This window comes from Miscanthus floridulus, chromosome 7 (genome assembly GCF_019320115.1).
Source record: "Miscanthus floridulus cultivar M001 chromosome 7, ASM1932011v1, whole genome shotgun sequence".
NCBI lineage: Eukaryota > Viridiplantae > Streptophyta > Magnoliopsida > Poales > Poaceae > Miscanthus > Miscanthus floridulus.
In genome coordinates, this window is record NC_089586.1 from 73,387,105 (window position 1) to 73,459,193 (window position 72,089).

At 45.2% G+C, this 72,089-nt stretch overlaps 1 protein-coding gene, 1 long non-coding RNA gene and 1 pseudogene across 2 annotated transcripts; all 3 read right to left on the reverse strand.

Moving 5' to 3' along the window:
* Positions 1–6,233: 6,233 nt before the first annotated feature.
* Positions 6,234–7,351, reverse strand: LOC136463438 (uncharacterized). Its single transcript, XR_010761018.1, has 3 exons — positions 7,299–7,351; positions 6,600–7,221; positions 6,234–6,503 (listed from the first exon to the last, which is right to left on the reverse strand). It is a non-coding gene; the product is annotated as an uncharacterized lncRNA (long non-coding RNA).
* Positions 7,352–26,582: 19,231 nt separating this feature from the next.
* Positions 26,583–33,605, reverse strand: LOC136463439 (probable sodium/metabolite cotransporter BASS4, chloroplastic). Its single transcript, XM_066462437.1, has 14 exons — positions 33,351–33,605; positions 33,150–33,240; positions 32,572–32,679; positions 32,423–32,490; positions 32,065–32,143; positions 31,876–31,934; positions 31,698–31,766; positions 30,826–30,939; positions 30,328–30,349; positions 30,176–30,243; positions 29,571–29,656; positions 28,657–28,786; positions 27,070–27,171; positions 26,583–26,992 (listed from the first exon to the last, which is right to left on the reverse strand). The coding sequence occupies exons 1-14, from the start codon at positions 33,516–33,518 to the stop codon at positions 26,924–26,926; spliced, it is 1,233 nt and encodes a 410-aa protein (XP_066318534.1). The 5' UTR covers positions 33,519–33,605; the 3' UTR covers positions 26,583–26,923.
* An 805-nt stretch (positions 33,606–34,410) lies between these two features.
* On the reverse strand, positions 34,411–40,413 carry LOC136465655 (uncharacterized; annotated as a pseudogene).
* Positions 40,414–72,089: the final 31,676 nt, after the last annotated feature.

Here is a 72,089-nt window from a genome sequence, read left to right on the forward strand (position 1 = left end):
ACACGCATTCAAGTGGTCCTTTGTCTGACAAAAAATGTGCATGCATGTGGATCCCATGTCAAAAAATAGCCAACCAGAGGCCTGCAATAGGCTCCACGGCCGCTGATACGCAAGGTATTGCATTTCAGGCATCAGATATGCTTGCTGCTCCAGATATGCTTGCTGCTCCAGTTAACACTTTTGTCTGTACAAAGGAAAGTGGGCAACAGCTGTCGGCACAGGACACAACAGTTAACCGTACAAGCTGGAGATGATCATATATGTGTGTACAAGCCCATGTGTCATTGTACCGAGTTGCCCTGCACCGCAAGTACCAGCACCGGAGCCTTTGTTCTCCTCCAACAGGACCTAGACACAGCAGCACATAGATGTCGGCTCCTGGAGCATGCCCCACGGATCCGTCCATATCCATTGCACCAGCACAACGCCATCTGTCCATCCACGACTCGTGTCCCCGGGTTCCGTACACCAGGTGAACAATCTGCAGTATGTATTCGGCTTATAAGCCTTGATTATCAGTCAATGAATAATTTTATTTTGGTTAGTCGCTGAATTCTTACTCTTGGTAGTTACAGAATTCTTACTCTCATCGAGAGAGGATGACACTAGGAGTTGAGGTAATTTTCTGGTTTATTTTTCACACAAATATCATGTCAACCTGAAGGGTTGGTGATACATATTTATAGGTTGCTAGCCAGCTAAGTATATGCTAAGATGCTAGTCCTAGGTGCTGTCCTAGATGCTAGTCCTAGATACTGTCCTAGATGTTAAGATGTTGTCCTAGCTAGTTAAGGATGTTGTCCTTGCTGCAGCCCCACAAAGACAAGCCAAAACTTATCAATCATTCTTCCTCTAAGTCTTGTGCGTCGTCTTATAGGAAAGTTGAACCATCCCGGTCTTGGAGCAGAGCTCAAAAAACTTGATCCTCCCAAGAGGCTTGGTAAGCAGGTCCGCAAGCTGGTCCTTGGTGTTGATGTAGCTCGCCTTGATGCTCCCTTTCTCCAAACAGCCTCAGATGAAGTGGTACCTCACCCGGATGTGCTTACTCCGTTCATGGAAAACGGAGTTCTTTGCCAGAGCCAGAGCGGACTTGCTGTTCATCCTGAGTTCCACTACTCTAGTGTCTCTGTCGAGGAGATCACCAAGCAGTCGAGCGAGCCAGAGCGGCTGAGTCGAAGCGGTGGAGGCCGCTATGTACTCGGCCTCACAACTGGACAGGGCCACCACCTGCTGCTTGACCGACTGCCAGCTAACGAGGCACTTGTCGAGGAGGAAGAGGATCCTGCTCGTGCTCTTGCTGGTATCGATGTCGCCGGCGTGGTCGCTGTCGTAGTACCCAACGAAGTGTTTTGCCCCAGGTCACCTAGGGTAGTAGAGGCCGTGATCGAGAGTCCCCACAACGTAGCGGATGATCCTCTTCATAGCCTGCTGGTGCTCCATCGTCGGTCGTTGCATGAACCGACTAATGTAGCCGATGAAGAATGCCAAGTCCGTCCGTGTATGGGCAAGGTAGCGAAGGCTCTCCACAAGACGTCGGTACTACGTAGTGTCCACCTCTTCCGTTGTGCTGTCGTGGCTCAGCTTCAGCCTCTTCTCCATCGGAGTGAGAGTTGGGTTGCAGTCGGTGAGCCCAGCTAGCTCAACGACGCGCTTGGTGTAAGCGGTCTGTCGAAGCGTGATCCTAGAGTTATCCTGGTGCACCTCGATTCCCAGATAGAAGGAGAGAGGCCCCAGGTCACTCATCTGGAAGGTAGCCTTTATCTCTTCCTTGAATGTCACCACCTCCGCATCCTCGGTGCCGGTGATCATCAAGTCGTTGACGTAGACATCCACTAGCAGACCATTCCCTCCACTGCCCCGTCGGTAGATGGCCGCCTCATGTGGGTTTTGCTCAAAGCCCATCCCCTTTAGCGTGGAATCTAACTTGGCATTTCACGTCCTCGGTGCCTGCCGCAAGCCATAGAGGGCCTTGCGCAGGCGGAGTACCTTGCCCTCCTTGCCGGGGATCGCAAATCCCAGTGGCTGGTGCACATAGACCTCTTCCTTCAAGTCGCTGTTAAGGAACGCCGACTTGACGTCCATGTGATGAACACGCCAGCCCTTTTGGGCAGCTAGCGCAAGAAGGAGTCACACGAACTCCATCCGTGCCACAGGAGCAAAGGCGGCGTCGAAGTCGACCCCCTCCTGCGGCATGAAACCTCATGCCACCAAGCAAGCCTTGTGCTTGACCATGGCGCCAGCTTTATCCCTCTTCAGCTTGTATACCCACTTAAGGGTGATCACGCGGTGGCCACGAGAAAGGTTAGCAAGCTCCTAGGTGTGGTTCTTCTCAATCGCATCCATCTCCAACTGCATCGCGGTGCGCCATGCCGCGTGTCTCTCGGCCTCAGTAAACGACCGAGGCTCGCCATCGTCACATGCAAGGTGCAACTGCGCCTCCAGGTCATGAGGCACCAGTCCCGGCATCGGCTGGTCATCGAGAAGGTTCTCCATCGTATGGTACTGCAACAGCTCGCCGTCGTGGTACGCGTCGATGCGCTCCTCGTCGTGAGAGAGCGGAGTAGCGAGCTCAACCAAGCTATGCTCGACACGAGCAGGTGTTGGAGTAGACGTGCCCGGAGAGGTGCCTGACGGTGCTGGAGTGCGTGGTGGTACCGGCTGTGGTGGAGTCGGTGAAGAACTCATCGCAACCGAGGTCCTGGCTAGAGAGCGTGGTGCTGTCAGAGTAGTAGGCGCTGGGGTCAGTGGAGGCTCGGGGACTGGGGTAGACGCGCTCGTCAAAGAAGAGCTGCTTACTCCCCTAGTTCCCTCAAAGTGAACATACTCGACAGTGAAGTCGTCGTACGTCGGAGCCGAGCCGTCGTCCATCGCCTTGTCCCACGCCCATCCTCGCCCTTCGTTGAACACAACGTCGCGCGCCATGTGCACACGCTGTGTCTTTGGGTCGAGGATGTGGTAGGCCTTCGAGCCCTCCGCGTAGCCAATGAACACTCTCAGAGTGCTCCTGTCATCAAGCTTGCTGATGTGGCCAAGCTCCTTGGCGAACGTGAGGCAGCCGAAGACCCATAAGTGGGAGACCACTGGCTTGCGTCCATGCCAAGCCTCGCCTTGGTAGGTGAGCGATTGAGGATGTAGACTGCTGACACCACCGCCTCTCCCCAGAACATAGTTGGCATCCCCCTCTGCTCGAGAAGGGCCCGAGCCATCCCCACAACTGTCTGGTTGCGTCGCTCGATGATGCCATTCTGCTATGGGCTGTATGGCACGGAGTAGTGGCGCTGAATGCCCTTATCAGCGCAGTACGACGTGAATTCAGCCGCCGTTGTTGGTGTGTAGCACGTGTAGCTTGTGACCGCACTCTGCCTCTGCAGCAGCTTGCATGTGCCTAATGGCGTCCATAGCCTCTCCCTTACTGCCGAGGACCATCACCCACATGTAGCGGGAGAAGTCGTCGATGAGCAGCAGGAAGTAGCGTCGTCCTCCCGGTGTGGCCAGTGTCACCGGGCCACACAAGTCCCCGTGCACAAGCTCGAGCCTCTCCTTGGCTCGAAAGCTCGCCCGCTGGGGAAAGGGGAGTCGCCTCTGCTTTGTCAACATGCAGACGTCGTAGAGCTGCTCCACATGGTTGAGGCATGGTAGGCCTTGCACCATCTCCATGGCACTGAGCCACTTCAGGGCCTCGAAGTGAAGATGCCCGAAGTGCTTGTGTCACTGCCACGCCTCGTCATCCCGACGAGCAGCGAGATAGAGGGGTTGTGCCACCTACACGTTAAGGACGTAGAGTCGATTTATGCTTTTGGTTACCTTGGCAAGAAGGCGACGATGGTGATCCCAAATCCTCATGACTCCATCATCAACCACCACGCGCGAACCGTTCTCATCCAGCTGTTCCAAGCTAATGATAGAGTTCCTCAACGTAGGGATATAGTGGACTTCGGTGAGCAGTCTGTGCTCACCAGACATGACGGTGAAGGTGACGAAGCCGATGCCCTTGATCTCCACGCCGGAGGCATCCTCAAACTTAATGGAGCATCGGACGCTAGAGTCAAGCTCAGTGAAGAAAATCCGTCGACCGATCATGTGATGGGTGGCGCCGGTGTTGAGGCACCACCCATCAGTCTTGTTGTTGCCGGAGCCATCACCGAGGAGGACGTGTACTTTTGGCTCGTCAAGGTGGAGGAGAGCCACTGTGGCTGGTGCCGCTGGAGGTAGCTCGATGCTTGCATGTGCCATAAACAGTGTCGGCTCCTCCTCCTCCGCCTGTGCGACATGGGCCTGGCCGCATCATGGCTGTCGATAGTCCTTGGCCCAATGGCCAAGCTGGCCACAGTTGCGGCAGGTGTCGTCTCGTGCCGGCTTGTGCTTGCCGGTGGCGCCGCCCTGGGCGCCTCCGTGGGTATCACCCTCCGCACGTCCTCGTGCCCCGGCCTAGGCGTCTCTGCATGGCTTGCCACGCTTATGGCCACCTATCGCGGAAGAAGGCTCCCCCTTCTTCCGGTTACAATGCCAGGCAACCCACTACTCCCGAGAGAGAAGGAGCTTCCCGCCAGTGGTGATGGGCCCCGAGAGAGACTGTGGCTCATCGTTGTCGATGACCTTGAGGTGACCTATCGCCTCCTCGATCAACATCGTGAAGAGATCTAGCAGAGACTCGATCGAGCGAGCCATCTGCTTGTACTTCTCGGGGACGCAGCGGAAGAGCTTTCTGACAGCTCTCTCCTCGTCATAGGTGTCATCGCCAAATTGCACCATCTTCTGCAACAGAGTGTTGATACAGAGAGCAAAGTCATCAATATCCTCACCTAGCCTGAAGGCTAGGTTCTCCCACTCCTTACGAAGTGCCTGCAGTGTGGATTTGCGGGCACGGTCGCTACCGATGCGTGCCGTAGCGATGGCATCCCAAGCCTCTTTGGCAGTCCGCTCGTTGGTAAGCGAGAACTGCATCTCGGATGGGACTGCAGTGATGAGGGCATCCAGCGCGCCATCGATCCTGGTCCTAGTCGACGTCGCCGTACCGGACTGCCTCCCACATGTGCCGTACCTGGAGCTTTACCCTCATCACCGTAGCCCACTCGACGTAGTTGGTCTTAGTGAGGGTAGGCCACCCACCGCCAGGGCCGACGTCCCTGACAACAGCCTGGAGCCCGTGGTAACCATGGTATCGATCCGGGGAGAGAGAGCCACGCTACCTGTGAAGGCCGCACTCTCCATCGATCCGTCTACCATCGTTGCCGTGCGCGCCTCCTCATGGAGCGCCACCGTCGTGCGTGCCTCCTCCAGGGGCGTCGCCGGCGCGTCCGCGCCTATCTAGGCTGCCGCCGCGCTCGTGGGCGTGTGCGGCTACCCACTGCGCCGCCCGCGCTCGCGCTGCCTCCCTCTCCAGCAGCTCGAGGTCCACGTCGGCGCTGTCGTCAGCATAAACGGAGTTGCTGATGCTGCCGTGCAGAGCCTCGACCTCTGCTGCCACCACCGCTGCTTTCGCCTCCGCTCTGGCTGCTGCCAGCTCCACTGCTGCCAGCCTAGACGCCCTTGTCGTCGCCGCAACGGTCTCTGCCGCCGCTCGCTCGTGTTCCTCTGTCGCGGCAAGTTCGGTCTCTTGCCGACGCCGTGTGCTCGAGGCGACCGAGCGCTGAGACTGCCCTGCGGACATGACGCGTTACCGGAGGGCTGCTACGTGGAGAGAGGGCTGCTTCAGACAAGTTGCTACTCGTCTACGCAGAGGGAGAGGAGTGAGCAGGAGCGGCCGGAGCTGCTGCTGCTCCCAGCTAGGGCTGTTGCACGGCTGGAAAAAGAGATGAGCAGGAGATGCTCATGCTACAGGATAGTACGGCTCCGATACCAGTTGTTAGTCGCTGAATTCTTACTCTTGGTAGTAGCAGAATTCTTACTCTCATCGAGAGAGGATGACACTAGGAGTTAGGACACTTTTCTGATTTATTTATCACACAAATGCCATGCCAACCTGAGGGGTTGAGGATACATATTTATAGGCTGCTAGCCAGTCAAGTATATGCCAAGATGCTAGTCCTAGGTGCTAGTCCTAGATGCTGTCCTAGATGCTAATCCTAGATATTAAGATGCTGTTGTCCTAGATGCTAAGATGCTGTTCTAGCCAGTCAAAGATGTTGTTCTTGCTACAGCCCCATAAAAACCAGCTAAGACTTATCCATTATTTTTTTCTTACATCAAATCAAATCAAATCAATTGAGCCCAAACAATCAGGCTGCAGGGCAGTCTGCATCTTGTCAAAAGCAACAGCAGGCTGATGAATCTCTCGTACATACCACATCCCAGCTTTTGCCCAAAGAATTGTCAAAAGGCGGCAACAGTTTGAATCTCTCATCCCACATCCCAGCTTTTGCCCAAAGAAAGATGCACCGTTGCCAATGTAACCTGATGTGATGTACTACTCAAAAATTGCCGGTCTCAATGGTCAAGAGCTTTGTACAGATTGAGTAGGATCAGCATTCTGCTATGATCACAACACCACAGAAGACTGCACTCTGAAATGAAATGGATATGTTGGGTGATCTGAACAAGAAAGTGACAGTTAATAGGAGGTTAGATTGCAACATAATTGTGGCTAGAAGAGGGAGTACCATCCCACAGTTATCTGCTCCAGTCACCTCCTAAACACAATAATAGTATTGCTGCTCTACAGGCCAGCTGTCGTTGCCATGGCTCCCAGAATCCATTATAGTTTGAAAGGTTTATTAGCATCCACATAAAGAAAAAGTTAGTACCATGGAGTGGGCCTCAATGGCCACCCAGAGGGTGATGAGAAAAACTGAAGTAAGATGACTCTGAAGGATACTATGAAATTAAAGCGTATAATGATCTTCACAAAATCAGCTTTGCAGTCAGCAATTCTTACTTTTACCCAACTTCCTGCATGACAAGTACAATTATATTTTTCATTTTTTTATTCAACTATCCAAAAACATTGAGAGGAAGAAATCTGAAGATGTGGAGGAAACACATGATATCGTTTCTTCAGGCACGAAAGCAATTCTGTGTAAAACAATCTCGATATGACTGCTTTCGTTCCAAACAACTGAACATGTAGATCTCATTTTGCTTTGGCATCACGAGATAAACATTAAGAGCTCCTGACTGATTCCCTGTGTTACACACCGAAATTGAATTCTGAAGTTACTTTGCAGAAGTAAATTCTTGATCCTTCTGGCGCCACCAATTTACTATGATAGAATCAATAATGATCTGCAGTGTTACAGACATTAGAAATGACCCCTAAGAGAATGCAAGTGACATATAAATAATGTCTTTGCAATGAGAACCTGGTTAATGTGTGCCACAACACAAGGGATGACCAGAAATCCAGACTCTCCGAACGCTCCTCCAAGCTGCTCAACCACAGCAACCAACACAGGCAACGTTTTCTACAGGAATAAGAAAGCCAGCTAAAATATTTTCATGCCATGAAAGCAGAATAACAACTTCATCTTTACCTACTAGTGTTTTGGAACAATTTCAATAACAAATTGGATTCAGACAGATATTTTTGGCCATCGAACTATTAAAAGTGGGACAACTTTGGCCCTCGACCACGTTTCAAGGTGGTTTTACCTATATATGTATTTTCCTAAAATGATAAAAATATGGTTCAATCTCTAAAAAGCCATAAATGATTCATTTTAAATTGAAAATTAACAAAACTGGTACCAATTTCTTTGTAGAAATACAATCTATCTATTGGTGCTCTATTCAGAGTTACTTGGATCTTGTACTTGTTCTTGTTGCTATTGTTTTATTGCTCGTAGTTACCACTGTTATTTATTTAAAATTATCATTTGCGGATTTACTTTATGTTGATTGCTTGATTAGCTGATTGCATGATGTTTGAGCCCCTGTCTTATTTGAAACCTATTACCTAGTCATGCAATCAAAATAAAGTAAAGTAGTAGCTCTGCAATGCCTAAATAGGATCTATATGTGGGGTAGCATGGCATCTGCGAGGTTGGCGTCACCTCTATGATCCATGTACTCAGAATCCATTAGATCCTTTTCGTTGATCTCTTGGTCTAATATAGCGCAAAACGATAATTTTAATAAATAATGGTCATGACTACGAGAAATAAAACATTAGAAATAGGAACAAGTAAGATCCAAATAACTCTAAGTAGAGCATCAATATATATATTACACTTTTAGAAAAAAAGTTTGGTACTGGTTACATATTTTTTTATTTAAAATGACTATGTTATGATTTTTTTAATATTTAACCATATTTTTATTATTTTTAAAAACATATATAGGAAAAAAAACACCTTTGAAACCACATTTATGGCAAAAGCTGTCTGGTTTTAATAGTTTGATGGTCATAGATATCTGATTTTGGAGTCGGAAGTGCTCGTGCCACTGCCACACCTCGTCATCCCAACGAGCAGCGAGACAGAGGGGTTGTGCCACCTACACGTTAAGGACGTAGAGTCGATTTGTGCTTTTGGTTACCTTGGCAAGAAGGCGACGACGGCGATCCCAAATCCTCATGACTCCATCCTCAACCACCACACGCGAACCATTCTCATCCAGCTGTTCCAAGCTAATGATAGAGTTCCTCAACGCAGGGATGTAGTAGACTCTGGTGAGCAGTCTGTGCTCACCAGACACGGCGGTGAAGGTGACGGAGCCGATGCCCTTGATCTCCACGCCGGAGGCATCTCCAAACTTGACGGAGCCTCGGACGCTAGAGTCAAGCTCGGTGAAGAAAATCCGTCGACCGGTCATGTGATGGGTGGCGCTGGTGTCGAGGCACCACCCGTCAGTCTTGTTGTTGCCGGAGCCATCGCCGAGGAGGGCGTGTGCTTTTGGCTCGTCAAGGTGGATGAGAGCCGCTGCGGCCGGTGCCGCTGGAGGTAGCTCGATGCTTGCATGTGCCATAAACAGTGTCGGCTCCTCCTCCTCTGCCTGTGCGACATGGGCCTGGCCGTGTCGTGGCTGTCGACAGTCCTTGGCCCAATGGCCAAGCTGGCCACAGTTGCGACAGGTGTCGTCTCGTGCCGGCTTGTGCTTGCCGGTGGCACCGCCCTGGGCGCCTCCGTGGGTATCACCCTCGGCACGTCCTCGCGCCCCGGCCTGGGCGTCTCTGCATGGCTTGCCACGCTTATGGGCGCCTATCGCGGAAGAAGGCTCCTCCTTCTTTCGGTTACCTTGCCTGGCAACCCACTGCTCCCGAGAGAGGAGCTTCCCGCCAGTGGTGATGGGCCCCGAGAGAGACTGTGGCTCATCGTTGTCGATGACCTTGAGGCGACCTATCGCCTCCTCAATCGACATCGTGGAGAGATCCAGCAGAGACTCGATCAAGTGAGCCATCTGCTTGTACTTCTCGAGGATGCAGCGGAAGAGCTTTCCGACAGCTCTCTCCTCGCCGTAGGTGTCATCGCCAAATTGCACCATCTTCTGCACCATAGTGTTGAGAAGGAGAGCAAAGTCATCAACATCCTCACCTGGCTTGAAGGCTAGGTTCTCCCACTCGTTGCGAAGTGCCTGCAGTGTGGACTTGCGGGTACGGTCGCTGCCGATGCGTGCCATAGCAATGACGTCCCAAGCCTCCTTGCAGTCCGCTCGTTGGTAAGCAAGAACTGCATCTCGGACGGGACTGCAGCGATGAGGGCATCCAGCGCCCGTCGATCCTGGTTGTAGTCGACGTCGCCATACCGGACTACCTCCCACATGTGCCGCACCTGGAGCTTTACCCTCATCACCGCAGCCCACTCGACGTATGAAACGACCTGATTTCCACAAAGGAAAATCCACAGAGTCGAAGTTTAATAAGACCGTTGTAGATTGTATTACCCAAATTTCCAGTCGAATACCACATCCATACAACGATAATATCAGAGTACAAATAGTGTGGAATTACATAATTTATTACATCGCCTCATTGGCGGAATCAAAAGTAGCATTCATTTAGAACAGCTTGAAGATAAGATCGCCAAACTCAAGCGTAGGCACGAACCCCTCAACCGTCAAACTCCTCGCTGCTATACTCCTGAGCAGAACCTGTGTGCCTAAATTTATCAGTACGATTTGTACTGGCCACTCCCACCCTATGAGCATTGCTTTGTGGAAATTGGATGCAAGTTGGATATAATCAAAAGGAACCTATAAGGCTGGGGTTTCCTATGTATTAGCATGTCAAGTATATAATAATAGTTGGTCGAGTTTTAACACCATTCCCACACACATTCCACCCCATTCTCTTTCCAGAGCTAGGTTTTGATCCTAGGATCATTATACCACCATCCACGCCATCACCATACCATCGCTCAGTTGACAGGCCAACTCCCTCTTGACACTGTCTCAAGGCCCGTAGCCCCTGGCTACGTCCGACACTCTCTCATGGGGGAAGAAGAGAAGGACTCATCTCACTATCTAGTTTTAGCGAAACCCAGGAAAGGTCCATAGCCGACAAGTCGGCATATGTATCGATCGATCAACCAAACACTTTGAAGAGGTTTTACATACCCACAAGATAGCCATCCTCGACGGTGCCCCATCTAGGCAGATTCCGGCCACTTGCTAGCCTAGAACGATGCCACCCTACCTCTTAGCCCTAGAACATCCCAAGTCTAGTCTGGGATGGCTGATACTATGAGTCATAGACAGAGCCAGGGCCCTCCAGATGTCAAGAGCCAGGTCCACAAGGCATCCTAAAGTCTCAGAAGGGTGTGGGGGAAACCGCGCGCCCCGTACCTCCTTGCACACGTTCGCCTAGCAGTAGTGGCATTGTTCTACCAAGTAGTCCCACCGTCCCGCACCATATAGGGCGAGTGGGATGTAAAGGATTCCTGGTGAGTCTGAGTACTAGTAAGTCCTTAGAGATTGACCAAGCCAGAATGTCTTCATCAGGGTTTCCATTTTACATGCCACCACAGCACCTCTACCCTGGGCTCCACCTATCCGAGGTTCACACCCAAGGACACCTCCAATTACCATTTACCCGCCATAGGTATTTCATATCCAAGTGCCTAGGTAGCACCACATGGCAAGACTCGCCCCAGGCTTGTCGTATACTCCAACTTGGTCGACACAACCCTCACCCTCCACACACCCAAGTCACACACGCAACACTCTCCCCATAATCTAGATAACGCTAGTTTCCACCATGCATTAATATAGTATAAGTGTAGTAGAAGTATAAGCAATGAAATATAGCAGTAAGCATGTGTCTATCCTAATAGCAGGGTATGCAGGGGTAAGGTTGCGTCAAGGTGAAGGCCATCAAGTAAGCATACTACCATGCAAGTCCTATCATAGTATGATTATAACAGTAAAGTGAAGCAATAGCAGTTCTACATTAGCCATGCGTAAATAGGTGCTATGAGATTGGGTGGGATGTGGCACCTTTAGTGTAGCCGTCTCTGTTCTCCTCACGGTACTCACTATCCTCGTCCATCTGGTTCTCCTCTAATTCTGCAACGATCGTATTGTAGTCGCGTTAGCGACGTCTATAGAATAGCATAGAGAAGCAATGAAAATTCAAAAGAGCCAAATGCACTCAAACATGGGTTCATTGCGTAAAGCTCGATTTTAGATGAATTTTGGTCCTAGTTTCGTATTTTTCTGAGGTCGTATGAATTAGTTATGGGTTTCCAAAGTTTAAATCGTTTCTGAAAATGGAAAAAGGCTGATCACTTCAGGGCTGACACGTGTCACACTATGACTGGTCCACGTGGCATGCTGACATTAGCATGACATCATCGTCTCGGTTTTGGTACTAACAGGTGGGGTCCCACATGATGTCATCATGACATCACTCAATGACAAGTGGGTCCAGCGGATTTGTGTCGCTGACTCGTGGGTCCGGTCTAGGTCATCGTCAAGCCAATCGGGCAAGTCAACGATCAACAGATCACAGTCACTAACAGGTGGCCCCGGTCAATGGTCAGTGTTGACCAGTCAATGGCCAATACAGGCCAGGCCTCGACTGGGCTGGTTGGGCCTAGATACGGGCTGGGCTTTGGCCTACCACATGGTGCATGCTGGTGCGGCCATGTCGTCCTACTGGGCCACTAACAGGCCATGATCCACGGGCGCAGGTGAGGCGTGGTTCATGGTGAACCCACCTATGTTGGTCCATAGACCATAGAGCCGGTCTATGAAAGACTTGGTCCACTTACTCCTTCCTGGGGTTTGGTTCACATGCACGACATGGTCGTGGTCTGAGCTCGGCAGAGCTGCTCGGGACGTGGTCGGCGTGGTCATGGTCGGTGAGGTCGTGGTCGGAGCTGCTCGGGACGTGGTCGGCGTGGTCATGGTCGGCGAGGTCATGGTCGGAGCTGCTCGGTGGAGCTGCTCGGGACATGGTCAGCGTGGTCGTGGTCGGCGAGGTCGTGGTCGAAGCTGCTCGGTGGAGCTGCTCAGGACGTGGTCGGTGTGGTCATGGTCGGTGAGGTCGTGGTCGAAGCTGCTCGGTGATGGGAAAATCCCCTTCTCTTCCCCGACGGGGCTCCCACCGGTGGTGAGGTCACCGATGAGCTCCCGCGGCGGCGCTAGCATCCGATTAGGGTAGGCAATAGTTTCCCCATGCCTCGGTGAGTGCAGCGGTGGGGTCAAGGTGGCGGTTGGGGCTTCATAGGGTCCCAGCCACGGTGAACGGCGGCGTGGGTTCATCGGTGTGCATGGATAGGGCTGTAGTGGTAGCGAGAGCCTAGTTGGAGGAGCATGTGAGCTCCCCGGTGCTTCTACGGCCATGGTGGGCGTGTTGACGGAGCTCCTGGTGCTCCCAGTGGCTTCGGTCATGGTGATGGGGGCAAAGCAGAGGCAGTGGCGCTCCGACAAGGTGCGGTGCGGCAACGCAGGGCTCCGGTGGGCTTCTTCCTCGGCTAAGATGGGCGCGGTGTGTCTCTCATCATGGCGGAGCCAGTCAGGGTGACAATGTTGCCTTTACCGCAACATAGAAGACGCAGTGGTCTTGCCATGGTTGTGCTCTCGGCCATGGTGAGCGTGCCCGTGCAGGTGCGCTCTTGTTCTGATGTACAACGTCATGGCTGGGGTCCTCCTTTTGGCTGATGGCAGCGCGCACGACGCATCCTAGGTCTTGGCAAGCGTGTCCATGGTGGTCTCCCTAGCTAACCAGTTGGGCTAGGCTGGAGCTCGAAGCTTCAGCAAGGTTCCGATCATGGCGGTGCACGTTCCATTTGGCTAGGGAGGTGGTCTCAGCAAGATGGCTTACCGCAGGGTATGTGGCGGTAGGATGGCAGTGCGATGGCGAGGCGAGGCCATGATGAGGCGATGCAGTGCTGTGCCGAGTAGCTACGTCGTTGTAGCTAATCGGGGCGGCGCTCCTGGCTCCAGCGAGGTCCTCCCCGCAGCGGCTTCCTTCTCCACCTTGCTTCTCCCTCCTCCCTCTCTCTTGGCTTGACGCTGTGTGGTGCTGTGCCACCAGCGGCGATGGCGAACGGGGTGAGGGTTAGGGCTCATGAACGTTGGCTTTTATAGTCGAGCTCCAAGGGCTCTAATGGTGGACGGCGATTAGGCGGTGGTGATACATGCGGCGCATCTGACGGCTTGCGTGCGGTAGCGTAGGCGCGGTGCAAGGGGGAACAAGGTCATGCGATTTGCGTGACCCTGGGCCCACGCCTGCCATGCTAGTCAGCTCTCGGTCATGTGGGAGAGGTTGGCGTGGGGAGGAAGAAGATGCTACTGTGCTGACAAGCGGGGTTGGGTCGTCAGGCACTTGGTGCGATGTGGTTGTGTGCTGCGCGTGATTACTGACGAGCGGGCTCGGCTTGTCAGTGGCTGTGCGCGTGCGGGCGGCGATGCTGGGCTAGCTCACAAGCCCGAGCAGGCCTGGGCTGCTGCTGCTCCCTCTTCTTTCCTTCCTCTTTTATTTGTTGCCAATTTGGTTAGGGTTTATCATAAATATTAAGTAAGTTAGTTAAACATCACATAAGGCAAAAGAATCCAAATCACAAGTGGGTCTAAGGATGCATGCATGATTTATTTATTTAGGAATTTAATTACACATGTGGCATAAAACCAAACTATGCTTATGATCTTAACCTAGTTGGGTTACATCCAATCCAAAACTAGGGTTGGGCTTCTACATGTGTCACTCAACATCACATAGGGTTAAACAAAAATTTTGTTGTTGTGATTTTTGGTGTGTGGATTTTTGGTTGTTACAGTCCTACCCCCTTAACAGAATCTTGTCCCCAAGATTAAAGCGGATCATACCCTCCAAAGAGATAAGGATATTGTAGCATGAGGTCAGGACTCTTTCTCCCATGTTGCTTCTCTCTCAGTGTGATTGCTCCATTAGATCTTGCATATAGGAATAGTTTTGCTTCGGGTCTCTTTGGTATCTCTTCCCAGAATTCTGATAGGATGTTCTTTATACTCAGAGGGTATCTTGAATGTCAAGTGTATCAATTGGAACCTACTTCATTGGGCGCTCTCAAACACTTGCGTAGCTGGGATATATGAAACTACGGGATGTACACCTGCCTATTCTTCAGGTAGCTCAAGTTTGTAAGCGAGTTTTCCAATCCTCTTGCAAATCTTGTATGGGCCAACAAATCTAGGGGCTAGCTTTCCCTTCACATGGAATCTGATAGTTCCACGTAGCGGGGATACCTTGAGATAGACGAAGTCTCCCACATCGAACTCAAGTTCTATTCTTCTTTTGTCAGCATAGCTCTTGTATCGACTTTGAGCAATCCTCAAATTCTCCTTCACTTGAGCAACTCCTTCTGCATCTTGGATCTTAGCAGAATCAAAGAATGATCTTTCTCCCGGTTGGGACCACATAAAAGGTGTCTTGCAAGGTCTGCCATACAGAGCTTCAAATGGCAAAATCTCGATACTGGCTTGGTAGTTGTTGTTGTAAGAGAACTCTACATAGGGTAAGCATTTCTCCCAATCAGAGCCATAATTCAGTACACTAGCGCGAAGCATGTCTTCTAAGATCTGATTTACTCGTTCAGTCTGTCCATCTGTCTGTGGGTGGTAAGCGGTACTAAAATCAAGTTTGGTTCCAATGGACTTGTGCAGGGCTTCCCAGAATCGGGACACAAACTGAGGACCATGATCAGATACAATACTAGAGGGAGCTCCATGTTGTCTGAGAATATGCTCAACATATAGATCTACAAAATTTTTGGCATCGGTCTTGGTCTTAACTGGTACAAAGTGAGCAATCTTGGTCAAACGATCAACAATCACCCAGATGGAATCATTGCCTTTCTGTGAACAGGGCAATCCAACTATGAAATCCATGGATATGCTCTCCCACTTCCACTCAGGAACGTCAAGGGGCTTTAGCAATCCTGCAGGCCTTTGATGTTCAGCCTTGACTCTATTACAGGTGTCACATTGTGCCACATGTCCTGCAATGTCTATCTTCATGCCTTTCCACCAAAAGTGTTTCTTCAAGTCTTGATACATCTTTGAACCTCTAGGGTGAATACAGTACTTGGAATTGTGAGCTTCTGACAGAATTTCCCCTCATAGCACTGGGTCAGATGGAACACAGATTCTGTTCTTGAACCAGATGGTTCCTTGTTCATCTTCCTGGTGGTTGGTCTTGTAGCCTAGTTTCATTAGACCACGGAGATATTTGATCTCTTCACAACTTTTCTGAGCTTGACGGATGCGATCTGTGAGATCATACTGTATGCGGAGCTCATTCAACAAGTCATGCGGTAGTATCTCAAGTCAGAAATCTTCAATTTCTTCCTTGAGCTCAGGTGGTACAGATTCAGTGATCAAAGTGTGATAGTAACTCTTGCGACTGAGAGCATCTGTAGCTACGTTAGCTTTTCCCGGATGATAGTGAATTTCTAGGTCATAGTCCTTGATCAACTCTAGCCATCGGCATTGCCTCATATTTAGATCTTCCTGAGTGAAAAAGTACTTCAAGCTCTTGTGATCTGTATAGATATCACACTTGTTGCCTATCAAGTAGTGTCTCCAGATCTTCAAGGCATGCACAACTGCTGCTAACTCAAGATCATGAGTAGGGTAATGGTTCTCGTGTTCTTTCAACTATCGAGACGCATATGCTATCACTCTTCTATCTTGCATCAGTACACAACCAAGTCCTTGATGGGATGCATCACAATAGACTATGAAATCTTTGCTGATATCAAGCAATGCTAGCACAGGAGTTGTGGTAAGCTTCAGTTTCAATTTCTGGAAGCTTTGCTCAGACTCGGGTGTCCATTCAAACTCTTTGGTCTTCTTCAAAAGGTTGGTCATCGGACGGGCTATCTTGGAGAAGTTTTCGATGAATCGGTGATAATATCTGGCCAATCCCAAGAAACTTCTGACTTCAGTCACATTACAAGGTTGATCCCATTCTTTCACAGCTTCAATCTTAGCTGGGTCAACTGCAACACCTTCAGCTAATAGTATATGGCCTAGGAAGGCAACTTTCTATAGCCAAAACTCGCACTTACTGAACTTTGCGTAGAGCTAATGTTGGGCTAGTTTCTCAAGCACAGTTCTCAGATGATGTTCGTGTTCTTCAGCGGTGGGTGAATAGACAAGGATGTCATCAATGAATACTACCATGAACTTATCCAGATCATCCATGAAAACCTTATTCATCATGTTCATGAAGTATGCAGGAGCATTCGTGAGTCCAAAGGACACCACGGTGAACTCAAACTGCCCATACCTAGTCACAAAAGCTGCCTTCGGGATGTCACTCTCTCGAATCTTCATTTGATGATAGCTAGATCTGAGATCAATCTTGGAGAAATACTTGGCACCTCAAAGCTGATCAAGTAGATCATCAATCCTTGGCAGGGGGTACTTATTCTTGATGGTGACTGCGTTCAAGTTCTGGTAATCAATGCACATTCTCATTGAGCCATCCTTCTTCTTAACAAATAGAATAGGGGATCCCCAGGGTGAAGCACTAGGTCTGATATATCCCTTTGAGATGAGCTCATCAAGCTGTTTCTTGAGCTTAGCCAGTTCTTCAACTGACATGCGATAGGGTCTCTTGGCAATGGGTCCTGTTCCCAGCAAGAGATCAATGATGAACTCCACATCATGGTCTGATGGCATACCTGGTAATTCTTCAGGGAATACATCGAGATAGTCTCTGACCACAGGCACATCATGAACTGTCTTCTCCTCTTTCTACGATTCTGAACTAGCCTTAAGGGCATATAGGATGGAAGTGGACTTTCTGGACTGGGGTTCACATCTAATAACTTGGCCTGATGGGTGGGTCACTTGGACGTATCTAGGTGAACATGATATAATACCTCGGTGAATGGTTAGCCAATCCATGCCTAAGATGACATCTAGGTTTGTGGAAGGTAACAGGGTTAGGTCGGCTTTAAAGGTAAGACCCTCAATGGCAAGACTCACTTCCTTACAGATGTGGGTGCACTTTAGGTCTCCTAAAGGTGAGCTGGTGATGATAGGCTTTCCACATGGGGTTACAGGTAGGTCATGCTCTCGTGCAAACTTGGATGATATGTGAGAACAAGTTTCTCCAGAGTCAAATAGAACCGATGCACTATTGCCATTAACTAAAAACATACCGTACACAACGTCAGGGGTAGCCTGTGCTTCCTCGGCATCTAGATGGTTGAGACATCCATGAGTAGCAAGTCCCTTGGACTAAGACTTCTGAGCAGCTGAGTTCTATGGGCACTCAGCGGCTTTGTGACCCGGTTGGCCACAAGTGAAGCAGGTGAAAGGCGCACTGCCTGTAGGGGTTGGCATGGGTGCCTTCTAGTTTCCAGTGCTTGGTGCGGAGCGGTTCTGTGCTGGGCGTTCATTCATAGAGTGGGAACGGTTGAAACGGTCCTGAGTGTTGCGGTCCTAAGCATAACGGTCCCAGGTGTAACGATCCTGAGCAGGGCGGGAGTATTTGGTGGTGTAGCCTCCACTACCCCTACTCGATCTAGGGTTGTCATCCCTGTTGTGGCGAGAGCGCTCCTTGGGTGGTGCATCTCTATGGAACCTCTTGTGATCACATCCACAGAACGACTCCTCAGGCTTACGCTTCCTCTCCCTGTACTCCTCTCTAGCTTCAGCATGGTCCTTCTCAATCTAGATGCAGCGATCCACCAGAGCACGCAGTGTGCTACTCTCAATACCACCAAACTTCAGCTTGATGTGCGGGTTAAGTCCCTTGCGGTAATAGTACAGCTTCTCCTTCTCAGAGTTCACAACATAGGAAGGTGCATAGCGAAGAAGATTGGTGAAACAAGTAGTGTACTCAGTCACCCTATCCTTTCCCATCTTGATGTTGCGGAACTCCTCAGCTTTGGCCTCCATGATACCTTTGGGAATGTGATACTCACTGAATGCTTTGACAAACTCATCCCACGAGATGTTGGTAGGGTCCTCATGGGAATCACTGAAACTGTCCCACCAGACGCGTGCTGCACCTGTGAGCTGGTGTGTGGCAGCTCCAACACACTCATCGTCGGTGAAAGTAGTGAGGTCAAGCTTCTTCTCCATCTCCTTGAGCTAGTCATCGGCTACAAGCGGGTTAGGGTCGGTGCCATCATAGGTAGGTGGCCTTAGCTTTAGAAATCCTTCCAGCTTCCTTTGGAAGTCATTCTGCTGACCTCCCTGGCGACGGTTTGCTCCGTTAACAAGAGCTACAAGAAGTTGGGTCTGTTGTGCCATCACCTCTACCAGGTTCGGTGGTGGTGGTGGTGGAATGTTCTCCTCAGGCAGTGGGGTATTCTCTAGGTTGAAGGGTATCCCTCCACGTCCACGGCCGTGGCCACGGCCACAGTTGTTGCCACCACACCCCCTATTTGGTTCGACTGGTTCGGGGGTGGGTGCACGTCCACAGTTCATTAGACGATTAGATCGGCGGTTCGGCATCTGCAACACGGATCATATAAATTTTAGTGTTTGTGCCATAAGTGCTTATGATTTAGTATGATTACATGATTTTGATGATTTAAAGAAAAACATTTATTCTGTCCAACACTCAATACAAAGAAGCAATAAGGTCCATAAAATGCAATAAGATCCAAAACATTCATTACATGGGTTTTATTACATAGCATCATCTCCAGTAGCTACACTTGAAGACTTGCGAGAATCGTACTACGCATAGTGTCTCATATTACATCTCATAAGGGGTACATCATGGGGTACAACTTATGGAAGCCACTGACATGACTCATGACCACGCAGGGTCATCTACTCTAACTCGTACACCGCAGCTGGGATACGACTGTTCTCGATCTCAATCTCCTTGTCAGACTTATGAAGTCGGGACACGTACTTCAAGGCCTCGGCGAGCTCCTCAGTAGGCTTGGCTGTAGGTAGGGTAGGGCAGGCGTCTAGGTTGAGGCGAGTCGGGGCTAATTCAAACTCCTCTATCCTAGGCTTCGTCTTGCTATGAATCTCCTTGGGTAGCCGATCCCACATACCCTTCATCTCCCTGAGGCGCTTCTTGTCAGACTTCTGCCAAGCCTACCATGTCCTCTCACACTTGTCCTATAGGTACTCGTTCTGCCTAAGTGCCTCGATCAGGTGACCCTGATTATGAACGGCCTTCTTCCTGAACTCCTCTAGATCTTGAGTCATGGTCTTGTTCCAAGATTGGATTTTCAGCATATCAATCCCCTTGGACCTCTCTCTGTCTCCTTTACGGTTGAACTCGGCCTTCTTGTCGTCCAACTCTCTCTGCAACTCCAAGACCTTGCTGTCGAGGTAGCAGTTCCTATTGCCTAGGTCAACGGCTTTGTCCTGTAAGTCTGCGACCTCGGTTCTATGGACTTCTTCATGATGGTTGAGCTCGTCCTGTAGCTTGGCAACTGTCTCAAGTAGACTAGCTCGCTCTTGTGCTCCCTACGAGTCTCGCTCCTGGTACTCCCACAGAAGGGCCTGGTCCTGACGTCTCCTCTGCTTCAGCTGGGCCAAGTACCTATCTTGCTCTAGTAGGTGGATAGCCGAGACGCGAAGGCATCTATCCTCCTCGGCAAGGATAACTCTACCAGCTGTGAAACTCTACTCACTAGGGGTAAGGCTGAGGTCAAGGGCCTGGGGAAGTAGATGGAACTCTGTCGTCTTTAGGTGCTCATAGTGGTCCCTCATCACTCTATGAAGTGTCTTATGTGAGATAGCTTGCAGTCCCTCCTCGACTGTGTCCTCTATAGTCAACTCGGTGAAAGCTAGGACAGAAGGTAAGGTAGTGCTAGCTGGGAACTTGACTGAGGTGACGATCAGTCCTTCGATTCCTCCTTCCTGAGCTGGCTTCCTAGTGCAGGTGACCTTGACAAGCTCATCAGGGACTCCTAACGTGATGAGAACTTAGCAGAGGGTTTGTGCAAAACCCCCGAGCTCATGTAGGTCGAAGGTAAGCTTGGCGTGGTCCAGAGGCAGCGATCCTAGAGGCGGCCAGTCGACGTTCATTGCCATCTGCATGTTTTAGGGAACAGGTGTTAGCAGGTCAATAATAGATAAGCCTTGCATAAAGTAAATGCATGGTCGGTATATAACCGAAAGAAGGGCTGTTCACGTCCTATTCTATCGTCCATTTCTGAGAGTTTCGTCCTATGGTCAAGTATGGCTCTGATACCAACTGAAACGACCTGATTTCTACGAAGGAAAATCCACAGAGTCGAAGTGTAATAAGACCGTTGTAGATCGTATTACCCAAATTTCTAGTCGAATACCACATCCATACAACGATAATATCATAGTACAAATAGTGTGCAATTACATAATTTATTACATCGCCGCATTGGTAGAATCAAAAGTAGCATTCATTTAGAACAGCTTGAAGATAAGATCGCCAAACTCGAGCGTAGGCACGAACCCCTCAACCGTCAAACTCCTCGGTGCTATACTCCTTAGCAGAACCTATGTGCCTAAATTTATCAGTACGATTTGTACTGGCCACTCCCACCCTATGAGCATTGCTTTGTGGAAATTGGATGCAAGTTGGATATAATCAAAAGGAACCTATAAGGCTAGGGTTTCCTATGTATTAGCATGTCAAGTATATAATAATAGTTGGTCGAGTTTTAACACCATTCCCACACACATTCCACCCCATTCCCTTTCTAGAGCCAGGTTTCGATCTTGGGATCGTTATACCACCATCCACACCATCACCATACCATCGCTCAGTCGACAGGCCAACTCCCTCTTGGCACTGTCTCAAGGCCCGTAGCCCCTGGCTATGTCTGACACTCTCTCACGGGGGAAGAAGAGAAGGACTCATCTCACTATCTAGTTTAAACGAAACCCAGGAAAGGTCCATAGCCGACAAGTCGGCATATGTATCGATCGATCAACCAAACATTATGTAGAGGTTTTACATACCCAAAAGATAGCCATCCTCGATGGTGCCCCGTCTAGGCAGATTCTGGCCGCTTGCTAGCCTAGAACGATGCCACCCTACCTCTCAGCCTTGGAACATCCCAAGTCTAGTCCGGGATGGCTGATACTGTGAGTCGTAGACATAGCCAGGGCCCTCCGGATGTCAAGAGCCAGGTCCACAAGGCCTCCTAAAGTCTCAGAAGGGTGTGGGGGAAACCACGCGCCCCGTACCTCCTTGCACATGTTCACCTAGCAGTAGTGGCATTGTTCTACCAAGTAGTCCGACTGTCCCGCACCATATAGGGCGAGTGGGATGTAAAGGATTCCCGATGAGTCTGAGTACTAGTAAGTCCTTAGGGATTGACCAAGCCAGAATGTTTTCATCAGGGTTTCCATTTTACGTGCCACCACAACACCTCTACCCTGGGCTCCACCTCTCCGAGGTTCACACCCAAGGATACCTCCAATTACCATTTACCTACCACAGGTATTCCATATCCAAGTGCCTAGGTAGCACCACATGGCAAGACTCACCCTAGGCTTGTCGTATATTCCAACTTGGTCGACACAACCCTCACCCTCCATACACCCAAGTCACACACGCAGCACTCTCCCCATAGTCCAGATAACACCAGTTTCCACCACGCATTAATGTAGTATAAGCGTAGTAAAAGTATAAGCAATGAAATATAACAGTAAGCACGTGTCTAGCCTAATAGCAGGGTATGCAGGGGTAAGGTTGCGTCAAGGTAAAGGCCATCAAGTAAGCATACTACCATGCAAGTCCTATCATAGTATGATTATAACAGTAAAGTAAAGCAATAGCAGTTCTACATTAGCCATGCGTAAATAGGTGCTACGAGATTGGGTGGGATGTGGCACCTTTAGTGTAGTCGTCTCCGTACTCCTCACGGTACTCTCGGTCCTTGTCCATCTGGTTCCCCTCTGAGTCTGCAAACGATCGTATTATAGTCGCGTTAGCGACGTCTATAGAATAGCACAAAGAAGCAATGAAAATTCAAAAGAGTCAAATGCACTCAAACACAGGTTCATTGCGTAAGGCTCGATTTTTGATGAATTTTGGTCCTAGTTTCGTATTTTTCTGAGGTCGTATGAATTAGTTATGAATTTCCGAAGTTTTAATCATTTCTGAAATTGGGGAAAAGACTGATTAATTCAGGGCTGACACGTGTCACACTGTGACTGGTCCACGTGGCATGCTGACGTCAACATGACATCATCGTCTCAGTTCTGGTACTGACAGGTGGGGTCCCGCATGACGTCATCATGACATCAGCATGACGTCACTCAATGACAAGTGGGTCCAGCGGCTTTGTGTCACTGACTTGTGGGTCCGATCTAAGTCATCGTCAAGCCAATCGGGCGAGTCAATGATCAACGAATCACAGTCACTGATAGGTGGCCCCGGTCAATGGTCAGTGTTGACCAGTCAATGGCCAATACAGGCCGGGCCTCGACTGGGCTAGTTGGGCCTGGATACGGGCTGGGCTTTGGCCTGCCACGTGGCACGCGCTGGTGCGGCCATGTCGTCTTACTGGGCCACTAATGGGCCATGATCCACGGGCGCAGGTGAGGCGTGGTTCATGGTGAACCTGCCTATGTTGGTCCATAGACCGCAGAGCAGGTCTATGAAAGATTTGGTCCACTTACTCCTTCCCAGGGTTTGGTTCACATGCATGACGTGGTCATGGTTGGAGCTCGGCGGAGCTGCTCGGGACGTGGTCGGCGTGGTCGTGGTCGGCGAGGTCGTGGTCGGAGCTGCTCGTTAGAGCTGCTCGGGACGTGGTCGGAGTGGTTGTGGTCGGAGTTGCTCGGGACGTGGTTGGCATGGTCGTGGTCGGCGAGGTCGTGGTCAGAGCTCGGTGATGGGAAAATCCCCTTCTCTTCCCCGACGGGGCTCCCGCCGGCGGTGAGGTCACCGACGAGCTTCTGCGGCGGCACTAGCGTCCGATTAGGGTAGGCAATAGTTTCCCCATGCCTCGGTGAGTGCAGCGGTGGGGTCAAGGTGGCGGCTGGGGCTTCATAGGGTCCCGGCCACGGTGAACGGTGGCGTGGGTTCGTCGGTGTGCATGGATAGGCTGCAGTGGTAGCGAGAGCCTAGTTGGAGGAGCGTGTGAGCTCTATGGTGCTTCTACGGCCATGGTGGGCGTGTTGAAGGAGCTCCTGGTGCTCCCAGTGGCTTCGGCCACGGTGGTGGGGGCAAAACAGAGGCGCCGGCGCTCCGACGAGGTGCGGTGCGGCAACGCAGGGCTTCGGTGGGCTTCTTCCTCAGCTAAGGTGAGCGCAGTGTGTCTCTCGACATGGCGGAGCCAGTCGGGTGTCAATGTTGCCTTTACCGCAACGTAGAAGACGCGGTGGTCTCGCCATGGTTGTGCTCTCGGCCATGGTGAGCATGTCCGTGCATGTGCGCTCCTGCTCCGATGTACAACGTCATGGCTGGGGTCCTCCTTTTGGCTGATGGCAGCACACACGACGCGTCCTGGGTCTCGGCAAGCGTGGCCATGGCGGTCTCCCTAGCTAACTAGTTGGGCTAGGCTGGAGCTCGAAGCTTCAGCAAGGTTTCGATCATGGCGGTGCACGTTCCATTTGGCTAAGGAGGTGGTCTCAGCAAGATGGCTCACCGCAGGGTTCGTGGCGGTAGGATGGCGGTGCGGTGGCGAGGTGAAGCCGTGACGAGGTGATGCAGTGATGTGCCGAGCAGCTACGTTGCTGCAGCTGATCGGGGCGGTGCTCTGGCTCCGGCGAGGTCCTCCCCGCAGCGGCTTCCTTCTCCTCCTTGCTTCTCCCTCGTCCCTCTCTCGGCTTGACACGGTGGGGTGCTGTGCCACCAGCAGCGGCGGCGAATGGCTGAGGGTTAGGGCTCACGGACGTTGGCTTTTATAGCCGAGCTCCAAGGGCTCCAATGGCGGACGGCGATCGGGCGGTGGTGATACGTGCGGCGCATCCGATGGCTCTCGTGCGGTTGCGTAGGCGCGGCGCAAGGGGTAACAAGGTCATGCGATTTACGTGACCCTAGGCCCGCGTCTGCCACGTTGGTCGGCTCCCGGTCGCGTGGGAGAGGTTGGCGTGGGGAGGAAGAAGATGCTACTGTGCTGACAAGCAGGGTCGGGTCGTCAGGCGCTTGGCGCGATGTGGTTGCGTGCTGCGCGTGATGGCTGACGAGCGGGCTCGGCTTGTCAGCGGCTGTGCGCGTGCGGGCGGCGATGCTCGGCCGGCTTCATGGGCTACGCACGTGGAAGGGCAGGCGAGGCTCGGTCGAGCTAGCTGGGCTGGTTCGCAAGCCCGAGCAGGCCTGGGCTGCTGCTGTTCCCTCTTCTTTCCTTCCTCTTTTATTTGTTACCAATTTGGTTAGGGTTTATCATAAATATTAAGTAAGTTAGTTAAACATCACATAAGGCAAAAGAATCCAAATCACAAGTGGGTCTAAGGATGCATGCATGATTTATTTATTTAGGAATTTAATTACACATGTGGCATAAAACCAAACTATACTTATGATCTTAACCTAGTTGGGTCACATCCAATCCAAAACTAGGGTTGGGCTTCTACATGTGTCACTCAACATCACATAGGGTTAAACAAAAATTTTGTTGTTGTGATTTTTGGTGTGTAGATTTTTGGGTTGTTACAACGTAGTTGGTCTTAGTGAGGGTAGGCCACCCACCGCTGGGGCCAACGTCCCTGACAACAGCCTGGAGCCCGTGGTAACCATGGTATCGATCCGAGGAGAGAGAGCCACGCTGCCTGTGAAGGCCGCGCTCTCCGCCGATCCGTCTGCCACCGTTGCCGTGCGCGCCTCCTCATGGAGCGCCACCGCCGTGCGCGCCTCCTCCAGAGGTGCCGCCGACACGTCCGCGCCTGTCTAGGCTGTCGCCACGCTCGTGGGCGTACGCGGCTGCCCACTGCGCCCCCGCACTCGCGCTGCCTCCCTCCCTAGCAGCTCGAGGTCCGCGTCGGCGCTGTCGTCAGCAGAAACGGAGCTGCTGATGCTGCCGCGCAGAGCCTCAACCTCTGCTGCCGCCGCCACTGCTTCCGCCTACGCTCTGGCTGCTGCCAGCTCCACCGCTGCCAGCCTAGACGCCCTTGTCGCCGCCGCAACGGTCTCTGCCGCCACTCGCTCGCAAGACTGCCCTGCAGACATGACGCGCTACTGGGGGGCTGCTGCGTGGAGAGAGGGCTGCTTCAGACAAGCTGCTGCTCATCTGCACAGAGGGAGAGGAGTGAGCAGGAGCGCCCAGAGCTACTGTTGCTCCCAGCTGGGGCTGTTGCGCGGCTAGGAAAGGAGATGAGCAGGAGATGCTCATGCTACAGGATAGTACGGCTCCGATACCAGTTGTTAGTCGTTGAATTCTTACTCTTAGTAGTAGCAGAATTCTTACTCTCATCGAGAGAAGATGACACTAGGAGTTAGGGCACTTTTCTAGTTTATTTCTCACACAAATGCCATGCCAATCTGAGGGGTTGAGGATACATATTTATAGGCTGCTAGCTAACCAAGTATATGCCAAGATGCTAGTCCTAGGTGCTGTCCTAGATGCTAGTCCTAGATGCTAAGATGTTGTTGTCCTAGATGCTAAGATGTTATTCTAGCCAGTCAAAGATGTTGCTCTTGCTGCAACCCCACAAAGATCAGCCAAGACTTATCCATCATTTTTCTCTCGCATCAAACCAACTAGCAATACTTTCAGCCATGGCTTATAAGTCTGCATCTTGTCAAAAGCAACAGTAGGCTGATGAATCTCTCATACATACCACATCCCAGCTTTTGCCCAAAGAATTGTCAAAAGGCGGCAACAGTTTGAATCTCTCATCCCACATCCCAGCTTTTGCCCAGAGAAAGATGCACCGTTGCCAATGTAACCTGATGTGATGTACTACCCAAAAATTGCCGGTCTCAATGGTCAAGAGCTTTGTACAGATTGAGTAGGATCAGCATTCTGCTATGATCACAACACCACAGAAGACTGCACTCTGAAATGAAATGGATATGTTGGGTGATCTGAACAAGAAAGTGACAATTAATAGGAGGTTAGATTGCAACATAATTGTGGCTAGAAGAGGGAGTACCATCCCACAGTTATCTGCTCCAGTCACCTCCTAAACACAATAATAGTATTGCTGCTCTACAGGCCAGCTGTCGTTGCCATGGCTCCCAGAATCCATTATAGTTTGAAAGGTTTATTAGCATCCACATAAAGAAAAAGTTAGTACCATGGAGTGGGCCTCAATGGCCACCCAGAGGGTGATGAGAAAAACTGAAGTAAGATGACTCTGAAGGATACTATGAAATTAAAGCGTATAATGATCTTCACAAAATCAGCTTTGCAGTCAGCAATTCTTACTTTTACCCAACTTCCTGCATGACAAGTACAATTATATTTTTCATTTTTTTATTCAACTATCCAAAAACATTGAGAGGAAGAAATCTGAAGATGTGGAGGAAACACATGATATCGTTTCTTCAGGCACGAAAGCAATTCTGTGTAAAACAATCTCGATATGACTGCTTTCGTTCCAAACAACTGAACATGTAGATCTCATTTTGCTTTGGCATCACGAGATAAACATTAAGAGCTCCTGACTGATTCCCTGTGTTACACACCGAAATTGAATTCTGAAGTTACTTTGCAGAAGTAAATTCTTGATCCTTCTGGCGCCACCAATTTACTATGATAGAATCAATAATGATCTGCAGTGTTACAGACATTAGAAATGACCCCTAAGAGAATGCAAGTGACATATAAATAATGTCTTTGCAATGAGAACCTGGTTAATGTGTGCCACAACACAAGGGATGACCAGAAATCCAGACTCCCCGAACGCTCCTCCAAGCTGCTCAACCACAGCAACCAACACAGGCAACGTTTTCTACAGGAATAAGAAAGCCAGCTAAAATATTTTCATGCCATGAAAGCAGAATAACAACTTCATCTTTACCTACTAGTGTTTTGGAACAATTTCAATAACAAATTGGATTCAAACAGATATTTTTGGCCAACGAACTATTAAAAGTGGGACAACTTTGGCCCTCGACCACATTTCAAGGTGGTTTTACCTATATATGTATTTTCCTAAAATGATAAAAATATGGTTCAATCTCTAAAAAACCATAAATGATTCATTTTAAATTGAAAATTAACAAAACTGGTACCAATTTCTTTGTAGAAATACAATCTATCTATTGGTGCTCTATTCAGAGTTACTTGGATCTTGTACTTGTTCTTGTTGCTATTGTTTTATTGCTCGTAGTTACCACTGTTATTTATTTAAAATTATCATTTGCGGATTTACTTTATGTTGATTGCTTGATTAGCTGATTGCATGATGTTTGAGCCCCTGTCTTATTTGAAACCTATTACCTAGTCATGCAATCAAAATAAAGTAAAGCAGTAGCTCTGCAATGCCTAAATAGGATCTATATGTGGGGTAGCATGGCATCTGCGAGGTTGGCGTCACCTCTATGATCCATGTACTCGGAATCCATTAGATCCTTTTCGTTGATCTCTTGGTCTAATATAGCGCAAAACGATAATTTTAATAAATAATGGTCATGACTATGAGAAATAAAACATTAGAAACAGGAACAAGTAAGATCCAAATAACTCTAAGTAGAGCATCAATATATATATTACACTTTTAGAAAAAAAAAGTTTGGTACTGGTTACATATTTTTTTATTTAAAATGACTATGTTATGATTTTTTTAATATTTAATCACATTTTTATTATTTTTAAAAACATATATAGGAAAAAAACACCTTTGAAACCAGATTTATGGCAAAAGTTGTCTGGTTTTAATAGTTTGATGGTCATAGATATCTGATTTTGGAGTCGGATGGTCAAAATCAGACTCAGGCGATAGTCCGATGGCCAAAAATAGACTTCTTCCTTCCAAGAAGGTTTCCCAAGCTGATTCTAATCCAGTAACAGATGGGTAGCCATTCTTGCGGTAACTAGGCCAGCAATGGACAGAAGCACAGTAAAATATTCATTGCAAACCCCCTATTCGGTGGAAATGTGAAAACCCCGTAGAAAAGCATCCTAAGTAGTCATCACCGTTTTGAAAACATGTGTGGTAACGGTTAGCTAGCAAAAAATTCACTTGTCTTTGACTTGCTGGTTGACTAAGCTCTGCCTTGCACATTAAGCTTGGATCATGTTAGAAGACCCCTCTAGACCACCCACCTCACACTACACACTACACTGCAATCCAAAGCATGACAGTAACAGTTGCCAACACCTTGGTCCTCGGCTAGATGCAATATCAGACAGGCCCACCATATGGTCAACAGCAGGAATTTGATTTGTATCATTTACAGGCTTTCTATTTCTTTTAGTGATGATAAAGACTAACCTGACTAGCCACCAAAATGACAGCTCGTGCATACTCTTTCTTTGCAAAGACTGACTCCCCTTTCTGTTCAAGATGTGACAAGATCTCCAACATTGCAGCATTGAAAGCCAGCAGAGCAAGATGAAGAAGCCTGTGAAAAGAAATGTGCTCATGTTAGATATTAAGGTGTAGCTGAAGACACAACAAGGCCGCAGTTTATATTGGAGGCAAAGAAAAGAATAGACTAAGCAACACCATTGACAAGCGAGGAATCAGTTAAGAACTATTGAAGAAGGGTAGTCCCAATTAGTTCTTTTCTGTTTTATTGAGACAGGGAGTATTGACTCAATCCTGACTGATGGTTATTTAGTAAGGCTGTGGAATTGCTGTAGCAAGTGTTACAATCTAGTGTGAAACCCAGAACGTGATTGGAGTAGCAAGTGTTACAATTTAGTAAGACAGCAACAACAGAATAAGTATACAGTTAACACTACTTTAACATGACAGATGACACTGAATAACAGTAGGTCACCTGATATATCAAACTGCCATCCGGATCAGCATCTTAGCAAGCGTGCCTATCAGTAAAGTCGAATGTTTTGAAAAAAAAAAAAAATAGTTGTGTACTCATGCATCACACTGAATGATAGGTGGAAGTTGATTCCTTAGACAAATTTAGAACATAAAGATTCTCATTAAGTTGAAATAGCAATAATAGTTTGATAGGTAACTGAGAAGAATAGCAATTCAAGGCTTCAAGCATAATACTTGCGCAGTAATCAAGGCAAATCATAACAAAAACATGAGCTTTTTCATAGATAGAGAACAAGAAAAAATTGGATTAATCTTCATCCACCCTTAAGCATTTGATTCCACATCCACATAACAAGATTTACAAACATTCTCACTGTGATAAGCTTAGGTGGTAAACGTACACTCCAATAGTAATGGCAACAGCAAAGGATTTTACTTGAACAGATAAGATCAGTGATCTTGATCTACTAACTTGAATCCATGGGACCTGTCAAATGAAATGTTTCAGAACTGAAGTCCATATAGATCACAAGGCATGCAGACTGCAATATATTGATGCAAACTACAAAAGCAACATAAACTAAAGCGCAACTCCAAAAATCTCTCCCACACCAAAACGCTCTCAGTTATGCTCTATTTGAACTTGAAAGTTGATTTCTGAAGTGCTCTTGTTATATGATTGGATCATTGGATCAACAAAGAGCCCAAATACTCACTAATGATAAACTTCATGCAGGATAGGTTTATGCATGCATCAGTTGCCCTCTTGTACTCGCTTCGCCAGAAGGGCTGGCTAATTGGGCTGGAAACACTACATATATGAACCCAAAAGCATGACATGCTGAAGACAAATCAAGGGCGCCAGATGTTACTGATTAAGTGATTATATCAAAAATAAATAAAACAGTTTTCTTCACTTATTGAATTATAGTGACTACAAGCAACATTTTCTAAAGAGCAAGTAAAGAACATGTCAACTGGCATATGTTTCGAATTAGAGACATACTAGGCTGAGGAGAACAGCACTTGCAACTGAAAAGCCTTGTCGATTTTCATCAACAAAATCAGCAATACCTAAACAAGAGATGCATGAATGATAATTAACATTAATAACCTGGAGTGACTGTCAAAAACTGGAACATATTAAAGTTTGCACACCTTTTGAGGTTTCTCGAGCAACCTGACAAAGAACAAACCATCATAAGTGTCTCCAGGAAGCTTCAGATATTTCAAGATGGCACTATAGTCTTTAAGGAAAACATGGGGATAGATGGTGAATTCAATTATTTCTTGTTTAAGAAACAGAGAGAGTAAGTTCAAAAATAAACAGAAAAACATTATAAACACTTAAGTTAGAGGATTTCAAATTATCCTTTGCATATTGTAGTCAGGTGATTCATGACTGATAACACATTCTACTAAAATACATGAAGACCTCGCCTAAATTGTGCTCCTAAACATCCGACAAACAAATCATGCTTACCACATTATATTGATCATGAAAGGTAGTTACATGAGACTCAGAATAAGCCCTGTTGTTTTTACATCCAAAGATTAAACTGAAAGGAGATATGGACATAATGGGTGCAGTACTATTGTATTGAGATGAAATAGTAAGGTATGACGTGGAGTGCAAAGATATGAATAACCACATACCTTCCCTATAATAAGAGGGATTAGAAGACTGGTGACCAGACTTTTGAATAATTGCTCAGTAGGCAAGGAAACCCCAACACCAGCGCCAATGTATTTTGCAAGAGAAAGAGGTACCTGATTCCATGATCACAAAGAAGAATGACCAGATTGCTCAGCATATAATGTTTTTTCACCTTTCAATAAATTATTGTACATAGAAAAAAAAGGCTCGTTCATAATCTAGACATCCACCGTTCGAAACTAAAGGTGTAATTCATTTCATTAGAGCAAGCCTTTGACTAGCAATTACTTTATTAAAAATTACTAGTAAAAAGATACGCAGCCGGTTTCAAATTTTAAGTCGATTTAGCTTTGTCCTGAGTCAAACTTATCTAACTATTTCATTAGAACAAGCCTTTGACCAGCAATTACTTTATTAAAAATTACTAGTAAAAAAACTCACCCAGTTTCAAAATTGAAGTCATTTTGGCTTTGTCCTGAGTCAAACTTATCTAACTATGACCAAGTTTATAGAAAATATATTTAACATTTACAATATTTTAGTCTATAATCCAGTTTTTTTGCATGTTTGAGGACTGGTGGGTCATACTCAAATTTCATAAACTATCATATCAGATTATCAGTGGATAACTGGATATTCATTTTACATGTAAAACAAAAAAAGAACCACATGATTGCAATCACACTCAGCTTGAAACACAAGAAAAGTAACATCTTGGTACCATCAGCTGATCAGCATTTTATATCCAAGAACTTTGGCATAAAGCTTCATAACTATAAACAACAAAGTTAAACCTGTAATACTGTATTGGGTTAGTTAATTACTTATGCAGTTGTCCATAAACAAAAAATTACAGTAAAATTTTGCTTACAATGATAATGCCAAGTAAATTGGATGCAACTGTCATTGCAAGAGCAAGTGCAGAGTTACCGCCAACAAGCTGCATGGTGGTAAAAATATTTTATTAGATTGTAATGCTAATATAGCTATATGAGAAAATATGTGATATTACATGTTGGTAGATAATAGGGATAAGTATTAAGTAGTACCTGTGTTAGTGTGACTCCACTTGATAGTGTTGTTGGCATGCAGCAAAATATAGCTAACCCTATAAGATGCCAAAAGAAAACAAGCTATAAGGAGCACAAAAGTATGAGTTAATCACATGGCAACAAAAAATGGTGGGATGAAAACAGAAAATCCATCATGAAAAGCAGGCATGTGCTTGAACCATTTACCAGTGATAAATTCACGAGGGAAGAACTGAACTTGCATAATAAACTGAGCAAGAAAGGGTGTAAACAGCAAAATAGATCCCTGCAATTATATACAATAATATAAGACATTAGCAAACTTATTGAGGGTGCTCCATTGATGACCAATAGAAGTATGGGAACTGGTATCCCAAAAACAACCAGAAAGGCAATACTTGTGGTAAGAAATAAATGCCAGAAAATCAATGGCATGGAATTTCCTTGAATTGTTCCTTGGATCAAATGGGAGTGAGAACTTTATTCCAACATACTTATAGCTGTGCCACAGAATGATACTAGAACATGCAAGTCTGACAGCCACAGAATAAACATAAGATCATACTAGTCCATATAGTCCAGCAGGCCAAGCTTCTAACGCTGCACCAAGCTCCCTAGTGCGCAGGGTCAGTCCTATGCAGCCAAGAGGAAGCTATCAGCAGCACACAGAAGTAATAGAACAGGGATTCACATGAATAGGTTAAGCAACCGAACCTGAGATAACGAATATCCCAAAAGTGCTGTACTTTGACAGGGAGTATTTGTGAGCAAGGCATCCAAGAGTAGGATCTAGGAGACCCAATATGATCCCACCGATGAGAGCTTATCAATGGGAAAGACACAAATCAGTCCATAAAAGTTCAAAACCAGAGACATTTGCATGCTCTTGTCAAATACATAGCGACAATGTGAAAGCAAATATAGGCATAGGAGTATTCTCTAACAGCACCTTCAACTTTTTAAAAGCAGATCATACTTGATTTACACTCAAATTTTCTGCAGTCGAGAAACAAACCCATCTCTGGCTAGTCCACTATGTTTCTGCTTTGTATAGTAGAATTTCAGGATGACACAGATGCAAAGGCTATATTGGATTTGGAGCTAATAATGCACTGAAGCATTGTCAAATGTGCCTAGTTTGGGTCGTGGAGTACATAAGTCCAACGACACAATTAAGACAAGCATTGCATAATTGGCATTACATACAGAAACAGCAGTACAAAATCGCCCATAGGCCATAGATACGAAGATGATTAAGCACCAGCTGGGATCGCATACAAGCAGGAGCTCACCAAGCGGGAGGAAGTTGCTACGCACGAAGCCGAGCAGGGCGGCCCCAAGCGTGGGAGACGGCACCGCGCGTTTGCCTCCATCGCCACTGACCTGCGGAGCATTTACAACTTTTTTTCAGGCAACTAGGCATTTACAACTAAATCGAAGCATGGCCCAAGGAGTAGCAGAGAACACGAGGGGGGTTTCGATTTGGTTGTTACCGGCGAAGTTCCGCCGGCGGTGGCGCGCAGAGACCGCAAGCGGAGAGGCGGCGTAGCGGAGGAGACGGTTGTGGACAGGAAGGAGTTCAGTGTTGGGCGCCGAACGAGGACACCGGCCCGGAGGGTGAGGATAGATGGGCGGAGCAGAGAGGGATGGTGGGTTATCATCGCAGAATCGGAGGCGGAGACGAAAGCAAACTAGCAAAGGGAGAACCCCGTGCGCGTGGCCACCGACTGGAGACCGGTCTGGGAGGGGCTCCGGCCAACGTTAGGAGAATGAAAAAAAAAAAGGTCCAAATAACCCTCAGCCGCTCTACTATCGTGTGTGTGTGGGCGTGGTGTGGCTTACTTAGACTCCCATACTACGAAATCGAATTCAGGACATTAAACTTTCTTAAACCAGTCATTTTACCACCTCGGATTCTGCCGCGCACTTTAACAATATTATTAGAACACATGATAAGAGGCGGAGCCACCACTAGGACGAGCTAGGGCAGCCGTCCTAGGTCCCTGTGGCCGAGCACCCCTTCCCCACCCCCGGAGCAGGCATCTGGTGAGGGCGCGAGGTTGAGGAGCCGACGTTGAAGACGGCGGCGACGCTACTTGTTCAAGACGAGGCGAAGATGGCGATGGGGAGTGTCATGGGCCTAGCGCCTGATACTGGGCCGCGGCCGTTAGCAACAGCTTATAGCCCAACAGACACCCAGCATGGCAGTGTCCTAATCCAGCGGCCTTAGGCACCGGCGCGCCGCTTGCCCGTACCACCTCCACGGTTCCATCTCCTGTCGCCGCATCTTTCACGCTCGCCGCTCGCGCTCGCCCTTGCGGTCTCGCCATCCCGGATCCCGCCGGTGGCCACGCCCACCTCCCCGCCTCCCCCAAGCGCCGGCGGACCGGCCCCGCAGCCCCGTAGCCCTGACCGCTCGGAGCTCCCGTCGTACGCCCGCGTGCCCCACGCCCGACTGCGGGCCGCCACGCCCCGCGGCCCTCGGCCAGGCGGCTAGCCCCTGGCCTAGCTACACTACTCCAGCTCCTGCCCTGTGTTCAGAGTGCCCACTGCTCAGCTCTGCAGGATGAAGGAGCAGATGAAGCCGCTGTGGGTGGGGAGTAGATGAAGCTGGAAATGTGTGGTTGATTATTTGATTTGATTAGTCATAGGGTTTGATCGCTGATTGTCAGATTTAATTTATGAATTATGCAGATTTGAAAAACTTCTTTGGTAGTAGTAGTAGAAACTCAGCAAGTAGTAGTACCTTGATTCAAAATCATCTAATTGACTTGTCTTCAAAATTGACCAATGTTTTTAGATCTTATTATCGAGGCTAGTCGTATGACCACCGATCAGACGACTAATCGCGATTAGTCGTCGATAAGGGTCGATTAGTCAGTCCTAATTGGTCTAATCAGCTAGTCGAACATTTAGTCGTTCTTGTGCCTAGATGGCCTGATCGACCATGTATATACTATATATATGATGTAAATCTATGTAAACATGGCCATAATAAATAGGTAAATGTTAGAGGCAGGCAACCAAGCACAGTTTGGCATGTAATCATGTTTGCAATGAATCATTATCATGGTAATTTGGCCACTTACCTGTAACTGCTGCTTGTTGATGCCTGATAGTGAGTGCTGACTGCTGACTTGTGGCTGAATCTGAAATTACAAAGAAAGAAGATAATAAGTTAAATAGGCAAAATAGCAGAAAAACAAAACTATAAAGACTAAAGAAAATATAAAGAGTAGTAGACAGTAGAGCATGGCAAAACAACTTAACCAAGTATACAAATTTAACAAATAAGAACTAACAGCAGTTTAGCACAGTGCATATTGTGCACAGCAGTACACAACATAAGTAAACTAATAAACTTAAACAAGTTCTTAAGTCTGAAATGGAAATAGTTCTAAACATCCAGTCCACTGATCCATAGAACCAGCAATTCAGCCATCTAGAGAAGTAAATCTGCGTCCACATGGAAGCCTTTGTTTCCATCATTTGTTGCAGGTCCTCCTGAGTCTTCCTCCCCTCCCTAGTCCTCCATTTCTTCATCTGTTGCACTTGCACCTTGTGGTTGATCTGGTGCAACTCTGTTTTCCTCTTCTTCATGATCACTGCTTTCAGTTGCTGGTGCATTTGACCTTGGACTTGGACACTTCCTTTTGTTATTCCTCCCATATGTGCGGGTGACAGTATTCCTCGCATGAGCAGCAGTAGCAGCCCTAGGCATATTGCGGCCTCTAAGTTGGTCAGTTGCACCAATAGCTTCATCAACATGTGTGAACTGGGTCACAGTTGATGTCTACCCACTCATTTTTCCATTGAAACTCTTCTAGCAGCAATGGGTTGGATTTCTTGCCTTTAGAACGGTTGTAGCTAACAAATACCAACTTATTCAACCTAATGTGCTCCAAATGGTTCTTCTTTTTAGTATGCACCTGCAGCCATAGAAAATAGGAGCAAATTAATTAGATGGCTGTAGCATATAAGAATGCATTAGTATGCACCTGCAGCCATAGAAATTGCACTTACATGAGCAAAAGCGCTCTAGTTGCGCTCACAACCAGACGCCGAACAACAGAGGCTTACAATTCATTTTGCTAAACTCTATAACTCGAATGCAAGGCCACCAAAAGCATCCCACCATAGAACTGTAGTTGTAGATTACAAGCAAAACAATAATATAATCAGTAGCTCATCACATAGAGAATTATAACTTAATTAAAAGAAAGTGCTGACTGTTGAACTGTCCATTACTTACTAGGATTTTTGCTATTTCTCTCTACTATTGCTAATCTCTTTGAGAAACATTCATCCTCAGTCCTGTCATAATCATCAGCTTGCTTGCTTATTTTCCTCGCTTCACTCTCATTAGGCACCATCTTTCATATAATGTCATTAAACGTGCACCTTAGCTTTGTAGCTTGTCTCATATCCTTTTCCTTTATGGCAAAGTACTTTCCCGGATTCAAGAAGAGGGCTGCTCCATATAGTTTTTGCTCCATCTGGTTCTCCCATCTCTTGTCATAGCATTCCATTACATCATTCAGTAATGATGATTTGTCTTGCAAAGTTTCCTTGATGTTCTTCTTTGCAACATCCATTGCTGCCATTATCTCAGGAGCTACTGGTGTTTCATCACCATCTGCTATCCTCATAGCAATGAGAAAGGGTTGTGTTGCTTTTATACAGTACTCCACTTTTGTCCAAAATGGTATGGAAAGGATTGTGCTCTCAGCCTGCCGCCCTTCAGCACTTTTTGACAAGCTATTGGAATGCCATTCCTCACTCACAAACAAACTCCTTAGCCCATGTTTGTGTCTTATGCATGCTTGCTAATGTCAGATAGGAAGTAGCAAAGCGAGTAACAATAGGCCTCACAAGATCACCACTAATCTTCTCTTGCATAAGATCCAGAATCCTCCCATGCTTGTAGAGAAACTTACACACCTTCTTAGCCGAATTAATGCAAGAGCTAAACTCAGGTATCTTCCCAATGTCCTCCATCATCAAATCCAAACAGTGGATGGCACATGGTGTCCAAAACAAAGTTGGGATCCTCTCCATAAGAATTCTTCCAGCAGCCTTGTAGTTTGATCCATTATCTGTGACATTTTGCACCACATACTCCTTCCCAACCTTGTCAATTTGTTTCTCTAACAAGTCTGCTAACATAGAAGCATTGGCTATCTCACTTGAAGCATCAACTGAACCTAAGAAGAATGCTCCAGCTGGGCTATTCATAAGAAAGTTGATGAGATGATGGTGGCTAGTGTCAGTCCATCCATCTGACATGATTGTGCAGCCATATTCCTTCCAAGCGTCCTCATGCTTCTTTCTCAGCTCCTTTGTCTTGTTCACTGCCATATCAAGTAGTTGATTCCTAATCTCATGGTATGAAGGTGAGCGATACCCAAGACCATATTGCCAGCTTCTTGAGTTAATAGCATTTAATGGTATTCTAGTCTCATAAAAAAAATCAGCCACATGGTCATCTACAATTTGCTTTGCTTCCTTGCTCTTTGTGGAGTACTCAAGAGTGGGCTATGACATCTTGGACTTATGCCTTTCTGCAACCACTTCTTCTGAACTCTTGCAAAACAAAGAACTCACTCACTTGGAATGCTTCTATGTTTGAGGTTTTGGTGGAGCAGAAACCACAAAGTTCATGATTGATGCTTGAGCTATCTTTTTTGCTTGCTTTGATTTTGTCCCATAACTTGGAACTTTCTTTGACTTTGTCCTAGCATTTGGTTCATTTTCAACAGCAGCAGAAGCACCACCTCCGCGTTGATCTATTTCTTCTTCTATGTCTGTCTCCACCCCAGTGTCTGCAGGTACCTGAACCTAAGTCCTTGACCTTGTGACCAAGTAACCATTCATCTCATGCCTAACTACTTCAGGTGCTTCACCACATTTCACTGCATCAGAATAGCCCCCAGCAAGGTGTTGCTTGAACCTTTTAATGCCTGTAGGGAAAACCTTTTTGCATAAAATACATTGGATGAACTCTTTCTTCCCTATGTCTAGCCAAAATCCATATTTCCATCTAGGATCTGATGATTTTGCCTTCCTCTTCTTCTCTTCAGCCATGGTAGCAAGATTTGGCAGCAATTTAGCTATCGCTTGAGCTATCAGAGATGCTTCAGTTGGAGCGGCTGACGACGCTAAGGCAGCCCCTCCTGAGACAACTTCATTCTCAGGTTGAATTACCTCAACAACTACACGCCATCGAGCATCCTCTACAGAGCGGCACAGCCACACAAATGTGTCATGAATTGGTGGCAACAGGCAATACACAGCAGCAGAGTAGCAGACATAGACAATAACCTTCAGAGGAGGTAGAGTGGTGGCTCATCTTGATGCTTGAGGCCTCTCGCATCCATCCTCTAGGCATTGTAGAAGGAGCTCAGAGCGATAGAGCCTTAGAGGTAGGTGGAGCTACTAGGTCCCGGCAGGGGAGGAGACAGGAACGGGTGGAGGTGGAGGCGCAGATGAAGCTGTGGACATCGGCGAGAGGTGTAGATAGAGCTATGGACACCGACAAGGGCGCGAATGGAGTTGCGGACGTCGGTGAGGGAGATCTTGAGAGGTAGGCCACATGCAGATGAGACGTGGGCGGAGGTGCTGGCGGTTGCGAGAGAGAGCAGAGCCAGAGCGGGAGCTGGAAATGTGTCGAGCAGGAGCTAGAAATGTGCGGCGGCTGTAGCTCCTTCACTAGGTCACTCACTCCTCTTCTGTTTACCCTAATGGGCCAGCTAAAGGTGGGCCGAATTCTTTAGCTAGGCTGAATTCTCCCTACCCAACTAGTCGTCCAGCTAGTCTGATCAGATGACTAATCGTGATTAGTCGCAACTTATCAGATGATAAGATTTCTAATCGGTCTAAACTAATCGAGGGCCCTTATCGAGTACCTTATTACGATAAGGATGACTAATCATGATTAGTCGTCCGATCTGAAAACACTAAAATTGGTAGGTTCTCCATTAAAACATGTATTATTGATAATTCCCCAATTAATAGGTAACATCTTGATTCTTATAGTATAAGTCCACCCTAGGTCATTTCTTAGGCAGGATTCGCCATTGCCCTTGGTAAAAAAACCTAGAAAATTTCAAGGACCACATAGTGATAGGGGAGCCCGTTAATATCTCAAAAGTCACACAGGTTGTATGTGATATTGAGCGTCGGACTTGGGGCCTGGATAACATCTTCCGGAGATCACACCGCGTTGTGTGATGCGAAGAATTGGGTCTGATGTGTGACAGGAAAGATTGTTAGGTTTAGTCCCACATTAAAAATTGGTCAACATATAAGCCAAGGGTAACCCTCACCTATCAGGCTAGTCTTTTGCATTGAGTTAGGCCCAATGCATTATATGGTGTGGGCTTTAGTGGACCTAGGCCCGAGGTGTGCTAGCTTGTGGGTATAGCCGGTACCCATTGTGTAGTCTAACAATTATTTCTAAAATTTATACTGAAATATATAGTGCATTCTACATGTGTCAATGCCAAGATTTGGCAAAGTTTATTAAAAACCATAATTTTCCATTTTGATTTCCATGGCGACGGATGGCATTACATTTAGGGGGGGATTGGGGTTTTCCTACTGCTGTTGATTAGGGCTAGGAGTCACCATAGAGGTGATCTTAACGGTTTGGTTGAGCATGAAGGATGAACCTATGTTATGGTTTAAGGAGGTATTACTAGCGTGCATTTTTAAGAATTAGGAACAAGTTTTGCGTCTAGATCTATTCATTTAGAACTTGTATTTCTTTGGCCAGATGGATAATCTGGATAAAATTGCAATTAGATTTCACTTTGGTGAGGCTTTTGACAACGTCGATTGGTCGTTGTTATATGTGGGTGGAGATATTGCTAAATCTTGGATTGATGAGGACAAGCTTTCATTTTTTGAGTTGGGGCTCCTAGCTAATCAGTTTAATTCCGCAAGTATCTTGAGGATGTATTGGTTGAAGACTGGGATAAATCTGAGTAGTGGGCTCATGTTGTTGGTAGATGATGCTTCCTACCAAGTCATGGTTTCTTAGCACACGAGTGTTGTTGGTCCAAGCTTTGTGTGTAGGCATGGCGGTAGCGGGCATGGGTGGTGTGGGAAACAGCGGCACCAGAATTGAGGGCATAGGCGGTGGAGGAAGAGGGTACGTAGCCGATTGTGGTGGTGAGCACATAGGTGGTGGTGGCGGCGGTGTGCGTGGTGGCCGACATGGCTATGGTGTTGGGTACGGCTACGACGATGGTGCAAACTACAACGGCCCTCGCTTCAACCCTAACCTCAGGACTCATCCACCGCACTATGGCCCTAGATGGGAGTACGATCGGGCACGAAGAGGACGGTATGACAGCGGCAATAGTGCTCGTGGATGGAAGAGAGGGTTTCGATAGGGTCACAATTTTCAATGGTACAATCCACAATGGGAGCAGTGGCTGCCGCCACAAGGGCCACCACAGCAGCATCTGCAGACCTCTCAGGTACCAAATCAACAACTGACATAGCATGTTCCTCAAATCCATCTGGTCTCGTCAGGTACGGTGGCTCAGTCATCAACGCCACACCTGGGCTAGGTCTAGAGAAGTTGCAAGCAGTCAATGTTTAGTAGCAGGTGTCAAGGAAAGGCGCAATAGGGTCTGAGCTTGGCATGGCCAAGGTAGACAAGCAACCAAGTCAAATTTTGTAGGGTTCTTCGGCTGCCAAGTTCAGTGAGTTTTGGCTAAAGAAAATACCTTTCTTGGGTCATGTGTTGTCTGATGAAGGGATTTCAGTGGATCCAACTAAGGTGCAAGAAGTCTTGGATTGGAAAGCACCAACTTCAGTGCATGAGGTTAGGAGTTTCCTTGGTTTGGCTGGCTATTATCGTCGCTTCATCTCGGATTTCTATAAAATAGCCAAGCCCATGACCAGGTTGCTTCAAAAAGATGTGAAGTTTGTTTGGACTCCATAGTGTGAAACTGCTTTTCACACTTTGTGAACTTTATTGACTTCAGCTCCTGTCTTGGCACAACCTGATATCGAGAAACCTTTTGATGTGTTTTGTGATGCATTAGGTACAGGTTTAGGATGTGTTCTTATGTAGGAAGGTCAGGTTATTGCTTATGCCTCGTGTCAGTTGAGGAAACATGAAGTCAATTATCCAACTCATGATCTAGAGTTAGCTACTATTGTCCATGCTCTGAAGATTTGGAGGCATTACCTACTCGATAACGTGTGTCATATCTATACCGATCATAAAAGTCTCAAATATATCTTCACTCAACCGGAATTAAACATGAGGCAGAGAAGGTGGCTAGAGTTGATCAAAGATTATAACTTAGAAGTACATTATCATTCTAGCAAAACAAATATGGTTGTTGAGGCTTTGAGTAGAAAGTCTCATTGTAATTCTCTCTTGGAAGGACATTTTCATCTGGCATATCTGTTACATCCTGCTATGTTGTACAATATTACTCTCAGTTGCTCTCTTGAAAGTAAAATCATCAAACTCCAGAAATCCAATGTGGGTGTGTTCCACATAAAAAGGAAGATGAAGGAACAAGAAACAAAACACTTCCGAGTAGATTAAAAAGGTGTCCTATGGTTTAAGGATAGACTTGTAGTGTCGAAGGATAAAGAGCTTAGAAACCAAATCTTAGATGATGCTCACTCCTCCAAGTTATCTATTCACTCGGGGAGTAGTAAAACTTATCAAGACTTGAAACCTCGCTTTTGGTGGACCAAGATGAAGAAAGAAATCGTAGCTTATGTTGCAAGGTGTGATAATTATTGTAGGGTCAAGGCAATTCACTTGAAGCCTGCTGGACTTCTTCAACCATTGTCTGTTCTAGGATGGAAATGGGACGAAATTTGTATGGATTTCATTGTTGGACTTCCCCCTACCCAAAAGAATTTTAATTCTATATGGGTAATAGTGGATCTTTTAACCAAGTCTGCCCATTTCATACCAGTTAGAACTGACTATCGACCAAGTGACTATGCTGAGTTATATTTTAATTAGGTAGTATGCCACCATGGTGTTCCTAGAACCATTGTATTTGATAGAGGACCTCAGTTCACTGCTCATTTTTGGGAACATTTGCACAAGATGTTAGGCACCAACTTAGTCAGAATTTCTGCTTATCATCCGTAGACCTTCGGATAGATGGAGCGGGTGAATCAAATATTGGAAGACATGTTGAGAGCTTGTGTCATATCTTCCAAGGGTTCATTGGAGGAGTGGTTACCTTTGGCTCAATTTTCCTATAATAATAGCTATCAAGAAAGTATCAAGATGGCTCCGTTCGAAGCGTTGTCTGGCTGCAAATGTAGAACTCCTTTGAACTGGGTTGAATCTAGAGAAAGGAGATACTATGGCATTGCTTTCATCGAGGAGGCTGAACAACAAGTCCATACTATCCAGAAACATATGGAAGCTACTCAAGCTAGGCAGAAAAGCAATGCAGATAAAAGAAGGAAGCCCATTGAGTTTGATGTTGGTGATTACGTTTACCTAAAAGTATCACCGATGAAAGGCGTGCAACGGTTCGAAGTAAAGAGGAAGCTTGCACCTAGATATGTAGGTCCATATCTGATCATAGAGAAGAGTGGGAGAGTAGCCTACAAGATAGAGTTACCTTATGAGATGAGAGCTATCTTCAATGTTTTTCATGTATCGCAATTAAAGAAATGTCTCTGCGTTCTGGAAGAAAGAGTTTCACTTAGAAATATCAAGTTGAAATCAGATCTAACCTATGAAGAAAGGCCGGTGCGGGTTATTGATACTAAAGAGAGAGTAACCTGGAGTCGGGTGGTCAAGTTTTACAAGGTCATGTGGAGTAATCAGGGTAGTGAGAGCGATGCAACATAGGAACGGGAAGATTATTTGAAGGATGTCTACCCTAACTTCTATTCAAAATGGTACGCTTTTCAAATCTCGGGATGAGATTTTTATAAGGGGGGAGGGCTGTAACACCCTAGGTGTTAGGATTGCATAATTGCACTTGCATTTGCATGAGCATAAGCATCATGCATTCATATATGAGCATTTACATGTGAAACATACAATTGAAACATGTGAAACATGCCTTGTTAATCTATGTTTCCCATATGTGTATGCTTATGATCATGTGTGATTAAGTGCAAGTGGTTGATTTTGATCACTAAGACACCTTAAACATGCTTAGAATATCACATGGAACAACTTTGGTATTCATGACTAAGGCTAGTTTGGTCTCTAAGTCATATCTATGGTGTAAATCATCAATTTCAAGTTGCATGCTTGACTGGAGTTGAATGTCACTTTAGAAACTTTGCATGGATGTGCACCCTAAAACAAAGTTGTAGAACTCAAGTAGTGTAACAACTTTTATTTTTGGGTCATAGGCTAATTCAGCTCCTAACATGCTTGAAATTAGCTCACAATAATCAATGTAGTGCTGTTTGAAAACTTGGAAAATATTTCTAAGTCTTGCAATGCTTTTCAGATTTCGTGAAGGGTACTTTGGTGACTTATAGTTTGAAAACTGTGGTGATCTAGACTAAGTTGGTATTGGCAATGGTGGAGTACTCACTTAGCTCTATCATGTAGTGCAATTGGTTGATCATTATGTCTCACGATTTAGGAATTAGGAGGGGTAAAAACGCGCTGTTAGACAACTAATGATGGGCCTGATGGCCATCTCTGCCTAGCCATAATGGCCGACCACCATCAGGCTGCTAGCGCCATGTGGCGTCTGTACGCCAGCACCAGGCCCACCGATCAAGCTAGAGGAGCCACAAAGCCACCACAACGCGCTACTGCCTTCGTTTGCTTCATCCACCTCATATCGCTGCCGCACGTGAGCCACAACAGCGTCACCACTGTTGCCTTAAGCCCCACCACCACCGAGCTCCCTTGCCACCTCACCATTGCTGCCTCTAGCTAGCCAACAACTTTGTCATCTTCCTTTTTACCTCCTCGATATAGTTGCTAGACCAGGCAAGCCATGGTGACGACGAATTCACCGTTCTTGTCCTCGTTGGAGTTGCTATATCCATGGTCGCCTTCATGGTGAGCTCACCGCTGCTCTGCTCCCTTGCTCATTCTCCTTGGTTCTTCACGTTAGCACTAGCTACGGGTGTAACCTAGCCTTAGGGGTGACCTTACGGTGAACTATAGTCTCACCAAAGTTGAAAACGATGGCTAGCATCGCCGCACTCTCGCCACTACACCGCCGCGCACATAGACAAACCTCGTTGGCACTCCCACCCTAACCCTAGGTAGTCTCGGTAGGTCCACGTGGTCACCATGGAACTCTTGCACCCCTCGCAGGGCCTTGCCGTGGCCAGAGACAGTCGGCGCACCTCCATGCCCCATCGCCTGTCTCTGTTCGACTAACGAGTGGGTCCATTGACCTGTGGGTCCCACGCGTCAGCGAATGTAGCTTTAGGTTTTGTTTTATTCTTTTCTAGAATTGTGTGCTAACTTTGGAAAATCATATCTAGAGTTAGCAGTGTCCAAATTGAGTGAACCAAATTTTATTGCATTCCTCATGAAGTGTAGTATTTGATAAAAATATGAAATGCACTATTTCTTGTATTTTTCTTGGAGAATAAAATAGATCTAGATAAATGTTTTTTTGAATATTTTCAATCCTGTAAAATGTATAACTTGAGCTAGGAAAGTGCTAAAAATGTGATTCCAATTTTGTTGGTCTTATCCTGTCATGTACAACCTGGAAAAATATTGGTTGCACAGTGATCTTGCTGGAAATAGGAGTTTGCTATTTATCTTAAATAAATGCTAGATTCTTGTGCTATTTTTCATGGTAAAAACATGTGTCCAATGAGCATGAAATTTATTGCACAATGTTCTTGTGCTATGATGAAGCTAAGAAAAATATGAATTCTGTTGTTTGACACTTTTCAATAGGATTTTCTATTTATGCTACTTTAAGCCCTAGTAGTTTGTTATTTTTGTGTAGGATGTTGTACATGTTCAAATGCCATGAAATTTATACAGTAGACTATTGGGGACATGTATAAGCTACTGTATTTTTGTAGAATTTACTGTACACTCTTGCTATATGTTTATTATTTCACCTAATTATCTAAATAAATTAATAAAGGCATGAAAAGAATTTATTTAGGAATAGCCACTATATTTTCTAGTACTAATTTGATGTATATTAACTGTTGGTAATATTGGTAGTGCTCAAAGTATCATTCTTGTATGTAGTGAAATATTATTTTCTCTAAAATTCACTTATAGTGACTTTTCTAGATAGATTTTAGAGTTAAGCAAATTACATAGTGAAGATGATGTTTGCTATGAATCTTGCCTATAATAAAGTTGTAGATAACTCACTTATTTAGCTCGTGTTAAATTTTTATGGTATTTGGCCAAATAGTTTGTGAGTTATGACTGTTCAAAGTTGGTCTTCAGAACTAGTTGTTCTCTAGAATTTCTGGACCACATTTGAGAAATGTGACTGTTTGACCCTATTAACTTGGGAATCATGCAGAGATAATTAAAGATGAATTGTATATAACTTCATAATCATTCCATATTGTCTTGTTGCATGTATTTTGGGTTAGTACAACTTGAGTTATGAATTAAACTAGAAGCTGCTGTCTACAACCCTCAATCTGTGAATGCAGTGAATGACTTGATTGCTTTATATGAGTTGATGTGATGATTTAGATGCTTAGGCTGATTAAGATAAATTGTTAGTTGCAGGTGCTAGACCTCTTACTGAAGATGAACAACTTTACCTTAGGTTGTTAGAGCTTGGTGAGTGTGTAGTTCTTGTTTTCAAGAAGAGATATGCACCTACTTAGTAAAGTAAATATTAATCTTGTATCATCATGTCATTCATGTGTCCACCTATACATGGCTGTACATTTTATCATCACCTTTCATCTTTTTTGCATGCCTGACTCTTATGCTATGCATATGTATGCAATAGGTGTTCTGGAGGGAGTCACTCTTCTAGAATTTGAACAAGGACTTCTAGAGGAGCAGCAGCAAGTTTAGGAGCAGGAGGTGTAGCCCCCAGAAGGTGGAGGCAACGAAGAAGAACTACTTGAGTGCCCGGATTTCCAACCTTCCTATTTTCTAAAAGGCAAGCCCCGGAGTATTCTAAGTCTCCTATATTTTAAAAATGTCACTTTGAGTATCTTTATATGTTTGATGCATTAAGTTATAGGAGTTGGATGCAAACACTTGTTGCATACCTATCTCTTCCTTGTCTAGTAAATGTACCTTGAATCCTATTTAGGTCCAGGAGTGAATCAATGCTTAGACTGGTAAAGTCAGGTGATTTCTTGTCACCTACAAGATAGGATGATATCTGGTCACGGTTGGCTATATTTGCTATCGTGGAAATAACCATGTGTTAATAATGAATGGAGACCGGGCGGGATGTCGATAGAGAAGCAACAAGGCATGGAAGTCTTGGGTGTGGATCTATCCCCGTCTATGTCGGTTAAGGACCGATTCATTGTATGTCCTTATGTCATGTTGAACGCATGCCTATCACTTAGTTGGCCGGATAACTTGTTCCGACCACGAAGCCGTGTAGCTCAACTCAGGCCAAAAGCCAGGAAGTGAAAGTGCGCACTCTGGTGGAAGTAAGGATGTGCGGGGAGCCATTGGCATAAGTTCGAGGGTATATTGAAGTCCTGGCAGAGTGGATTCCTTGAGAATGCAGCGCTGCTCGGGCCCACGAATTTAGTTCCTGAGTTGTACCAAAGGTGACCCGAGACAACAACGTAGAAACACCTAATTGAACTTGATGGTTATAATGATGATGATGATGTTACAATGTTACACCTGATATGGTTACTAATGTTTGTATTCTAATCAAGTGCTTGCTTTAGTACAAGTGCTAATCTAGATGACAGGTTTAATATTGGTAACTTGCTGCTTAACTCAAAATTTAAATTATGCCCTTGTATCATTAAAGCTTTTATGCAAAATGGTTGTCAAGCGAGATCCACCGATAAAGCCTTGCATACTCCTTGGTGTCATTTATTTTTGGTTTACGATGGGTAAGTCTAGCTGAGTACATTGTCGTACTTAGGGTTTATTCCCTCTTATTACAGATGACATGCTTTATAATGGGTACTACAACTATTGTCTCCACCTTGCTGGTGATGAAGACTAGATCATGGGTATGATCTCCTATGTTATCTTATCATGATGCTTTTGATGGATATGACTATGGAACTGGCTTGTATTTGAACTATGTGTGTGTGATGGTTTCAAACAACTTTGCTTCCACTAATTGTGAACTTGTGTTGTAATAACTATGTGAACTCTGATGTATGCGAGATACTTGTGAACTACTTGTGAAATGGATGTAACATATGGCTTGTTATGTTGAATCATGTACGATCTTGGTTGTATGCGAGTTGGTTTGAAATCCTTCATGGTTTCAGCGGACTATCGGGTTTATATGGTCTCAAGTATGATGGTTTGATCACTCCGGTGATTGCTTTTGTACTTGTGCTCTTATAAATTGGTCGGTTCTATTACAGCTGGCATCGAAGCAAGGTTCAACATTAAACATGTCATATGTGTATTTAAAACAAAGGTTTTGTCTACAAAAATCGATTTTTTACAACTTATAGCCACTTATATATAGGTGTGTTCAAATCTAAACCATCCGCTTGGGTGGTAATGTATGGATCAATTGCCTCTATGCCCAGGTAAGTGTGAGTTGTGAGAGCATGATCGTCCAACTGTCGGTCTAGGGGAGAGTTAGCTATGGTTACTTGAATATTTACATGTTACACACATGTATATATGAAGGTACTTAATTGTGGGTATATCTATCGGGTAGCTATGGATACCGAAGTATATATATCTGGGGATGTATATATGGAAAGTATCTTAGTTTACTACTTTCATTGTGTGCTTATTTATCTCTTATGGGGATGGGCTACAATGAACTTGCCTTTAGGGACACTAACAATGCAACGTGTAGCCGATTAGATATGTATATGGAGAGAACGTGTGTATGCCACCGCCTATGTCGCTAGAATTATAAATTTTCCTAAGCTTTGTGAGGACGCACGGAACGTGCATGCATCATGTTCACTCATGTCATTATATTTTTGCATCACTCCCTCCCTTATCATTAATTATCCCATTATATATTTCTTATCATGTAAGATAATCCTCTCACGCCCAAATTGCAATGTTACTATAGATGGCCGCACCAGCACTCCCGCCTAGGAGCAACACATTCCTGCATGTGTTTGCCACTCCAACCCTGTTGTGGAGGGTGCTATATTCAGTGGGATACGCTGAGCCACCTCGTTATACTTGGAAGCAAGTAGAGGCTGAAGGATAGTCGCTGTGGTATGACGTTGAGGTGGTTGTGCCACCTCACGAAAACAGACCACAGTGGCTTGGTTGGAGCGTCGAAGCTGATGGACAAACCCCTTAGGAAGGTGCCCAAGTGGCAGCCTTGGAAGTGCTAGTTGATATTTGCCAAGAGTTTGGTGATGAGTTGGTCAATGGACTAGCCGAGTCCATTCCTTGAGTAGCCCCGTCAGAGGCAGTTTGGCTAGATTTTGGGGGATGATCCCTTGGTAATGACTGAGACAGAGTGGGCATAGAGCTCTAGACCAGCCATGAGTGCTATGATGGCTGTTCTAAAGATGTTCCATGATCATCAAAGCACTTATGTTAGTGTTTTGATAGCTCTTCCGCAGGCACATAATAAGCGGCGCAAGTGGTAGAAACATGCGCGCAAGTATGGTAAAGAGCTTAGAGCAGCGCAAAATGAGATATGTGGTTTTATGGATGCTTTAGAAACTCACAAGCAGCAGTTTGTGAGCGCTATCAGGGAAAGAGATGCTAACCATGATAAGATCATGCAGTTGACTTGTGAGCAAGATGACGCAATCCATCTAGCACAAACTAGGAGCCATGCTTGGGTCATGGTAGAAATTTAGGTTGAAATCAGAGAGAATGAACTCCTCCGCCAGATTGAGGAACTATAGATTGACGTTCACCATCTCAATAATCAGATCAATCTAATTCCTCACCCTATTCTAGAGTACCCCATGGTGGGAGGACCACAAGTGATCTTTGCTGATGATGATGGCATGGAAATAGATGCCAATGTTGTCATAGTGCCTGAGGCTGCAGAAGAAGAAGAGGAGGAACTTGAGCCTATCGAGGATGAAGTTGGTGAAGGAGTGGTTGATGAGGATGCGTAGTTTAGCTGTAGCACTAAGCTAGATGCACTAGTCCATTATCTTTTGCTTTCTTCTAGAAGGACATGTAAGTTAAATTTAGTTAGTGACTTTGATGTAATCTCTAAGACTTGCATGTTTGCTCTATGTGAATGTGAGCATTAATAAAAGTCTAGCTTTGATGTTAGCAAAAATTTGGCATGTATGTGTATGCATCATGAGAATGTGTGAAGTAAAGTATTGGTGATGTTGTGAGGATGAATTATTGTGCCTCTGTTTATTGTATGAAATTATTCTCTCCAATAAGTTTAGTTTGGCATAATTCTACAATTCATCTGTAATGTTCCTGACATTGTCCATCATTACTCACTGTTGCACTTCTGCAAATGTCACGCAATCTGCGCTCGGGCAGAGGTAGGGGTAGTGGTGAGGAGGATCTTCCACCGCCACCACCGCCCACGCTAACAATCTGTTGGTCATGCTTGTTGAAGGTCAGCGTGCTTTGGGGGATGCCATGCGTACCCTAGCGCAACATCAAGCACATGGTCACAATCAATGTCAGGGGCTAGAGCCAAATCAATATAGTGATTTTAAAGAGTTCCAAGACACCAAGCCACCAATTTTCAAAGAAGCTGAAGAGCCGCTCTAGACAGAAGAGTGGCTGAACACGCTTGAATACAAGTTTCATTTGCTAAGGCTGATGGAATAGATGAAGGTGGAGTATGCTTCACATCAGTTGCAAGGACTTGCAGGTATATGCTAGCGTCATTATAGGTCTACCTTACTTGAGAATGCTCATATCACTTGGAACCAGTTCTAGGATGCTTTCAAGGGGCATTATATTCCTCCCGGCTTGATGGCCATGAAGCACACTAAGTTCATGAAGCTGGTACAAGGCACCAAGAATCTTACTGAATATCTTCATTCATTCAATCATTTGGCAAGGTATGCCTTAGAATTTGTTTATATAGAGGCGAAGAAAATCGCTAGCTTCAAGAGAGGGCTTAGTCCCAAGCTGATGAAGACCCTAGGGAACAACAAGAGTGTTACTTTTAATGAGTTCACGAGTGATACTCTCACTCAAGAGAACAACAATACTATCTGTGCAGCTTCCAAGAATCGCAAGAGGGCCTATGAGGCAAGTGCATCTCAGGCTAAAGCTCCTGTAGCGGTAAGAAATCAGTTTCGCCCACCTATTGCAGCCATAAGGTATCATCCGCCTCAAAGGAAGAATTAGACCAAGACTTGGTTCCATAAGGCCTTTACTGTTGAGACTTTTCCCTGTGTGCCCTTATAAAAGATCGTAATCCCCTGTGTGCCCCTGAAAAAATTCAGCGGTCTTCAGCGCCACTACTCCAACTTTTTCGTGTCATCCATGCCACTTCCGTCAGTTTGGGCTCTAACGCCGTTAACCTGCAGGTGTGAAAAGACGAAAATGCCCTTAAGTTCAAATATGTTATTAATTTTTTTTGAGCATCTTAACGACTTCAAATGAAAAAACTCAAAACTAGAAAGTTGTAGATCTCGTCGAGATCTATAATTTTCATATAAATTTTTTTTTCATTTAATTTCGCAAAAAAAATAATATGATTTTTCTAAGATATATTAATCATATCAAATCATATTTTTTTTGCGAAATTAAATGAAAAAAAAATTTATATAAAAATTATAGATCTCGACGAGATCTACAACTTTCTAGTTTTGAGTTTTTTCATTTGAAGTCGTTAAGATGCTCAAAAAAAATTAATAACATATTTGAACTTAAGGGCATTTTCGTCTTTTCACACCTGCAGTTTAACGGCGTTAGAGCCCAAACTGACGGAAGTGGCATGGATGACACGAAAAAGTTAGAGTAGTGGCGCTGAAGACCGCTGAATTTTTTCAGGGGCACACAGAGGATTACGATCTTTTATAAGGGCACACAGGGAAAAGTCTCTTTACTGTTCCTCTTCCAAAAGGCACCATAGGACTAGGGAATTCTTTTATTCCACCAAGTAACATGCCCTACTGGAATTGTGGCAAGTCAGGTCATTGGTCCAAGAGTTGTCCTTATCCTCAGAAGAATAATCAGAAGCAGGGGAATTCTGGTATTCATCAAGGTCATGTTAACTACACCAACATGACAAAGATACCCTCAGGTGAGGTGGTCACTACTAGTAAGTTTCTTGTGAATCAACATCCTGTAGTTGTACTATTTGATTATTGTGCTTCGCATTCATTCATGAGTCCAGTATTTGCATCAAAGTACAATCAGAAGGTAATTACACTATCCATGGGTAGTTATTGCATTAGTGCAACTAGAAGTAATATTTCTACAAATCAGGTAGTGTAGGATGTGAGTATCGAAATAGAGGGATGAGTGTATACGTCCGATCTAGTAGTTTTGCTAGTATTAGGTATAGATGTAATCTTGGGGGTGAAGTGGATGAGCGGTCATGGAGTGTTCATCGATACTTCCACTAGGGTCATGATGTTGAGGGATCCTATCAGTAATGAGGCTTTCCTGGTGCCACTTCCCAGAGATCTCGACCTCCACCACACCACCAATGCTATCTAGACCCCAAGAATTGAGGACATTCTGATAGTTTGTGAATTTCCAGATGTATTTCCTGATGACCTACCTAGTTTACTGCTGGATCGAGATATCAAATTCAAGATCGAGTTAGTGTTGGGTACTACACCTATTTCTAGAAGGCCTTATAGGATGCCACCCAATGAGTTAGCAGAGCTGAAAGTTTAGTTACAAGATCTATTAGAAAAGGGTCTTATCTGACCTAGTGCATCTCCCTAGAGTTGTCCCGCTATATTTGTGAAGAAGAAGGATAAGTCATTGCGCATGTGTGTGGATTATCGTCCACTCAATGTCGTGACAATCAAGAACAAGTACACATTGCCTCGCATTGATATTTTATTTGATCAGTTATCTAAGGCAAAGGTATTCTCCAAAATTGATTTGAAATCTGGCTATCATCAGATAAAAATTAGACCGAAGGATGTACCTAAGACCGCTTTCTCCACCAAATATGGGGTGTATGAGTATCTTGTTATGTCTTTTGGTTTGACCAATGCTCCTTCACACTTCGTATATATGATGAATTCGGTATTCATGATGGAACTAGACAAATATTTGGTTGTCTTCATTGATGACATTTTGATCTTTTCCACAAATGCTGAAGAGCATGCCGAGCATCTGAGAATTGTTTTATCCAGACTGCGAGAACATAAGCTTTATGCCAAGTTCAGCAAATATGAGTTTTGGCAAAAGAAAATACCTTTCTTGGGTCATGTGTTGTCTGATGAAGGGATTTTAGTGGATCCAACTAAGGTGCAAGAAGTCTTGGATTGGAAAGCACCAACTTCAGTGCATGAGGTTAGGAGTTTTCTTGGTTTGGCTGGCTATTATCGTCACTTCATCTCAGATTTCTATAAAATAGCCAAGCCCATGACCAGGTTGCTTCAGAAAGATGTGAAGTTTGTTTGAACTCCAGAGTGTGAAACTGCTTTTCACACTTTGCGAACTTTATTGACTTCAGCTCCTATCTTGGCACAACCTGATATCGAGAAACCTTTTGATGTGTTTTGTGATGCATCAGGTACCAGTTTAGGATGTGTTCTTATGTAGGAAGGTCAAGTTATTGCTTATGCCTCGCGTCAGCTAAGTAAGCACGAAGTCAATTATCCAACTCATGATCTAGAGTTAGCTGTTATTGTCCATGCTCTGAAGATTTGGAGGCATTACCTACTCGGCAACGTGTGTCATATCTATACCGATCATAAAAGTCTCAAATATATCTTCACTCAACTAGAATTAAACATGAGGCAGAGAAGGTGGCTAGAGTTGATCAAAGATTATAACTTAGAAGTACATTATCATCCTGGCAAAGCAAATGTGGTTGCCAAGGATTTGAGTAGAAAGTCTCATTGTAATTCTCTCTTGGAAGGAGATTTTCATCTGGCATATCTGTTACATCCTACTATGTTGTACAATATTACTCTCAGTTGCTCTCTTGAAAGTAAAATCATCGAACTTCAGAAATCCAATGTGGGTGTGTTCCACATAAAATGGAAGATGAAGGAGCAAGAAACAAAACACTTCCAAGTAGATGAAAAAGGTGTCCTATGGTTTAAGGATAGACTAGTAGTGTCAAAGGATAAAGAGCATAGAAACCAAATCTTAGATGAAGCTCACTCCTCCAAGTTATCTATTCAATCGGGGAGTAGTAAAATGTATCAAGACTTGAAACCTCGCTTTTGGTGGACCAAGATGAAGAAAGAAATCGTAGCTTATGTTGCAAGGTGTGACAATTGTTGTAGGGTCAAGGTAATTCACTTGAAGCCTGCTAGACTTCTTCAACCATTGTCTGTTCTAGGATGGAAATGGGAAGAAATTTGTATGGATTTCATTGTTGGACTTCCCCCTACCCAAAAGAATTTTAATTCTATATGGGTAATAGTGGATCTTTTAACCAAGTCTACCCATTTCATACCAGTTAGAACTGATTATCGACCAAGTGACTGTGCTGAGTTATATTTTAATTAGGTAGTACGTCTCCATGGTGTTCCTAGAACCATTGTATTTGATAGAGGACCTCAGTTCACTCCTCATTTTTTGGAACATTTGCACAAGATGTTAGGCACCAACTTAGTCAGAAGTTCTGCTTATCATCCGTAGACCTCCGGATAGACAGAGCGGGTGAATCAAATATTGGAAGACATGTTGAGAGCTTGTGTCATATCTTCCAAGGGTTCATGAGAGAAGTGGTTACCTTTGGCTGAATTTTCCTATAATAATAGCTATCAAGAAAGTATCAAGATGGCTCCGTTCGAAGCGTTGCATGGCCGCAAATGTAGAACTCCTTTGAACTGGGTTGAATCTAGAGAAAGGAGATACTACGACATTGATTTCATTGAGGAGGCTAAACAACAAGTCCATACTATCCAGAAACATATGGAAGCTGCTCAAGCTAGGCAGAAAAGCTATGTGGATAAAAGAAGGAAGCCCATTGAGTTTGATGTTGGTGATTACGTTTATCTAAAAGTATCACCGATGAAAGACGTGCAACGGTTCAGAGTAAAGAGGAAGCTTGCACCTAGATATGTAGGTCCATATCTAATCATAGAGAAGAGTGGGAGAGCAGCCTACAAGATAGAGTTACCTTATGAGATGAGAGCTATCTTCAATGTTTTTCATGTATCTCAATTAAAGAAATGTCTCTGCGTTCCGGAAGAAAGAGTTTCACTTAGAAATATCAAGTTGAAATTAGATCTAACCTATGAAGAAAGGCCGGTGCGGGTTATTGATACTAAAGAGAGAGTAACCCAGAGTCAGGTGGTCAAGTTTTACAAGGTCATGTGGAGTAGGTAGTGAGAGCGATGCAATGTGGGAACGGGAAGATTATTTGAAGGATGTCTACCCTACCTTCTATTCAAAATGGTACGCTTTTCAAATCTCGGGATGAGATTTTTATAAGGGGAGGGTTGTAACACCCTAGGTGTTAGGATTGCATAATTGCACTTGCATTTGCATGAGCATAAGCATCATGCATTCATATATGAGCATTTACATGTGAAACATACAATTAAAACATGTGAAACTTGCCTTGTTAATCTATATTTGCCATATGTGTATGCTTATGATCATGTGTGATTAAGTGCAAGTGGTTGATTTTGATCACCATGACACCTTAAACATGCTTAGATTATCACATGGAACAACTTTGGTATTCATGACTAAGGCTAGTTTGGTCTCTAAGTCATATCTAGTGTAAATCATCAATTTCAAGTTGCATGTTTGACTGGAGTTGAACGTCACTTTAGAAACTTTGCATGGATGTGCACCCTAAAACAAAGTTGTAGAACTCAAGTAGTGTAACAACTTTTATTTTTGGGTCATAGGCTAATTCAGCTCCTAACATGCTTAAAATTGGCTCACAAAAATCAATACAGTGCTGTTTGAAAACTTGGAAAATATTTCTAAGTCTTGCAATGCTTTTCAGATTTCGTGAAGGGTACTTTGGTGACATATAGTTTGAAAACCATGGCAATCTAGACTAAGTTGGTATTGGCAATGTTGATGTACTCACTTAGCTCTATCACGTAGTGTAATTGGTTGATCATTATGTGTCACGGTTTAGGAATTAGGACTGGGTAAAAACGCACTGTCAAACAATTGATGATGGGCCTGGTGGCCATCTCGGCCTGGCCATCATGGCCGACCACCGTCAGGCCGCTAGCAGCATGTGACATTCGTACGGCAGCATCGGGCCCACCGATCAGGCCAGAGGAGCCACAAACCCACCACGACGCGCTGTTGTCTTCGTTTGCTTCATCCACCTTGTTTCGCTACTACGCACGAGCCGCAACAGAGTCACCACCATTGGCTTAAGCCCCGCCACCGCTGAGCTCCCTCATCATCGCACCATTGCCACCTCCAACTAGCCAATAGCTTTGCCGTCTTCCTCTTTACCTCCTCGATATAGTTGTTGGACCAGGCAAGCCACGGTGAGGGCGAATTTGTCATTCTTATCCTCGCTGGAGTCGCTGTATCCATGGTCGCCTTCATGGCGAGCTCGCCGCTGCTCTGCTCCCTTGCTCATTCTCCTTGCTTCTTCACATTAGCACTAGCTATGGGTGTAACCAAGCCTCGGGGGACCTTACGGTGAACCATAGTCTCACCAGAGTTGAAAATGATGGCTAGCATCGCCGCGCTCTCGCTGCTGCTCCACCGCGCACGTGGACAAACCTCGTCGGTGCTCCCACCCTAACCCTAGGTAGTCTCGGTAGGTCCGCGTGGTTACCACAAAACTCTTGCGCCCCTCATAGGGCCTTGCCATGGCTGGAGATGGCCAGCGCACCTCCGTGCACCATCGCCATGCCGCCATGGCTGGCGATGAGCCTTCTCTGGTGTGCCCGTGCTTCAACCTCCTATACCTATAGACACGAGAGGATGTGAGGATCATGATGGTGGGGTCGGTTTCACCAAAAAGCTCGCTGTCGGTGAGCTAGCGCTAGTCAAATCTCCTCCCCTATCTTTGTTCGACTAACAGGTGGGTCCGTTGACCTGTGGGTCCCATGCGTCAGCGACTGTAGCTTTAGGTTTTGTTTTATTCTTATCCAGAATTTTGTGCTAAATTTGGAAAATCATATCTAGAGCTAGGAGTGTCCAAATTGAGTGAACCAAATTTTGTTGGATTCCTCATGAAGTGTAGTATTTGATAAAAATATGAAATGCACTATTTCTTGTATTTTTCTTAGAGAATAAAATAGATCTAGATAAATGTTTTTTGAATGTTTTCAATCTTGTAAAATGTATAACCTAAGCTAGGAAAGTGCTAAAAAATTTATTCCAATTTTGTTTGTCTTGTCCTGTCATGTACTACCTAGGAAAAATATTGGTTGCACAGTGATCTTGCTGGAAATAGGAGTTTGCTATTTATCTTAAATAAATGTGAGATTCTTGTGCTATTTTTCATGGTAAAAACATGTGTCCAATGAGCATGAAATTTATTGCACAGTGTTCTTATGCTATGATGAAGCTAAGAAAAATATGAATTATGTTGTTTGATACTTTTCAGTAGGATTTCCTATTTATGCTATTTTAAGCCCTGCTGGTTTGTCATTTTTGTGTAGGATGTTGTACATGTTCAAATGCTATGAAATTTATACAATAGACTATTGGGGACATGTATAAGCTACTGTATTTTTGTGGAATTTATTGTACACTTTTGCTATATGTTTATTATTTCACCTAATTATCTAAATAAATTAATAAATGCATGAAAAGAATTTATTTAGGAATAGCCACTATATTTTCTAGTACTCATTTGATGTATGTCAACTATTGGTAACATTGGTTGTGCTCAAAGTACCATTCTTGTATGTAGTGAAATATTAGTTTCCCTAAAATTCACTTATAATGACTTTTTTGGATAGATTTTAGAGTTAGCAAATTACTTGGTGAAGATGATGTTTGCTATGAATCTTGCCTGTAACAAAGTTGTAGATAACTCACTTATTTAGCTCGTGTTAAATTTTCTTGGTATTTGGCCAAATAGTTTGAGTTATGACTGTTCAAAGTTGGTCTTTAGAACTAGTTGTTCTCTGGAATTTCTAGACCACATTTGAGGAATGTGACTGTTTGACCCTATTAACTTGGGAATCATGCAGAGATGATTAAAGATGAATTGTATATAACTTCATAAGCACTCCATATTGTCTTGTTGCATGTATTTTGGGTCAGTACAACTTGGATCTCCTATGTTATCTTATCATAATGCTTTTGATGGACATGACTATGGAACTAGCTTGTATTTGAACTATGTGTGTGTGATGGTTTCAAATGACTTTGCTTCCTCTAATTGTGAACTTGTGTTGTAATAACTATGTGAACTCCAATGTACATGAGATACTTGTGAACTACTTGTGAAATGGATTGAACATATGGCATGTTATGTTGAATCATGTACGATCTTGGTTGTATACGAGTTGGTTTGAAATTCTTCATGGTTTCAGCGGACTATCGGGTTTATATGGGCTCAAGTATGATAGTTTGATCACTCTGGTGATTGCTTTTATACTTGTGCTCTTATAAATTGGTCAGTTCTGTTACATGAATGGATTTCAAAAGTCATCTTTAGAGGGAGTGTTGCAGTAAAGGTCAATGATAATATAGGCTATTATTTCCAAACAAGGAAAGGAGTGCGCTAAGGGGACCCATTGTCTCTGATCCTGTTTAATATAGTGGTTGACATATTGGATGTCCTTATTTCATGAGCTAAAGAGGCTGAACAAATCAAAGGGGTTGTTCTGCATTTGGTAGATGAGGGACTTTCAGTCCTTCAGTATGCGGATGATACTATTATCTTTATGGATAATGATCTAGATAGGGCCAAAAACATGAAACTCTTGCTTTGTGCTTTTGAACAATTATCAACACTTAAGATCAATTTCCATAAGAGTGAATTGTTTTGCTATGGGGTTGCCAAAGCCAATCAAAATGAATATGCACAATTTTTGGGTGTAATGTAGGGTCACTCCTGTTTAGATACCTAGGAATTCTAATGCACCATAGAAAACTCATGAATAAGGACCGGAAACATGCTGAGGAAAGATTTCAAAAAAGACTCAATTGTTGGAGGAGTAAGATGCTATCAGTAGGAGGAGGCTTGTTCTAATTAACTCTATTTTGAGTAGTCTTCCCATGTTCATGTTGTCCTTTTTTGAAATTCCTAGAGTGGTTTTGAAGTTGGACTACTTTAGATCATGGTTTTTCTAGCAGAGTGATGAACATAGGAAAAAGTATAGATTGACTAAGTGGGAGGTAGTTTGCACACCAAAAGACCAAGGAGAGTTGGGAGTCCTAAATTTAGATGTTCACAATAAGTACCTCCTAAGCAAATGGTTGTTTAAGTTGATGAATGGAGACGGGGTTTGGCAATAATTGCTTAGGAATAAATATCTAAGGAACCAAAGTTTGACGCAGGCTCAATACATTTCTGGGGATTCACAGTTTTGGGCTGACCTTATGAAGGTCAAGAGGGAGTTCCTGTCATTGGTCAAGTTTGATCTAGGTGACGGGACTCAAGTGCGATTTTAGGAGGACTCATGAATAAGACCGCGTCCACTAAAATCGCTCTTTCCTATATTATATAACATTGTAAGAAAGAAAAATGCATCTATAAGATCAGTGTTGTCTACGACACCGTTAAATGTAGCCTTTAGGAGATCTCTGATGGGTGTTAACTTGCAAGCATGGCACAATGTGGTGGCTATGGTGGCAGATGTACAACTAACAAATCAAAGAGGCCGCTTTGTGTGGGGGTTACATCAGAATGGGTTGTTTTCGGTCAAATCAATGTACAGAGCTTTATTAGGAGCACAAGCTATACCATATAACACATTAATCTGGAAACTAAAACTACCTCTCAAAATCAAAGTCTTTATGTGGTACTTGTACAAGGGAGTAATTCTAACCAAGGATAATTTAGCCCGACGGCAGTGGCAAGGAGATGGGAAGTGTCATTTTTGTTCTTCATACAAGTCTATATAACATCTACTTTTTGACTGTCATTTTGCTAAGTTTATTTGGAGAATTGTTCATGTTTCCTTTAATCTATTACCTCCAACTATTGTACACAATCTGTTTACTGGCTAGTTGGATGGGATAAATAATAAACTGAAATCTCAGATTCTTGTGGGTGCAAGTGCAATTTGTTGGGCGATTTGGTTAACACGAAATGGCATTGTGTTTGACAAGGTTGGAGCACCATCTTATTTGTAGGCTATCTTTAGGAGGACTTACTGGACCAGGTTCTGGTCCCTATTACAGAAGGAAGAGGATCGCCATTTGATGAAGATGGGTTGTAAGACCATTGAGACAGTCATGATGGAAGTGTTTGCAAGACACGACTAGCGTTTTAGTAATAGACTTGCTTTTTAGTAGTAGGTTTTGGTGTTGTTTTCCAATATGGCGCAAAACTATGTATTTGAGATTCCCTAGACCATTTTATTCTTGTTTGTAATAAGGAACATCAATATGCATTGATCCATGCAGAAGCTGGGATATTAATATATTCCCTTTTTCTAAAAAAATGTATGTTGAGGAGGTGGCAATGGAGATTAGTGCAGATGACAAAGACATATGGGCAGATGATGATGAGGTAGGAGATGATGTAGATGATCAAGAGATGCATGCTCATGCTGGAGGGGTACTACAAACAGAATTGATACGAGCAGGACGTCTGGACGGCATTAATTTTCCAAACGCAATATGGCTAGGCTCAAATAGCCCAATAGCCCCTCATGTCTCCACCCACTCCCAATCTCCACACCTTTCTAAAAAAACTCCCAAACCCCACATTAGTCATTTGCCCATTTCTTTCTTGTTGTTCGTCGAACGCCACTCGAGCTCAAGTTCTAGCCTCATCGCCCGCTTGGTGGCAGTCGGTTGCCTCCCTCCCCACCGTGGCCTGCACCAGCGCTCTCCTTGCTCCCTCTCCACCCCCAACCATTTTGCTCCATCTTCGACTAGGAGCGATGAGTAAGCAGCATCCCTCCTCTCTCTCTCTCTCCACCCACTCTGCCTCATTGCTCCTTCTTCCAAATCCACTGCACGGCAAGAGATCTAGTGGTGGTGGGGATTGCAGTGCTGGCTGCAGGGGGCTGCGTGTCCAACATGGAGTGCAGGATACTAGCACCCATGAAGGGGCCTCCACTGACCTTGTGGTAGGTGGAGTCAATGGTGGTGATGGCGCAACTGCCTTCGCTAAACTCCATGCACCGACGAGCCTCCATTTCATACAACAACTAGATGTTGCGCTTGAAAGTGTATGTTGCAATTATCTGTTTCTTCAAGTGTTGCAGATGTTTTAGAGGTATGTTGCAAGTATTTCATATGGATGTTGGAAAAGTAGATCTGGTTGTTGCATATGTTGTAATACACGTATGTTGCAAACGTCTGTTCCCAATGTTTCATCTATTTTTAGACGTATGTTGCAAGAGTGTTTATGAATGTTACATATGCTTCGCTTTTATCTGAGTGTTGCGTATGTTTGCAATTGGCTTCAAGTATTTTCAGGTGTTTTTGCAAGTGCTATAGACATATGTTTTAAGTGTTTTATCTATTTTTGTACGTATGTTGCAAGTGTTGTATTTAGATATTTTAAAAGTAGATCGCTGCCTCGCCTCAATATCTCCTCCTCGCCTTCTGTTGCCTTTGCATCCTTCTCAGACTACAGAGGGGCACGGTGGGGGTCAGTGGAGAGGAGCGCCAGGGGATGGTGGCTGGAATGTGAGCGCGCGCCCTTCCTTTCTATGGCAGAACTGCCCGAAATAACACACTTCCGGAGGCGCTCATCTTCCACTAGACACTAAGCACCTCGAAAGGGAAGTTACACCGGGCAGTTCCATCGACCACACCCCATGGGAGAACTCGAATCAATCCACATTTCACCTTCTAGAATCCAATAATGAGTACGACCTTACAATACTTAGTCCATTTCATACAACAAGAGTTCTTGGAAATTATTAATTACAATACTAGAGTTTAGAGTGTGATAATTAAACAACAGAATGAAAATAAACATCTAGCAAAAATGATACAAGGATCCATTTGTGCCCACCAGAAGAATTGTCCACACAAGTGCTACTCCTCAAGCTACACCTACACCAGGGGTAAAATAAACCCTGAGTACACAATGTACTCGCAAGACTTACCCGACTAGTGGGAATGGTTTCCCGACTCTCAAGGATATGATAGGCAATATGGGTTTGTTGTTTTCTTTTTGTTTGCAGAAAGCACTACTAATAGTTCATCCTTACAGTCAAGTTTTATTAGCAGTCATGATTACTTCATTAGCTAACCATTCTAGGTAAGCACATGTTCTACTTTCAAGAAAGGGTTGAGCAATCAGAACTATTTCACCATCTTTCATCTTCCTGTTCTTACTACGATGCTAGACCATAGCCATGTCGTACCATCTCATACGGTGATTCGTGAACCAATGTATCCCAGCTGGGTACCCCAAAACACATGTCCCGCTTGTACCCTAGGCACAAGCAAGACCAACCCACCACTCCTTTATCAAGGGGTCTAGGTCCCCATCCAAACTTGGACTCCAAGCCCCCACTCCTAAGTCCTAGACTCAGTGTGGTGCTTAGACCTCCACCATCCCCACCTCCAATCAGTCAGTCTAGAAAGCTCCAGAACCCATGACAAGAGAGCAACGAGCCTTCCCGCTCCCATAAGCAAGTATGTGCTTAGGATAATAAGTATGTGACCTAACTACCATCCATAGCAACAGACGGTCCTTAACCGTCATGGGCAGGGAAAACAGTGTAACCAAGCTATGCCCTGTTTGCCATGGGACATAACCTATTACACCCATCAATACTCATACCATATCCCTACCTGGTCTCTATTTCCTTTCACCATTTTATCATGAGAGTAATAATAATAATCACCTATTGTGAGTAATGGCAGCTTACTCATGCTACCGATAGCCTAAGCATAGCAACTACTCGACCTATGCTAGTAGGACACATAGGTAGGTTTAACTATGCATGTAGTTTCAATATAAATCCTATAACGTAAATGCACATCACACACACACACACACACACACACACACACACACATATATATATATATATATATATAGTGACTATTCAAAATAAAGGTTGTGCACCAGGGCTTGCCTTGGGCAGGCATGGTGTCAGCTAAGTCAGTCGCTAGTGGCTCCGAGGCTTCCTCCTATATGAGAACCTCCTCCTCATACTCCTGCTCTCCGATGGTCACGAACTTCACCAACTCGTTCTCTACATGCATGCAATGACGATGCACCCTTAATATTAAGGCAACATAAATTCTTAAATTAAGAATACATCTACTAAGCCACTAAGCTAGCTCTAATGGCTAAAATACTAACTACCTATCATTTCCACCAAAATAGGTATGGATTCATCTAACAGATATTAACTTGGCAACTAAAATGTAATCTTACTCTTATTAGCGATTTAACTTATATTAAAACAAGGAGTATCTAACTACCCTAAAGCTTAGCATATTCTAAGGCTACAAAAATTACAGCAAGCACATAATAATACCAGAAAACTACCATAAAATTTTTAGAGCTAAAGCAATTACCATTTTGCCACAAAAATTCCTACAATTATTAATCGAAATAATACTAAGCATCTTAACTATTTTAATTATCCTTAGCATCAACATAGATATGTATGAACTAACTGTACTCACAAGTAGACGATATTTTTAGGAACCCAACAAAATTAGTTTCACAATTTTTGGACATATATATCATTTTATATTAATTATCAAAGTTTAGCTCAAAAATAAAAATGAAAAGCTATTTCTATTTTCCACGAAAAAGATAATCGAATCTGGCCCAACGCGGCCCACATGAGGCGTGGCCCACATGTGGATGTGGCCCATGGCGAGGAGCCCATGTGCACGCTGACATATTAGCAAAAGTGCCCCTGGACTCTGAACAAAACAACCCGCAGTCTATGTTACTATTCCTAGAGACAGCACCTATGCAAAAAGACCCTTGCACTCTCTCCTCTTTACAACGGCATGGTCCCTAGCCTCTCCCGCATGCTCTGATGCGGCGAGTGGTGGCACTGGCGATAGAGCTGGCCACCTGGGACCCATGCTAACCGAGCTAAGAGGCTGAATCTCACCAAGGGGTCGACGCGAGGCGATGGGCGGCGGTTGCACAAGCCGGGACGCCGTAGAAGGACCTCTCCACAATGGCGGGCACCCTATGGCAATGGCAATGGCATTCTGGTGAGCTGCTACAACAACAAGGTCATATGGGTAGCAGGTGAGGAACGACAGCTCACCAGTGACCTAACCTCGGTACCGGCTTGGCCGGAGATGACCCGAGCGAGGCTAGCCACATGTGCACTGCGAGGTGAACGGTGGACCACAAAGGCACAGCCACATCTATAGCAAGGAGGGGGCACTAGAGCTACGACTTGTGTGTGAATGATGCAGAGGAGCTCAAGGCAGAGCTATTGGTGCAGCCAATTCAATGTGGGACTAAGTGGGGAGGACTAGCCATGGCGCGGGTGGTGACGGGTCTTAACGGCGTGGTGGTGGGGCAAAGCTCCAAAATTGAGACTCAGCTAAGCCGCAATCAAAGCAGGGTGGGGACAGCTAGAGAGGGGACGTGAGGGCAGAGCGGTGGATGCAACAAATTAATGGAAGGTGTCCTCTCGCATCTAGGAGCTCTAGCACAGAGCGGCGGCGGTGGCAGCAGAGAAGTAGATAGGGGAGAAGCATGCAGACGGGAGGTGATAGGGACTCGGTCAGAGGCTCGACATGTGTGTGCTTGGTGGGATGCGATTGGCATGACTAGGGTGGCCCATGGCCAAGCGCCAGCCGATGGCCATGCAATCGCTGCCGATGTGGCCCATGCACCACAGTGCCATAAATGGCAAGGCGACGGTGATACAGCCTCATGCACGTAGTGTCAAGGTAGGCCAGCGGTGTAGTGCAGCGACAGGTGCGCAGCATGGTGATGCGATGGTAGCAGCAGCGGTGTCAACGTGGTAGGGGCGGTCGGGTGCAGAGCGGACCGGCAGCCTAGCGGTGTGGCCAAAGCGGTGAAGCCATGGCAAGACCATGGCGGCCATGGCCAGCCGGTGCGTGGCCACGTGCACATGCATGGCACAACAACATGGCAACGCGGGTTGGCCATGCATGGTGACCGCGCACACGACGCCAGACAGCACAAAGCTATGACGTGCCTGAATTTTAAAGCGTTGATCATGACCAAACCATTGCTCCTAAACCTAAACCGACTTCACTACACTCAAGATGGCAAATGAAACTACTAAATTGAATCATAGCACTACACCACTCCTTAACCCAATCTCTCCAAATAAATTGCTAAACATAGTAGTGTCTAGCTGTTCACAAGCTTAGAAATTTTCTAAGCGTTTGAGCTAATCTTAATTTCTTATTGCATTTCTAAGCTACTAAAAATATTACTTAGCAATATTCTTTTTCAATACCAAGTATTCAATTGTCATCTATAAAGTTTGTACTTCAAACTTTATTTACATGTCACATATATGTTCTAAAGCATTTTTGTTCAATAAAAATTAGTTTACACCCCTACTTGTTAACTATACGAATCGTGGAGCAACTTTCGTTTCTTTTTTTTGTTGATCATTATAGTTGCAATGCATTATCTACTCACTTCACCACATGCATTAACACACAAGTATGATGATCATGACATGTTTTAGTAAATGATTTAGGGTGTAACACCAAGGGTGTTACACTTTCTTTGTTACGCAGGTAGGGTAGGGATACCGCTTCGTTGTTTTGTTACTGTGAGCAGCCTAAGATCAGACTCCCATTGGTAGGCCACAGCACAAGCCTAGGATTGGTGGAAACATTTAATAGTTGGCTGGTGGGAGCTGCGTCCGGATATGCCTGGGCGCTGGATATCCGGGTGCTAGCATCTCCTTGTTGCAAAGCCAAAAAAATGCAGGACAAGGACTTGCAGACCAAAATCGCTCGCTGCTTCCTACTCCGAAGGAGATCAGTCAACAAAGGAGGCACAAAGAGCCATGCAACAGCACCAAGTGGTCGCTCTACTTATCACCCATAATCGTAGCTCAATAGATGTGTCGTACACATCTTGCGAGGTTTGACTAGGCCAACATACGCACTCGAGACTGGTGAAATTTTTGTATTTTGGTCCTTTCTAAAAATATTTTTACACATAACCCCCTAGCAAAACATTTTCTAGAAATATACCAAACACTCGACGTGTTAGGACACAACGCCGTGGTCTATGGCTCGGCGTAGTGTTAGTTGACACCGAGGTACCACCATGTCAGTGCTGACTCTGGTTGTATTATTTACCATGGCACTAGGGCCCATAGAGCTCCACGTAGGCTTAGTTAACGCCGAACCCCATACCTCGGCGTGGCCTGGTTCAACGCCGAGGTCTGGGCACATATGGTCGCGTCGCGGTCCACTTCTTCCTCCCTCCATTCTTCTCTATTGGCCACGGCTCCCTACCATCTCTCTCTCCCATCCACCCCTAACAAACTCTAACTCCCAAATGCTCCTCTAGGCGGCCGGATCTTGCCTGCCGATGGTTCCCTGAGGTAATGCTCCTTCCCCTCTTCCAATCTATCCGCATAGATTTACTTGCATTGTCTCTAAAATTGTGGAACCATGGAGGTATGTTGCTATGGTATTTTTGTAGATGTATTTGTGTAATGTATGACTTAGTTTGATTTGGTAGGTCATTTGAGGTCTATTTTTAGGTTGTTCTTGTTAAATATTGGTTAGTTTGCCTAAGAGTTGTTAAATTGGCATTAGGGTTTCATGTTGATTGTAGTACAAATTACTATTAACAATTATTCGGTGTATGCTATAATTGTAGTAGGCATCAGCGTGTTAATTAATACCTAGTGGTAAATTTAGTTAATTGTTTTATTGATTTGCGTATTACTTATGTCCAATTTGCTATTAGTTCAGCTATGATTGAATGATATTAGCATGATATGTGACAACATTTGTTGTGTGATGGTTGTAGATGGATAAATTAGTGAGGTTGTATCATGGAGGACGTGTTGTTAGGACAAGAGATGATAGTGTTGAATTTGAGGACATGTTTGAGGATGTGTTGATTTTTTCTGAGTCACCCTCTTTGACCCAGTTAGTGGACCGAGTGAAAGTAAGGTTAGCTTGGTTCGAAGGAGACGTGCATGTTTAGTTTGAAGGGGTCATTGATGTTGGGTGGTGTAAGGGTCCATGCATCAAGAGGTTGCTCAAAATTACAAGCCAGTATGAATGGAATGATTACAAGGCAGTTGTGTTGGCCTCTAAAGTGCAGTCTTTGGATTTGGTGGTAACTAAGGAGTATGGCATAGGAATTGAGAACATTGAAGCATGCCCATCGTTTGATGCTCGCATAGAGAATGGTCCTTCACTAGAAGAAGAAATAGTTCTCACACAACCAACCTATGGCGGTATTGAAGGGTTAGGATCGGCCGAGGGAGATGAAGGTTGTTGTGACGGTGTCGGTCATGATCATGTCAATGCGGGAGCCGATGGTGATGACAATTATGGTAGTGATGATGATGATGAGTCTTATGGAGTTGGTGAGGGAGAAGAAGCTTTGGACAACGCTAGTGGAGATGACTTAATTGATGATGATCTTAGTGATGAAGCTGATCTTAGTGGCAAAGATGACTTTGGCGATGCCAGGGCTATGAACCAGTTTGATATGGAGGTAGCTAGAGATGATGAAACCTTTGTAGAGGAATTAGCTGGAGACTCTGACGATGATCGTCCTATTCGTCGTCTCGATGATAGGGAAATAGAGATATTGAGGAGGGTGTTTCCTAGGAGGGATCCACTAGTTCCTGATTTTGAGGACCTTAGCCATGGGCATAAGCAGTAGCTAATGGAGGACCAAGTGCTACAATGGTACTTGATATTAGTGGTTGCAACATCATAAGGAAGGGCATTTTGTTTGCTACTATGGATCACTTGAAATCATGGCTGCAAGAGTACTCCATTATGCACAACCATCCATATAGGGTCATCAATTCGTGCAAGGAGTCTAGGTACAATGTTGCTTGTGAAGAACAAAATTGTGGGTGGAGAGTATGCGCTAGGAAAATGAAGGCAGGCACATGGAAGATTACTTTAGTGAAGCATCCAAATGTTTGTGCCATGGCTGAGGCAGAAGAGAACCATTTGCAGCTCAATTCTAGGTTCATCGCAAGGCAATTATGTGCCATGGTGAAGCATTTGCCAACCATTATGGTGTTCACGTTGGTTGAGATCATCTTCCTATGTTACAATTACTATGTCAAGTATGGAAAAGCATGGAGGGCAAAGCAACGTGCACTTGAACTAATCTTTGGAGATTGGGAACAAGCATATGAGCATCTTCCTGTAATGTTGAATGCAATGAAAGCTATAAATCCTAGGATGCACTTTGAGTATTTGCCTAAGGAGGGTGAAATGAGAAATGGGAGGCAAGTTTTTGGTAGGGCATTCTAGGCTTTTGGCTAGAGCATCGAAGCATTCAAGCATTGCAGGCATGTCGTCTCAATTGATGGCATGTTTCTTATAGGAAAATTTGAAGGCACAATGCTTATATGTATTGGAACTAATTCAAAAGACCAACTTGCCCCATTGTCCTTTGCAATTGTTTAGAAAGAGGACATGGATAGCTGGTGTTGGTTCCTTAGACTAGTAAGACAAGTGGTTATTGGGCCGAGGTGTGATGTTTGTGTAATATCCGATAGGCATGCTGGCATTCTAAATGTTGTACAAGAAGACATGCTCGGTTATGACCAAATACATCACCGGTGGTGCATGAGGCACCTTGCTCAAAATCTTATAAGGCGTGTTGGCACAAAGGATAACTTCAAGTTATTTGAGGAGGTTTGTAGGTAGCTTGAGGTTAAGTTATTCAATGAGAAGCTAGATGCCCTGAAGTTAGCCACAAATGCTAGTGAAAGACAGTTCCTCGTTGACTTGATGTCGTCAAAGGAGAAGTGGACCCTTGCATACGACACTGGAGGTTGGAGATGGGGCTTCATGACTAGTAACATGGCAGAGATGTTCAATAATCTTCTCATATGGTGCCAGGGTCTTCCCGTGACTGCTATTGCCTCGTTCATGTTCTACAAGTTGAATGCTTGGTTTGTTGTGAGGGAAAAACATGCAAGATCTCTTTGGATAGCAGACAAACCTTGGCCACTGTTAGTATCTCAACAACTCTCTTTCTCAAAGAAGAAGTCTAAAACACAAAAGGGAGCATGTTTTGATCCTTTGAACAATGCATATGAGATTCTAGAGTGCGGTGGAACTAACATCGGTGGTGAAGACTGTGGTGCTACAAAGCATAAAGTAATAATCAATGAGAACAAATGTTCATGTGGGAAACCAACCATATACCATAGGCCTTGCTCCCATATGATTACGGCTTGTCAGATTAGGCATGTTGATACTGAGGTCCCTCCCCGTTTGGCAACTGAGTTTTCATTGAGAAACCTTATGAGCACTTGGAATCCTCAGTTTGAGCCATTTCTAGACAAAGACCAATGGTCGTTGTATGATGGCCTAAAGTATGTGGTTGATCTTGGCTTGCTTTGGAAGAGTAGAGGACCTAGGAGGCAGAAGCGGTTGATGATGGACTTGGATCAAGCCGCCAAAGGAAGATCAACCATGAGTAAGGTCTGGACACATTTTGTAGTGGACACTCAACGTAGGCATTGCTCAAAGTGCCATAAGTCAGCCCACAATAGAAGGAAATGTCCTGAACTACTTATAGAATAGGTATCCAATGCATTTGTTTGCTTAGTAGTTTTTAGAGTGTTATTACTTGTTTTCTTATTAATGTTTTGTTATCTTTTGCTATACTTGTTTTTCTCACAGGTATATATTGATGTACTTGTTTTTCTTAGTGGTTACTAATGCATTGTTTACTAGTTGCTAAAGTGTTTTTATTTAAATTTTGTTACTTGTTCTCTTACCAATGCTTTGTCACTTGTTAGCATGCATGATGGACAGTTCCCCCTACTTGATCCAAGGTTTGATGAGAAGCACCGGGCTCGTAGGTTAGAGTAGGGAGAGGTAAACTTCAATTACCTCCATTTCTGTGAACTCAACAAATGTAATACTTATTGTCTATTCTATTTGTTTTGTAGGTGCTCAACGTCTTGAGGCCAATGACACATGAGTCTGCTACGACCATGGTCTATGACGAACACTACATGCCCCTCCTAAAGCATGCAAAGCTTGCTACCGTTGCTCGTGTCTATCATTGTGGGGTGCCACCTTTCAACCCAGCGGCGTTGATAAACGATGATTGATAGGTGGTGACCAGAGACACATAGCTTCCACCCGTTGTGCGAAGAGATCATGATCACTTTAGAGGATGCAGCCATGATCCTTGGACTAAAAATCCAAGGATTCCTAGTCACAGGAGACACGAAGTCCGCTGGATGGGAGGACCATGTGGCTTAGTTCTTGGGATGTCTGCTACCAGAGCTTCAGCCTGGCAAGAAGCATGTGCCACTTAAGTGGCTTCAGGAGCAGTTTCATCAGTGCCCACCCGAAGCAAACGAGGCAACCGTGAACTCCCACTGCAGGGTCTAGGTCCTGCACATGTTTGGTACTATTCTATTCCCTGACACCACCGGAGACACGGCGTCGTGGATGTACATCCCTTGCCTTCTTAACTAGGACGATGCTGGGAATAGGAGCTAGGGCTCAGCGGTACTTTCATTCCTTAACTATTAGCTGTGTGAGGTTTGCCAGTGGCCTTCAGGCATGCACGCTACAATGTCAGGGTGCACCACACTTTTGTAGGTAAATGAAACTTGTGTAAGTATGAATTCTTCAATTGTTGTTTGTTTGACACATTTCTGTAACTTTGTAGATTTGGATGTGGGAGAGACTTCTGGTTAGGAGCCCACATAATATTGAACACCCTCAGGCTTGGTTCCTAGAAGGACATGCATTCATCGCCCCTACCATGGCACACCTCTACGAGCGAGCCTACAGTACTTACCACGTCTCCCGCCATGCGTACATCAGCTACACGAACGAGCTCAACATCCTATTGCCACAACACGAAAGTTTGCGAACACACTAACTCCTATTTGGATTTGTGTGCATAGTAATCAGCACATTGTGTGTAGGTTGAATGGTGGTCATATACTTAGGAAAGAATTATAGGGATGAATTTGAGCACACTATGCAAGGAAGACGTGGAGTTGTGGACGATGAGGTGCCCGCTTATTTGTTTCTACGTAGTGGAGTACCATCTCCCTTACCGTGTTGCACGACAGTTCGGTAGGCTACAACCTTATCTCTGGAGGATTTCTCCACCAACTAGCAGCTCCACAAGTATGTAACCTCCACTATGTCATGTGTCATTGTAATGTACCATTTTCTTTGAATTGTTGTCAATATTACAGTTTGAACCGACAATGCCAAAAGAAGATCACAAACTAGCAGAGCGAACACTAGTGTTTCATCAATGAATGGCATTTATTTGAGTAGAACAACATGCAAATCCACACCGTCCATCGAGATAAGGCATTCCATGAGTACCTTGTTTGGCTAGGGGAAAGGACAAGATTACATTTGAAGCCAGCTTGGACGGATCAAGATATTGCTAAGATCGCGAGCTCAGATGAAGGTGACAACCCCTATGACCAAGCTACCCAAGGAGGATGACTAGTTGAGGTCACCCCTCTCTTAACCCAAGCGGTGAGTGAGAACCAAAGCTTGATTTTTAGTTTTGGTGGGCAACGTACTAATGAATTACTTGATTAGGGCAAGGAAATCATGAGGACAGTAGCAGAGCAAGGAGTGGCGTTGATGATCCCTGAGGGTGATCCTGATGAGGCTAGCCTTCTATGACAAGCCCTTTAGGTGGTCCTCAAACTTTTGTTGTCTTTATACTAGGATTTTCAACAATTGGTTAACTTGCATTGTGTTGACAACCGTAGCGTGCCATTTATCGCCTAAGCAAAATAGCAGCACGCATTGGATGTTGACATGGCCAAGATGTTGTAGTCCCACCATAGCTTGTTGTTGCTCCATCTGGTTCACATGGTGCATGACCATCAGCTTCACATCGTGGTATAGGTACGTCTAGCGCTACCCATGAAGATGAGGAAGGAGGACATTAAGGAGGCGGCCAAGCAGAAGATGATGATGACGATGATGACATCGACTATGATGAGCTAGGCATGTCATAGCTTGATGATGCACCTCAAGGAACTCAAGGATCATCCACTGCTGGATGTTCACATAGGATGAGTCAACCAGTGGACAGGTACACTTGAGGGACGTATGCACTTGGTAGAGGCAAGCGTAGGAATTAGGCTCCACGTTAAGGTACAATCCTTGCCTTTGAATGTTACATTGGTAAACCCCTTAGTGCTATTACTATGAGCCTTACTCTAAGCCCCTTTGTGCCTTTCAGTGGTCCACTCTTGTAGAACGCATCGTGTCAAGTGAAGTGGGCAAAGTTGAGCCAATGCCATCTTATGACGTACACGAGTGGTTCCTTTTGATGTGCCAACTTTTGTGTGTATTGTTGGCAACTTGTATGGACCATGTGTTCTCTGTGAATAATTAGTGGGAACTATGTATGCACCTTGTATGAACTATGTTGAAATGCTATGTCTGCAAATGGTGTGTATTCAGTTATGTGGAATTCCTTTATTTAGTGTTGCCAAATGCTGCTAGAAAGGTTACAACAAGTGTGCTGTTATTGGAAGTAGGTGGAATTGTTTGCCTTCATGTGTATCAAATGAACCCTTCCAATGGTCGCTGTTCAATCACCAAATGCCAAGATAAGTAACCTCGGCGTCACACAATTTCATGCTGAGGTGGCCACCCAGAGCTAGGGCCTTACTAAGTATTTGGTGCTCGCTGCACCGACATGACCATCCTCGGCGTTAAGCCAAATGACACCGAGGCCCATACCTAGGTGTTGCCCAACTCAGCACCGAGCTCTGATGAGCCACATCGCTCTACT

Bases quoted from the DNA above. Each gene is read 5' to 3' on its own strand.
- LOC136463439 (XM_066462437.1), bottom strand. From the start codon at position 33,518: ATGATAACCCACCATCCCTCTCTGCTCCGCCCATCTATCCTCACCCTC. The intron at 31,767-31,875 runs GTACTACTTAAT...ACCACCATGCAG, and splicing joins GTGGAGTCACACTAACACAG to CTTGTTGGCGGTAACTCTGC. The intron at 29,657-30,175 runs GTATGTCTCTAA...TTCATTTGACAG, and splicing joins GTGCTGTTCTCCTCAGCCTA to GTCCCATGGATTCAAGTTAG.